We start from the raw sequence: 72,089 nt of genomic DNA on the forward strand, positions 1-72,089 counted from the left end.
GCTTACAGGTGAATTCGCACATCGCGTTCGGCCAAGCCCATCCCTCGGCGTACTGCAGTTAGAGCAGAGGGTGGTAGGCTCTTCACAGATAAGTCCGAAGTGAAGACCCACTGGGCCAGTTTCTTTGAGCGGTTGTACCAGACTGATCCACCAGTTGTCGAGTTGGACATCAAGGGTGTTACAATCCCTGTTGCTGACCCTCCAATCAACTCTGGTCCACCTTCACTTGTGGAAAAACAGGCTGCGGTGAAGCTCCAGGGATCTGTGGCATCCATGCCGAACTTCTCAAGGCTGGTGGAAATGCTGCACTCGTGTCGTCGCATGCAGTTCTTTGCTCTGCCTGGAACACAGGCATCATCCTAACTGACTGGAAGAAGGGCCTTGTTGTCCTTCTCTGGAAAGGGAAGGGTGATCACCAAGACTGCAACAACTACCAAGGGGTGACGCTGCTCTCAGTGCCAGGCAAGGTCTTTGCTCAGCTAATTCTCCATATGATTCACCACCATCTGCTTGAGCACCAGCATCCACAGTCAGGCTTTACACCAAAGAGGTCAACGATTGACCGTATCCTTGCTCTTCGGATCCTCACAGAACGCAGACGAGTCTCGGCAGGGGCTGCTTGCAGCTTGTGGTGATCTCTGTAAAGCGTTCGATTCAGTGAATTGGGATGCCCTCTGGAGGATTCTTGGTCTTCGTGATGTGCCACCAAAACTGATTGATCTGATGTTTGAACGCTCCTCTGGTACTGAGAGTGCTGTGAGATGTGGAGGTACCATCTCTGACTTATTTCCAATTGTTACTGGAGTTCGTCAGGTGTGTGTCCTGGCCACCACACTTTTCAGCACTTGTATGGACAGGATTCTTGGGAGGATGTCAGAGAGATCAAGCTGCGATGCATCGTTTGGGAATGTCGATCTCTGACCTTGATTTCGCAGATGATGCAGTCATGTTTGTGGAGACTTCAGATATCCTTTTGGGGGCACTTGAGGTGGTGAATGAGGAGTCGGAGCCGCTGGGATTATGGGTTTCCTGGGTCAAAACTAAGACCCAGGCTTTCAATGACATCATGAATGCTGCTATCCTGTCTGTACCTGTTTCTGGTGACGATGTTGAGGTTACGGTGAGATTCACTTGCCTTCGGAGTGATATTCATCTCTCTGCTGACTGTGAGCCAGAGGTCAACAGACATCTGGGTCAGGCCTGGGGATGGATTCACTGGATCATGGAGTGTGGCGCTGACGGTACCTGTGCGGGAGGACAAAAGTACAAGTTTTCAGGTCCTTGGTGCTTCCACTCTTGCTTTATGGATGTGAGACTTGGACTCTGACCAGGGATCTGAGACAGAGACTCAATTCCTTTGGTACCAGGTCTCTTCAGAGAACCCTTGGCTATCACTGGTCAGACTTTGTGTCAAACGAGCAGTTGCTGAGAGAGACTCAAATGTGATTTGTTACCTGCATAGTCCGTGAGCATCAGCTGCGGCTGTATGGACATGTGGCTCGTTTTCCTGATGCTGATCCTGCTCATCAGATTCTGTCAGTGAGGGAGCCTCATGAGTGGAGGAGGCCAATGGGACAACCACGTGTCCCGTGGTCACAGCAGGTTGACCAGCACAAGGAGATGGGGATGGGCCAGACATCTGCCTGGGGGATGGCCAGACAGAGGACCCTGGAGTACCGGTAGAAAGTGGACGCAGCAACGCGCTGCTCTGGCGCATGCTTCCTTACCTGACGTAGATTTTAGCGTCTGCACTGGAACACACACACACACACACACACACACACACACACGTTTTTATCAATATTTATTATTTTATTTTGTATACACTGTTGAGGCTCGTATGAGAGCTAACAAACAGAAACGCACAATGGGAGTTGGAGACAAGAGGGGTGGGAGAGGGAAGGAAAAAAAAAGTGGAGAACAGAGACATGAGATCTCTGGAAAGGAGAGGGATGGGCTGGGGTACACAGGGGAAACAAGATGGACACTACAGGGACTTTTATCTTATTTCTGGCTTATTTTGCAACAATCGAATATAGATTTTCTGGTGGCCCCGCAACTGACCAAAAACATATATATTTATTACGGACCTCATAAACTGTTATAAATGTAGATCTGAATCCCCCCTGCTACCAACATAACCAATAGGAAATATCATTATCAACGTATCCTGTACATTCACAAGCTGCAGATATGTCCTTCCCATCAGTGTTCAGAAGAACCGAATCCAGATGCAGTCCATTCGCTGGTAGCGATCCGTTAGGGGGTTGTTTAACACGTCTGCAGTTGGGCCTTCCACTGGCCCACCCAGTTGGGAATTTGTCATATCATCAGGTGCACATTCGGCGAGCTGAGAAAGTTCTGCAAGTCGTTTGTTGTGCAGAGGAACCGCCCTTTCTCTCTGGTACATTCCCAAGTATTTTTAGCTGATTTTAGAATCTTTGTGAGCTATTTCAGGTTATAATCCTCATCTCGAATACACACGATATACTTTAGTTTGGCCCGAACATGCCAGTCTCCTGCAGTTTCTGTGCACTGATCATTTGGGGTGGATTATATGATTTCAAAAGTGCCATAAAATCACAAGACTGATGTGTTGTGATATATCTCCAAGCCATGATCTTTCCTGGGAAAGCCACATGTTGTTACAACCCTCAATATCTGTCATGGTATTTCCTGAGAAAGCCACATCTCCAACCTGGCCTCCAAAGCCAGTCACCAATTGGGCATCCTCTGTCATGCAAAGTCCTTCATTGGCACACCTGAGCTCCTGACCACATGCAAAGTTTTCGTCCACAGCCTGATGGAGTACTGCTCTCCCCTCTGGGCTGGTGCTCCCGCCTCTCACCTTTCTCGGCTTCACGCTGTGGAAACCAAGGCATTTAGGATCATAGGTATCTCCCGCGATGATGCTGTCTTTGGGTCTCTCACTCTCACTGCAGGCAGGTCGGTGGTCTCTCTGTCTTCGACTCTCTCATCTCTGGCCTGACCCCCACCCCTGCTTTGTCTGCTATCTGTCCCCCCCCCTTCATATTTCTGCAGGGTGCTCAAGGTCTGCCAGCAACCCATTTCTGGTAAAACTACCAAAATCACGAATCACTGCTCACCTTCACTCTTTCTTTTTTCCACCTTTGGAAAAACTCTGACACTCTTCAATCCCACTCTTCCAAGTCTTCAAAACAGCTGTTCACCACCATCTCTCATCTTCCCCCCATCTAAAACCATGATCTTTTCTACCCCCATTAATCCACCCTAAACCCACTTCCTTCATATTCCCTGCTTTCCTTCCTGAAAGTCCCCGCAGTGTCCATCTTGTTTACCCCATGCACCCCGCCCAATCCCTCTCCCTTCCACAGATCTCCTCGCGTGTCTATTCCCCACTGTTTTGTGCTTCCCTCTCCCATCCTGCTCCCTTTGTTGTACGTTGTGTGTGTTCGCTCTTGTACAAAGCCACAAAATACTTTAAGTGAAAAAGACAAAACCTCTCATGAAGCAAATGTTTTGATCCACTTGCTTTATTTCCATCCAACTTTAATGATTAAAAATAATTTTCAACGGCAGTGCATTGCTGCAAAATGGACTAAAAACTTCCCTTAACATGGTCTGGACAAGTACAAAACACCGCATTAAAATTACAGTCAATCGAACTGAAGTCAAAGATGTAAAAAAAGCTAAAATCCAACCGACTTCAGCAGACGTCACACTCGTTCAAATTCCACCGTGAAAAAGGTTTGTGCTGCTTACCTTAAATCATCGTTTCTCCAAAAGACTGTTGATCGTAGAAAAGCGTGGTCCTAACGTCCAGGATTCACCACAAATTGATAAAATTATTAGCTCGATGTTTCTAATTTTCAAAGGAGAGCGCACAAAAAGTGATCGAAACAATCTGTGCTTTATTGGAAACTGATGAATAGTACAGTCAACCCTGAATGCCCATGTCTTGAAGTGCACTGGACATGAGGCGCAAGTCTTCAAGATCTCCTTTCACCAGCTCCACAAGGCATGCCACACCACTCTGCTGCTCTGAAAGATGCTGCGAATATAACAAGGTGGAACAAAAGTGTGTCGATAGGTCTACGTTGCAGGTACATATTCGTGATACATTTTCTATCGTTCGTACGACGTGCAATGAGACACTGCTCGCGTGATACAAACGTATAACAATTGTGTCGAAATGAGGACAAATATTGGGAAAATAATATACTGAACAAAAATATAAACGCACCAACCTAAATATCTAAGTCAAGATTGCCATTATGGGAAAATGGTCAAACCGATGATATGTTTGAGCAATGGTTCCTTTGTTTTGCTCAAGACAGATGTTCCCATTGAAATTGACCACTCTGAGTGTGTGGACTCACACGTTGAGTAATCCTTCCCATGAGCACCATGGGGCTTGACAGAGTGATGGTCAGTGAGCGTGACCAGGACACAAACACTCCCTATAGCTTGCCCTATAAAAGGCCTCCCCAAAATGTGGACTGGTGCCAAATGTCAACATGCCACAGATGTCACAAATCTTGAGGGAGCGCGCCATTGGCATGCTGAATGCTGGGACGTCAGTACGGGCCGTTGCAGCACACTTCAATGTCCACCACTCCACCATTAGCCGCCTGAGAACACGCCTCAGAGAGACTGGAAGCACCGTGAACCGCCCACATGCCCGGCGACCACGTGTGACCACCGCCGGTCAGGATCGTCACATGAGGCTGCAAAATCTCCGGGATCGACTCCGACCGGCCACGAGGACTGCCGATGAGACTGTCGGGCTGCATAACAGGCGCATTTCAGCCCAGACGGTGCGTAACCGCTTGAGGGAGGCCAACCTCCGAGCCCGCCGACCACACCGGGGACTCGACCTCACTGCAGTCCGGCGTCAGACCCGACTGAACTGGGCCAATGTTCACTTGCGCTGGACCCTCGCACGATGGAGGAGAGTGCTGTTCACCGATGAGTCGCGGTTCCAGCTGTATCGGGCTGATGGCGGACTCCGCGTCTGGCGTCGGGCTGGGGAGCGCTACACTGATGCCAATGTCCTTCGTCGGGTGTCACACGGTGGTGCCAGTGTTATGGTGTGGGCAGGCATATGCCATGGAGAGCGCACTCGGCTTCATTTCATTGAAGGCAACTTGAACGGGCAGCGGTACAGGGACGAGATACTCAGACCCATCGTCGTGCCGTTTGTGCGCCTTCACCATGTGACGTTTCAGCACGACAATGCTCGCCCCCATGTTGCCAGGATCTGCATGGACTTCCTCGGTGAGGAGGACATTGATGTCCTCGACTGGCCTCCATATTCTCCCGACATGTCGCCCTTCGAGCACCTTTGGGACGTTCTTGATCGACGCGTACGACAACGTTACGCAGTCCCAGAGAACGTCCGCCAGCTCCGTGTGGCTCTCCAGGAGGAATGGGAAAACATCCCTCAGGCCACCATCGATAATCTGGTGATGTCCATGCGCCGGAGATGCACCGCTCTGCACGACGCCAACGGTGGACACACCCGCTACTGACTGTGTGAACTCTGACAGTGACACCTCGGTTGTGTCGGCTGTTGTAGCGCAAAGACTGTCGCCAGAATTCTCAAGGAACTCTTTGAAATTTAATGCTCAATTGTCATGGATTCTATAACCAAATTGTTGTGAAGATTTAGTATTAATGAGTTTGAGGTAAAATAGTAACAATCGCTTGGTGCGTTTATATTTTTGTTCAGTATGTATCCCGAAGCGTATGACGAATAATTATTCCTCTGTCCATTTACATCCACACATCAAGGGCCTTGGGAACTCTGTACAAACATCACCAGGGGCTTGACAACTATCCGAACACCTAATCGAGGCCTGGTAACAAGACGTACCTCGACGAACCTCCGGGGTGTGCATATTATTTATTGTACAAAATGAAATTATACTTGCAAAACCCACGCTCTGTGCAACATGTTGGGGTGGGTGTGTTTGAGAAAGGAACTGATACAGAGTATCAGTCGTAATTTTACTTTAATGCAGTAAGTGGAATACGATTTCACTGTTTCAGAACCATTTTATTTACTTTTTTTTGTACCATGCACCTCATATGGTCTTTGAGATAATGTAAGCCGAATATCACGTCACTCGAGCGCAGAACAAAGTCGAAGATAGCGCGACACGAAACCACAAACTCGGAAATAATATACAAGATTGCAATAGGTGCCTTCCTTGTTTACTCCCCCTTTTCGTTTACAATTATACACCATCAAACAAACTGCATCTCATTTGAGCTGTTTGGGCCGTTATTGATCGTATCATATACGATCATCTGCATCTCATTTGATCGTATATCGCTGTGTGAATGAGCCGCGTTGGCTTTAAATCCTTTTGGAGGCTGTTCGGGGTTATGGGCACTTAATGCCCATTATTAATTCAGTCGAGGCAGCGCTGCTGATTGATGACCTGAGCGCGCCAAACGGATCAAGATGGTACGAGCTCTGCCGGGTGGCAAACGGTTCAGAAGCGGGGTCAGGCTCGGTAGTATGAATGTGCGACCAATGGGGGGGGGGAGGGGAGAGAAGAGTCAAAGTGGTGGAGATAATGCAGAGAATGAGGTTGGAAGTGTTGTGTGTGCAGACCAGATGAGAAGGAGACATGGCAAGGAGGCTGGTAGGATACAAGCTGTTGCATACAGGTGAGGATGGAAGGAGTAATGGCATGGGGATAATAGTATCGTGCTTGGTCTTGGCTTCATGGTTAGGGTGGTGGGCTCGGGTTCCCAGGATCCTGAGTTCAAATCCCACTCGGCTGTTGAATTAACACCAGGTGAGGTTGGCATCCTTCCGAGGTCGGCAAAATGAGTGCCAACATGCTGGTATATTGTGGCGTAGTGGCGACCCATCCAGGATTGTGTACCAATAGCCAAGGAGACTGCTGAGGCAGCACCAACACTCTGCACAGAGTATGGTCCCAATGGATGGATAATGGTATCAGATGACATCAGTAAGCAGGTGGTCAGAGTGGAAAGATGGGAGGGACAGAAAGTCATGGCATGGTTGGTGGTACCGAATCAAATTGTTCGTTTTATGTTGGTATAAGGGACACAAATGGGAAGGACTGGGGTGGAGAAGGAGGAATTCAGGGACTCACTGGAGGTGTGTACAGAAATTATAATTTCAGCGGAAGAAGAGGCTGTTGAACGTATGTACGAGAGAGGGTTCAATTCTGGAGGATTGGAGGACAGGGTTAATTGTGCCAATATGGAAGGGGAAGGGTGATGTTCAAGATCCAGGGAAGTACAGGGGCATTACGCTCTCAAGTCATGTAATGAAGGTGTTGGAGCGAATTCTTGACGGGAGGATCAGGATGAGTGTGGAGATGGAGATCGGAGAAGAGCAGCAGGGGTTTAAGAAAGGGTAGGGGGACGACGGATGGGATGTTCACGCTGAGACAGTTGGTGGAAAAGAGGTTGGAGGTGCAAGGTGAGACTACGTGAGGATTTGTGGACCTGGAGAAGGCCTACGACACTGTCCCAAGAGAGATTGTGATGGCGAAACAGATGGATGGGAGTGCCAGAAGCAGAAGTTCGGTTGGTGGAAGGATGTACAAGGGAACGAAGGGAAGAGTTTTGGTTGGTCCGAGGATGTCTGAGGAGTTAAGTGTGAACATCGGTTTGAGGCAGGGAAGTGCTCTCAGACCACTCATGTTTATCATGGTGATGGAGCTGGTAAGCAGGAAGTTGAGTGAGGGGTAGTATGAGGATGCTATGAGGATTATGGCTGTTGTGGTGGAGAGTTGGTGGGAGATGCATGAAGTATTGGGGGAGTGGAAGGAGGCATTTGGGAAACATGGGCTGAAGATGCGTACGGAGAAGACGAAGGTGATGTGGGTGGGGCAGCAGAGAAAAGAAGTGAATATGAGGATGGAGGGAAAGGAGATCAGACAGGGAAATTGGTTTGAATATCTGGGGGGAACAATGACCAAACAGTGTGAATGCATGGAGGAGGGTGGAGGGAGTAATGGTAGACAGAAAGATCGCAAGAAAATTGAAAGGGAAGGTTCTGATATTGTGCGTAATGCTGACCTACATTTAAGGTCTGAAGACGGTGGCACTGACAGAGAGACAACAACAGAGGCTGCAGGTTTGTGAGAAAAACTGGGTCAGGAGGATTGTGGGAGTAAAGAGGGCAACTTGGAGGAGGATGGATGAACTGAGGGAAAAGATTGGTGTTGTTACGGATCAATAGGTAGCACGCCACTAAGTAGGAAGCTCGGAGGAAGCGCGCAAGAGTGTGCAGATGAGTTTGATGGGGAGATTTATGAAATGCCAGTTGAGATGGGTTGGATACTTGGTGCAGATGGGGGAAAGAGAGAATAGCACAGAGAGCGGATAGGTTGAGGGAGCAAGGGAGGAAGAAAAGAGGTATACTGCGGTTGACATGAGAGGATTGTATGAGGAGGGATATCCGCAAGGTAGGGGTGGATGGAGAGTGGAGAGAGTTTGCTGAGGACAGAGGGAGGTGCAGGAGTATCGTGGTAAAGACAGGGCAGAATCTTGCTGCAATCAGACCTCACCCCTTATAAAGGGAAGAGGAGGAGTACAAGATTATTAAATTCACCACCTCGACTGGTGAAACCACCGCTCGGTTTTCAATTATTACGATCCTGGTAAGGTGAGGCTCCCGGCATGCCGCTCGAATGGCGGTGGACGCTTCAAATTTGAGCTTGGTATGGGAGACAATAAGTCCTTAATCCAGCTCGGAGCCTCTCAGCCACTTGGCAGACATCATTGCCGTATCATCATCAGGGGTACGGTCAAATCAAATGTTCCGTTAAATGGGCACTCTCTGTCTAAACATCAGGGCTTTGGCAACTCTGTCCGAACACATCACTATCATCAAGGCCTTGGAAACTCATACGAAGAGATCATCACCATGGTCTTGGTAACGCAGTCCAAAAAGATCCTCAGGGCCTTGTTATCCCTGTTATAAAAACAACATCATCAGGTCCTTGGTATCCCTGTACAAAAACACATCATCATCAGGACATTGGTGTCTCTGTCTGAACACCTAATAACCTTGGTAACTGGTGTCCAAACGCATCATCATCAGGGCCTTGGCAACTGTCCGAACGATGACATCAGCAAATTGTTGGGTCACTACATTGGTATTCCCAAGGGCAAACAGACCCAGTGGTGCAAATCTGTGCCTGGTATTTGTCCAGGGTGTCGATGATGACGAGTTGACTCTTCGTCGACAGATCTTTAATGTCCTCCAGCAATCAATGCTTGTAGAACGGACTCTCAGGTTAATGTCCATCTGAGAAACGTGAACACATTGATGCAAAGCCCTGCATGTGAAGCAGCAATCAGAGTTTACAATGAGGTTGAGAACCTAGACGAAGCAACTTAGTGGCAAGTGTGCCATGTCTGTGCCGTTCTGTCGAATGGGCACTAAAATGAGTGATATTCGTGTTTAGTTGGTTGGGGTAGAAGATGAGGAATGAACAAACAACAAGCACGGATGGTATATTCATTTTTTGACGAGGCCTTCACATTGACGTCACAATCACTACACATGACTACAAGTACCCATACATACCTACGCCACACACTCGTCCTGCCAATAACCATGTATCCCTCTAACCCCAATACTTTTAGGTAATTACCCATTTAAGCCTATCTACTGTTTGTGCAGCCACTCGTGCTGGACAATATCCCTCTATCCCCTCAGTGACACACCATAGTCAAACACAACACCGATCCCTCTCACCACCTCCATCATCATAATCATCGTCACGGTCAGAGTCGTCGTCATCGTTATCTGGACGAGTTGAGAGGAGTTCCTGTTACACGATTGTTCCACAAATGCTATTTGACTGTGAACTTGAATATAAAGGGATTGAGGCTTGATGAGTGATTGGTTCATCAACATGTGGTTGAAGCTTCATTAATAAATAATAAGCATGTTCACGAGTCTTCGCCGAGCTACGCATGTTGAGTACTCGAAGTGTCTCTTTAAGGTAACTTTCATCCCCCCTCTGCTCTCCTCCCCATCGCGTTTCATGCGCATATCATCCCCCCATACTTCCATCATAACGTAAACAAATAAAAAAAAACTTCAAAGAAATAGATAAGCATGGGATGGGTTGAGTGCTGGACACCGGGATGACGTATACGTCCGTAGAGGCCTAGACAAGCTCAACACGGAATGCCCGTCCGTGAAGGCCAAGCCGAGCCCGAGACGTTACGCTGTCATGACGTCGCAGATGTAACGCCGTAACGACGTCCCAGCGCAAAGAGCGTGATAGGCAGAGGGATGGATTCGGCTACACTAATATACATACAGTACAGATGAAGGGTCACAGCGGCTTCTTCGCCACTCTGGAAAAGTGAAATTAAAGTTAAAAAAAATACCCGTTAATGTGATGTTGTGTTTGTATGACGATGACACAAACACCGCTTTCAATTAAAGCACACAAAAGCGTTTACATCAATTTCAGGTCAGATTACATGGCGATAAACAGCTGTATCATCAAGCTATATATTACACAGTGGGTCATCATTTGGGTTTTATAAACATCGAGTGTGTGTACCCCCCAAGCGGCAGCTATCGCCGCAAGGTGGCCGCGCTACGTTAGCGCAAGTGATTTGCGCAATGTCGATATGTCGCCAGACGGTCGATATTTGGAGGGATGATCATGGACGAGCAAACATATCAACATCGCCCAGCCCTAATTGCCACAACCTTTTGAAGAACATACCATGCATCAACTTCTCTCTGAGAATGTGGAACCTGATCCTGTCTTTGTCATTTCTGCTGAAAACTCTTCTGCATTCATTGTGTCGACTATCGCAAAACTCCCCATTCACAGAAATGCTGGAGATGACCATTACCTGTTTGATCTCGACAAGCAGTCGAGGGTCCAGGCTGTAGTGCTCCTCAGGCCCTGGTGCCGTTTGGCTCTGCACTCGCAGCTGGGACATCAACTCACTCAAACGGCCCTGAAATGCACATCACGTCGAAGAACGCTGAAGAGTGCACGAAGGCGACAATGGTCATCATGTGAAAGAAACAAGTTATTCAAAACTAGTTTAATGCTGGCATCTAATAAATGCACATATATATATATATATTTTTTTTTTTTACGAAAAAAATAGCAGAACAGCAGAGATGAAAAGGATTCTCACGAGGCATGACCTGCTTTAAACAACGTCCATGATGAAAATGCGAGTCAACAAGGCGCATTCGAGGGAGATTACCCGATATAGTGTGGGCGTGTTCAGTTCCGCAGCAATGGCTTCCAGGCGCACCCGCAGATCCTCCTCCTCTTTCCGTACCAAACCAGCGTGCCGGCTGACTTCCTGTTTGCAAAGAACCTGCCCAAGTATACAACGTCCTGCATAAGTGCCAGACCACTGCGCTCAACAGCGTCCCTTGTTATATTATTCAATAGTCTCTGCACAAACATTCAAGATATCAAAAGGAGATGTCACCAAAATGGTAGGAAAACCATTGTGGAAGTAGAGTACAAGTTTGCCATACCTGTAACAATCGATGACCTAATTCGCTGTGGCGACGCTTGAACTGTGCTAGTTTGGCAGTTGAGGCTGCTTGGAGGCCTTTCAGCTGTGAGATATCTTCGGCGATAAGCTAAAAATGAGAAAAATTAAAATTTCCCAAACCAATGAACTGCGTGTCAGAAGAATCCATTATAATGCATGGTGTGCACATGGCGAGTCCAGGTACTCCTACCACCTGAGAGAAACGTAATGACCAAAATAAGCAGGAAAACGAGTAGGCTGTCCGCAAAGTAAAACCTTGGCGGCCATCAGCATCCATAATCCAGCAAACCAGCGAGTTCTTCACTCACATCAAGTCGAGCTGTATGCAAGGCCCCTTGCTGCTCCTGCAGCTTCAAGCGTCGCGCCAGTTCAGAGAATCCCACCATTGGTACCGGGAGCAATCTGCGACATGATGGATTAAACAGGTTCGTCAACAAAATCGTAGCATTTTATTATTACAATGATGAAAGTGGTGTGGTGCACTTGGGGCTGCAAACGGTACACACAACTTAACCAAACAAGTGTAGCTCTTCACAACAGCACTCACGTACCTCTCTGGATCAGGGTTATCAGCTTTCGCTTGCTCCCAAATAATGGGGACGATCCCTGCAGCACAGCGCATGCCACCTCCATCAGTGAAATCATGTGTTTAGAGAATTTAGCTTAACAGGGAACCGGGGGGAGGTTGAGTGGAATTGAAAGACCCTGCATGTACCGAATCCTCCAATATAATCCAATTTAAGTACTTTTCCAAGCTCCGATTTTGAGAGATTTAAAATGAAAGGAGGAAGACCGATTCAGAAAAAAGTGCAGTGGCTGCATACGTCTCTTGGAGACCCACCGGCTGGAGGCATCTCCACGAGTTGTGCTCGCTGTGTCACCGAAAGCTCAGATCGAGCAGTGACATTGCTGACGGAGAGGGTCTGCATGAGCTGCGAGCGTAGGCCCGGGGCGTCCAGTGCTGCCGTTAGGTCAGATGCCAGCACACGCCGTCCCAAACCTCCGATGCCAGGCCGGTTGTCTGTTGCGTAAATCAACAACTCCGTACTAATGGTTGATGAAAGAGAAAAATCAACAAGCGTCAGAGAACGGGAGGGAAATGTGGCGGATTATTCATGGTGGATCTTTAAGTGTACTGTAACATAAGCTTGCAACAACCACCCCATCTCCGCTCCCAAACATTGCACATTCTTGTTCCCTCCCCTTGCTCCCCCTTCTCACTGATCATCTGGAAGTGGGCGCAGCGTCTCAGCAGAGACCGTGACAGACCCACCCAGTGCCCGCTGCAGCAACTCAAGAGCAGACGGCAATGCGGCTCTGACACTCGCCTCATCACGAGCCAACACCAGCCCCACTAATCCATCTGTGTCTTGTCGGGTCGGAACACGGCTGTAGCCCACCGCCTGCCAACATCACAACGAATGCGAAACAATTCTGAGAAATGCGGAATCATTAAACAAATCACAAATGCTGAATAATATAACACTGAATCCTGTGGTGAGGCAGTTGCTCTGAAACGGCTCGGTTTCTCTAACTGAAAAGCAAACCAGACTGAAGGCAATCTCAGCGCATTTCACAAGGTCCGCAACAAGTGTGTGCACTGTCAGGAGAGCCAGAAAACAACATCTGTCTGACCGAAAGAATGAACTTTCAAACTTGTCTCCCTCCTCTAAAACCTGGTGAGGCCTTGTTAAGTCCATCTCTGGTGTATGCTCCCCTGCCATCCCTTACCTCACTTAAAATGGCACCAGACGACGATGCTCGTAAGAAGGCCGAATGCTTCATTTCTGTGTTTGCCTCCAAATCTTGTATCCCCAACCCCTCATTTTTGGTACCGATCCTTCCATGTCATGCCCAACTGCTCCTCGACTGTCTTTTACAACTGAGAAGGTAAAGGAGGTTATTTTAACCCTCAACTCTGACTCTACAACTGGACTGGATGGCATCAGCCCACATGTCCTAAAAACCTGTTCTGCTGCTCTTGCTCACCCTCTCTGTTCTATTCACCCTCTCTTTTGCTCAAGGTAATCGACCATATTACTGCACTACATAACTATAACGGCACCCAGTAGAGCGCATACCTCCACCAGGCTGAACAGTTTACGTTTTGTATCCCACTGATAAGCCGGATTTGGATTTGGACCCAATTCTAAATTGAACTGGCTTGTTCTCGTCACTGAACCAACCATCCACAATCTTTTGAAGTGTCATGCTATATATCATTTCTCTCAATACTGAAGAATACTTTTTGACCCAAGACATTTCAGCTTTTCATTTTTTTTTTAAATACAATTTGTAAAAATTTCTAAAAACATGTTTTCACTTTGTCATTTTGGGGTATTTTGTGTAGATCGGTGACAAAAAAAATTTATATCGAATGCATTTTAGATTTGGGCTGTAACTCAACAAAACGTGACAAAAGTCGAGGGGTTTGAATACTTTCTGAAAGCACTGCATAATGTGGCTCTTCTTCTTCTTCGTCACTGGAACCCCGTGGGACAAAATATCTCGTCAATGCCTGCCATGAAGGGAACATCCACATCACGGTTCTGCATCAAATTCAAAATCTGAACAAAAAACCCGACCTTGAAACGACAATAAGGATTGCTTTGGTTGAGGGCAAGTGGTGCGGTGGTCGGGCTGCAAAACACACGACCGCAGCCCCATGCCATCTGAAGCTGGTTCCAGCGCGCGAGGGTCGCGTCTCGATCATCACCGAGGATGGATGGCGACAGTGCTGAGAGGTATGGGAAAACAGCAGTCCCACCTGCACATAGATGTCAAATTAAGATGCGACAGACTTCATTAAAGACGTTCGATATAAAGATTTGATTTTTAAAAAAAATTGCTTGAAGAAGTAACGTTACACCATTGCTTAATGTTCAAGCTTACAACAAGTGCTCATCCTTATTGACAATAGCTAGAGGTCATTGCTGGTCCCAAGTGATAACAATGAACCACGAGCCAAGGAATTTCTCTTCATTTATTTCCAAGGGAGTATGTCCTCCAGTGTGAGAACACTGATTGCTTTTTTGGCACTCGGGTCATTCTGTGTCAATTCACACAATATCCAGGTACCTCCCATATGCCTGGTGTTGGCTTTATGGTTAGGGTGGTGGGCTTTGGATCCTCGGGTCCTGAGTTCAAATCCCGCTCAGCTGTTGAATTAATACCAGGTGGGGTTAACTCGGCCTGTCATCCTCCTGAGGTCGGCAAAATGAGTGCCAGCATGCTGGTATCCTGTGTCGGAATGGTGACCCGTCCAGGATTGTGCCCACTAGTCAAGGAGACTGCTTCGGCAGCACCGACGCTCTGCACAGAGTATGGTCCCAATCTCCTCCTCCTCCCATATGACACCTCTCAGATTTGCCTGGGGAATTTTTTTTCTTCTAAAAAATACCTCTTCATGCCAAACAAAGGGATCCCAAGATTCAACTCAATATCTCCAACGGTTTGAGTTATAGCCCCTCAAAATATGGGTGCCATGCTACTCTTTCGCACTCGTGAATTGTACATTTCTTTCATTAGCATTCTTGAAGACCTATATCTTCTGTTCCAATAGAAATGTAAAGTAGAAAATCGGTTTCTAAGCCAATTCTGGCCGAGGCTTTCAGATTCTGCAGCCAGAAATTGCTCATCTCTTCGACTATGGAAGTTATGGACCCTCAAAAAAAATCCTTACTTCGGCTTGGCGCTCAATCGATTGAGATTTTGGAGGGCCATAATGTTGACCCTTTTGAAGTTTTTTTTAATTCCAAATGGTTTTTCTGAAATATTTGGGAACTGCACTGTGCACCAACATAGTTTTAGGGTGAATTGAGCTTTAATGGGGGTATGGTGGGGTCCTAAACACCATTATGTGAGAAAACCACCACACCAAGGCCAAACACATACAAGTCCTTCACAATATGAATCAGTTACTCGATCTCTTCCCCACCATCAAGTGTACTCCAATAAGCTAGGTGAGAGTACTTACAGGTAGCAGCATGAATATAATAATATAAAACATTATTTAATAAATGGAGACAGCTGATGTGGAAGAGAAGGATTTTTATTTTTATATGCAATGTCGAGGCTCGTATAAGAGCCAACATACAGAACGCATGACAAAGGGAGGAGGAGACAAGAAGGGTGGGAGATGGAAGCACAAAACAGAGGGGAGTAGAGACATGAGGAGATCTGTGCAAGGGAGAGGGATGGGGGCAGGGTACATGGGGTACACAAGATGGACATTACAGGGACTTTCAGGAAGGAAAACAGAATTTGAAGGAGGAGGCGGTTGGAGTGAATTAATAGGGGTAGAAAAGGTCGTGCTTTTGGATTGGGGAAGACAAGAGATGGTAATGAACAACTGTTTTGAAGGCCTGGAGGGAGGAGTGGGATTGACGAGAGTGTGGGAGTTTGCTCCAGAGACAGGAAAAAAAAAAAAGAGAGGAATGAAAGGGTGAAGGTAGGCAGTGATTCTTCATTTTGGTAGTTTCAACAGAAGAGGGATGCTGGCGGACCTTCAGCGGCCTGCGCGGAAATACTTAGATCACAGACAGAGCAGGGGGAGGGGGGAGAGGCTGGAGAGGAGATGGTAGAAGACAGAAAGACCACTGACTTGCCTGCGGTGGGAGACTGAGATGCACAAAGACTCAGCCTCATCGCAGGAGATACCAATGATCCAAAATGCCTTGGTTTCCACAGCATGAAGCCAAGAAAGGTGAGAGGCAGGAGCACAAGTCCAGAGGGGAGAGCAGTACTCCATCAGGCTGCAGATGAAAGCTTTGTATGTGGTTAGGAGCTCAGGTGGGCCGAGGAAGGACTTTGCACGAAGGATGATGCCTAATTGGAAACTGCCTTTGGAGGCCAGCTTAGAAATGTGGCTTTCCCAGGAAAAATCATGACATAGAGAGAGACCCAGAAGCGAGAATGAAAGGACTTCAAGAGGATTGTTAAGAAAGTAGACTTGGAGGGGTGGGGGTGGGGTTGGCGGGGAGGGGGGTTTCAGACTGTCCTTTTGGAGAGACATAGTGAAGGTGTACGATTTGTCAGGATTGCAAGACATGCTCCCCATGTTGGAACAGTTTGTGATTTTATCCAGATCTGCAGTGAGCGAAGAAGCTGCTGCTTGCCAGTGTGAGGGATGACAGATGGTATTGGCAGAGGGTGGATTCATCAGTAAAGAGATAATGAGGATTTTCCAGAGTCAGAGAGATCATTGATGAAAACCATAAAAAAAAACAGAGCTCAGAACACTGTATTGAGGAACTCCAGCCTGGACAGGAAGAGGGAATGGGAGAACTCCATTTAGGGTCACACGTTGGCTGTGACAGGAGAGGAAGTCTGCGAGCTACGAGTGGAGATGGCCTTGGATACCATAGGAATAGAGTTTGGTGAGCAGGGCAGGGTGCCAGACTGTGTCAAAAGCACGCGATACATGCAGGGATATGGCTCCGATTTCACGTCTGGCACTGATGACCTCCATCCATTGTTGGGAGAGCAGAAGCAGCACATCCATAGTAGTGACCTGGTCTGAAACCAAATTGATGATCGGAAATCAAGCCGTTGGAGAAGAAGTAGTATTTAATGTCTGAAGCGATGATGGATTCCATAACCTTGTTGATGATTGGCAGAAGGCTGATTGGTCTGTAGTTGCAGGGATTTGTTTTTGCACCTTTTTTATGCAGGGCAGTGATGTTAGCTGATTTCCAAGTAGATGGCAGATGACCTTGAGGAAATGAGGGTGATAAAACGGAGAGAGGGTGAGCAAGAGCAGAGGAGCAGGTTTTTAGGACACGTGGGCTGATGCCGTCTGGACCGCTTGCAGAATCTGAGTCGAGGTTTCACAGCAAACTCTCCACTTTGTCAGAAGAAAAGGACACAGAGTCCAGGGACAGTTGGGTGCAGAAAGCGATGGGTTTCAGACACACAATTGAGAAGCAAACACAGAGTTTGGGCATTCAGCCTTTTCACGTGCAGTGTAAGCTGTGCAGCCATTTGAGGTAAGGGAGGGATGGAGGGGAAAAGTCACCAGAAACAGACTTTGGAGCTCATCGATCCAAACTTTGGCTCTAGATGCCACCAGGATTTGAAGAAGGAAGAAAGGTTTGAGAGTTCAGACTTGAGCTTGGAAAGATGTTGTTTTCTGGCTCTCCTGACGGTAGATACACATAACAGGTTGTTCCGAGCTTAATGAAAGGAACCGAGATTATCTTCAGTTGGATTTGCCTTCCATGAGGCAAAGGCAAGTTTTTGAGGACAACTGCCTCACCACAAGCTTCAGTGTCCCATGGGTGGGAGGAAGGGTAGGACAACTGACGATGAGAAGGGATAAATCTGTGCATGAGGGAGAGCAAGTTTCTTTGAAAGAATTCCCAGGAGGAGTTGATGTAGGAGAAAGTAGCGATGGAAGACGAGTCTCGAAGTTTGATGGCTGCTTGGAGACCCTGCCAATCAGCCTGAGTGAAATGCCACACTCGACGGTGCTGAGGTGGTTCTCTGATAACAGCCAGAGAGATGTCCACTTTAACAAGGATGTGGTCAGAAGAACCGAATGGAGCGGAGGAAGAACAGCAGATATTTTCTGGAAAATTTGTCAAAATCAGATCAAGAAGAGATAGAGTACCGTTGGTTGAGATCCGGGTCGGGAAGTTGACCGATTGAGTCAGTCCCAATGAGTTGCAGAAGTCTTTTGCTGAAGTGGCATGACAGGTGAGAGGTACCCACACCTAGCCAACTGGCATGATGACAATTGAAGTTGCCACATATGACGAAGTGAGAGTTGGGATGAGAGGATACAAGTTGGTCCATGTTTTCGGATGGTGAGGTGTAAATGGAGTCATCACTGTTTGGTGGACGGTACAGTACACATATAAACATGTAGTGGGAGTGGAGGGGAAGCCGTAGCCAGAGGTATTCCTGGGGTGTGGGAGAATGAGGGCAGTGCATGGAGAGTGAGGAATTTGATGAAGAGAGCAACTCCGCTGCCAGGACGAAGCTCAGATCTATCATACCGGAGGAGGTAGTAACCAGGGAGAGATGAGGGAGTCAGAGACGCCTTGAGGGAGGAAAGTTTCTGTTGAACAGATGTCTGCTTTGTCAGTGGCAACCTGTCTGGAAAGATGTTAGGTTTGAGCTGAGGCCCTGGATATTTGAGGTCCACACTGTTAAGGCAGAGGGAGTAGAGGAGGCTTTGGGTGCAGGGTAGGGGAGAGTAGGATGAGGGAAGAGGGAGGGAGAGTTGTTGACAGTGTGTGGAAGATTGCAGAAGAGCGAGGGGAGAGGGCTGGAAGAGGAGGAGGACAAAAGGCTCGGTGGTGATAGGATGAGGCACAGTGGGGCAGAGGGAAGTGGAAGATTGGAGGAGGTGGAGGAATGAGTTGGAAGAGAGAGCATGGGGGGAAGGAGGCAGCTTTGTAGATGTGGAGGGGAGGAGCAACTTTGAGAAGGGTGAGTGAGGGGGGAGATTGGAGAGAGAAGGGTGAGAGGGGAGAGTTGAGGGAGAAGGGTGAGGGTGGAAAGTTGAGGGAGAAGTTGAGAGGGAAGATTGGAGGGGGAAGAGTGAAGGTTGCTTTGAGAGGGAGGGGTGAGATGGAAGCTTTGAGAGCGAGAGGTGAGCGGGAAGCTTTTAGAGGGAGGGGTGAGTGGGAAGCTTTGAGAGGGAGGGGAGATGATGACAGCAGGTATGGCCATGGGGCAGGAGGGCGAGGGGAGAGGGGAGAGGTGGTGGATGAGACTTGGTGGTGGTGTGGTAAAGAAGGGAGCAGGCAGGGGAGGCACAATATTTGAGGGGTTGGGAATGGGGAAGGTGTGATGAGAGGAAGGAAGGAGCATGTTTGAGATGTTGAGGAGTGTACTGATTGAGAGAGTGGGATATTTGTTTGGTTGGAATGGAGACCACAGATGTTAGAACACCACAGTCTGGGACATCAGAGGAGGAGCTGACACTATGGCAGAAGACAGTGAAGAGGTGCGAAGAGAGGAGGCATGATAAGGGGAAAGATGGGAGGGGTAAGGAGAGGGTATAACAGGTGAGGAGTTAGGAGGAGGAGGAGGGGTGAATTGGAAAAAGGATGATTGATGGAACACAAACATGAATTAAAAAAAATTTAAAATCCCAGTTTGCAAGTCAGAGATGTGATCAAAGACATTACGTGAGGGAGGAGGAGGAGGAGGAGGAGCAGGAGGAGAAGGAGAAGGAGAAGGAGGAGTAGTGAATGATACAATACAGAGAACCACACGTGTGAGAGAGAGGACGTTGAAACATTTTAAGAGACCATTTTATATTTTGATAAAGATTAGGTTAAGGAAATGTTGAAGAAAAAAAAAATCGTGAAGATGTGTGGTGAATTTGGATCTGAAAAAGTGGAAGGAAGATGGTGCATGGGCAAAACCAGTCGAAAGAGGAAGAGGCAGAGGAAGAGGGGGTGGATAAATCACGTGGTTACGGGAGGTACAAGGTGAGAAGGGAAAAAGATATAGATTTTTGTTTTACCTGAGAGAAAAGGTCAGCGATTGAGCAGAAGGATTACTTAAAGCTCAAAAAAAAGAACTTCCAATCAAAAGATGTGTGATGTAAAATGAGGGAAGAAATGAAAAAGCAGGCCAGACTAGCAACGGCAGGTCCGTACCTGCCACCGCACATAATCCGGTGTTGGAAGTTGACCCAGCGATGCCGGTTCCAGACTGAATCCCCAAAACGGACGGTGCTGCACCTGTACCAAAACCACCAAATGCACCTGTCGGGGCCCCAAAGCCTGTGGTTCCCCCGAGAGTTGAGGTTGTGGTCCCAAATCCAGCAAGGGTTGAAGGCGGAGCGGTAGTGCCAAATCCCATCGATCCAAAGTTTCCAAAACCTGGAAAACATAACATTTTTCGATTTTGTGTGGGGGAAAGGTTCAAGTAGAAGAGATGGCGAGGATCTCAATAACGTCCAAGCTAAAGTAGATTAAACTATGAAAACCATTTGAAGTACAATGTCGCTTATCCTCTTTGCTTCGTTGTAGTATTCTGAAATCTCATCTGTATGAAACCCTAACACTATTTGCATCTACCTCTTCCACTCAAGCCTCAACTGAGGAGAAGAAAACGAAGGGGTGGGGGGGGATGGTGGAGGGAGAGGGACAGTTATTGAGGCAAATAAGCATCGAGAGAAAGGTAAACGACCAACTATAGATTCTTTTAAAAAGTAGAAAAAAATATATGTCAAAGGATGAATGAAACCCACGGTTAGTCATTCAATTGAGTACAGGATGTAGGAATGTGTCGACTTGTGTTATTGTGTTTATACTGGTTATCAACGTTGAGCTAAACTTAACATTTCCGTTTTCAGATCAGGTCTTATTGAAGTGTTTTACAAAATGGAGTGAAGGTGGTGGTGAAGGCTTCAGCCTGAGAAGTTGTTCAGCGATCTCAACAGGCATTGACGGGATCCACCGGACAGCAAAACCTAGCGGGGCATGGCAAAGGCGTCTTTAAATTATGGAAGCATCGTTGATGGGAAGCCACCAGGTGTAGCTCAGATGGGCATCTGTCAACACAAGGAAGACTGTGCAGGAAGCAATTGCAGCAACTTGCGACACCTCTCATGACTTGAGTCTCCATCTTTTCCAGCAGGATGGCGGACAGTCATGTTAGTACCGTTGAGGCTCTCAACATTCTGAATGTACACTTAACTGGACCGTGATCAGGTGGCAAAGAAGCCCTGCAAGTGGCCAGGAAGTTTTCCCGATCCGACGCATCGTTTTGGGTTGTCGGGCTATCTGAAGGAGATGGTTTTGTCACCAAACTCCACGTTGACCCAGATGTCATAACAACCTGAAACAACTGCACCGTTAATATTCCTCCGGCTTTGTTGAGCAAAGCAACAGATGATTTGCCCCCTCAACATGAGTTATTTCCCCGATGCAGAAGGGGATCAGTTTGAATGGAGACCACATTGAAACGTGATAAAGACTGCTGTCGTACAACTTTCTGGTAAGTCAGAAATTTTCAATACAGTGCATTATTAGGCCTCGCCCTATAGGATAGGGGAAGGCTTATAGCTGCTGTGGGGTTTGTTTCCACAATTAATACCTCCAATTTTTAATAGTACCCCAGAGTTTCTTCGACCCATAGGATTACTAAACCATATATAAGGGTTTTTTTAGTTTGTTTCTTTGTTTCTTTGTCTGCCAATTTCCAAGCTGTATCTCACATCCTGCTGGGCTTTTCAGAATGAAATTTTTGCATCAATAGACCTAATGGGAAGAAAAAGTTTGCAGGCTTGACTTAAATTTTATTTCACCTCAACCTAATTTCAAGTTAATGACCTAATTATATACATTTTTCATCAAAACTCAACCAAGGCCTGTCCGATTGGAACAAAATTGCCCTCTCGACATAGCCCAGAGCAAAATGCATTTACACTTAATCTACAGCATACCTCTCTGGGTCAAAGGTCAAGGTAAAATGGCAGTCTGAAAAAAAAGTGATTTTTGTCATCGCTTAATTTAGCCAATGTGGAATCTAAAGAGACCGCTTGGCCTTCCAAGAGGTTCTTGCATCATAATAATGTACATGCACTGAAGTTGTGCACCTGATATTTGTTTCGTATCCTTGACCTATATGTTTTGGATTGTGACCTAATTGACAAAAACACCTTTTTGATGATAACTTGCATAGTTTTCCTGATGTTGAGTTTTATGGATAGATTGTAGATGGGGACACATTTTCTTAATTTACGCTATCCCTCGATGTTGAAGGTGAAGGTCAGAAAGTGGTCTGTAAAAAAAATGGCCATCATTGGATTGCGGTTGCTGGGAGACGCTTCCCCTTGGCGATAGTTTTGTGATCACAGATATCTAGTTCCCCAATGCAGTTTCTTTTATTGTTATTATTTTTTTACTTTTCCACGAAGCACGGCGAGGGGTTTCTGGGATATCATGTATATTTAAAGGTGCAGTCAACCTGATGTAAGTACAGAATCAAGAGCATCTCACCACATGACTCAAGCTCCAAAGAAACATTATATATATATATATATATATATATATATATATATATATATATATATATATATATATATATATATTTTTTTTTTATAAAAATAAAAAAGACATCTGATGTCGTTATACGTTTCATGTGCAGATGTTCCGACAACATAAATGGAGATTGGCTTGATACCAAATTATTTCACAAAATGCAATTTCCATGACACCTGGTACCTGTGAAACCAGTGGGTTGTGCTCCAAACGTGAAACCTTGGCTGGGGTTTGTGCTTCCAAAAGATCCGAAAGAAAGCCCAGATGCTGGTGGGTAAAAATGAACACGTCACATCATTTCGTCTATCGAGTACATCTCTCGTCAAATCAACCTATCACGAATCATCTGAGATTCCTCCTTCTTAAAAGTATTTCCACCAATGAGAGGGGCATTCACACTATCCCACTTCAGTATTGTATTGTACGGAGAGTAAAAGCACACCGGGCCAAATAGTGTGCTTTTACTCTCCATACAATAAGTCTCCTGAGCTGTCTAGTTTTCATCATTTAAAAAAAAATATATATATATATATATATATATATATATATGTATATATATATATATATATATATATATATATATATATATATATATATATATATATATATATATATATATATATATATATATATATATATATATATATATATATATATATATATATATATATATATATATATTGTTACGGCTGTGGAAATTCGCAATGCACCATAAAGGGTCCTGAGATCAGTTATGACGATAAGTAATTGTGTAGTTAGATTTCCCCACCGTTGTTTAGAGGCAATTTCAGTGTTCACTGGGCTGCGATCCTTTGAGATAGCCGTTTTTCTTTTCTCTGTCATTATTTTGGACCAATAATCCCCCAACAACTCAAATACCACCACATTCGCCTCTTTACCTCCACAACTCCATCCCGCAAACATCGCTTCACCGCCATTCTCAAACGACGCCCGCCAACAACTCAAACACCACCACCATCGCCTCTTTACCTCCACAACTCCATCCCGCAAACATCGCTTCACCGCCATTCTCAAACGACGCCCGCCAACAACCAAACTCCCACCACCTCCGCCTTTCTACCACATGTCGTGCCATGGGTTGTGAATGCGTTCCTTTCACCTCAAAAAAAAATAAAAATAAAAAAAATAAAAATAAAAAAAATCGGATCAGGAATGCTTCACGCCCCCTTTTCATCCATCCAATGACTGAGCATCGGGTGGCATAGCCCCGCCTCCGAACCCGCTGTGATCCAGAAATTTACATAGACGCCCCTCCCCCGGGCTATATAAGCGCGAGCACAACACAGCTCGTGGTGTGTGCAGTAGGGTGCAGTACGTCGGCAGTCAAGTAGAAAACAAGTGGGAGCAGTGGAGTGGCAGCAGCAGCAGTATCGGCAGGCAGTCAAGCGGCAGTGCAGTGTCGATGGAGAAGTGGCAGTAGCAGTGTCGGCGGGGCAGTCAAGTCTGCAGTGTCGGCGGGGCAGTCGAATCGGGAGACGGAGCTCGAAGCCGATGGGAAAGGCAGACGGGGAGCGCCGGAGAGAGCTTGCCGGCCACGCCAAGGGCACGAAGCCATGCGCAGCTATGCTGACATTGCGGCTTGCCTGCCATCGCTCCACGAGGGCGCGGGTAAGACTCTTCGGTCTAGTGGACCTGGCCGCTCATCCAGGTTTCACGCGCATTTGGTCCACGAACCTGTCTGCCACCCTTGCCTTTGAGGGTGGCTTTTTCCTTTGCTTTTTGTGTGAAGTGTTGTGGCGCAGAGTCCCGTAAGTAAAACCGTATAAGTGACTGTACATAATTGCTTATATACGGTCGTAGCACCTTTTGCTTTGCTTTTGTTCTGTATACGTGCATGTTAGTGTTTTGCATTCCTGACTGCATATGTGCTTGTAAAATAAATGTATGGCTGTAAAATACGTGCTTGTCTGAGTGTGCAATAAATATGCTTGTCGAACTGTTCCCCGTTTCGTTGCGTCCTTTCCCTTGTTTGAAAGTTCCATCTTGCATCACGGAAGGAATTGGTAGAAGTGTGCAAGCACCTGGTAAATAATCACGTCCGTCGGGGCCGGCGATAACACCGCTCGGTTATCACTGAAGCACGGAACGGACCGCTTAAGCGGTTCGTGTCCGAGGCCGGCCAGCGGCGAGGTACGATCGCCTGGTGAACTACCTGCGCAGGTACTTCGGTAGGTCGAGTTTGGCGAACAACCCTATCCTGCGCGGGTGGCCGATTGGCACGATTGTGGTGAGGTCGAAAGACCCACCTGTGACTAGTTCCTGGCGGTAGTTCCGAGAAGGGTCACGACTGAATTGTCCGTTCCGGTGGGCGACGCGGTCGCAATTTGAGTTATGTGGCCGATCGCACGCCGGGCGGACCGAAATTGGTAAATATATATATATATATATATATATATATATATATATATATATATATATATATATATATATATATATATATATATATATATATATATATATACATACTTTCCCATCGCTCTGCTGACTAATTTAATCAAAAGACATCATGTTGTACCACAAACATTCTGCTACATTTACCCCCATCATTTGCCCGATTCATCATCCATCTGCTTGGAAGTCAGTGAACATAATCTTCACCAACCATCTTTACTGCTTATAAACAGCACAGAGAAATAAATAATCACTTCCACTTGGCTGTTCAGCTCAATGTTAGATTCTTTGGTTTGAACCTCGGTTTAAAACGAGTAAAAGTAATTTTGAAAATTATGAATTATTCTCACCCAGATTTCAACATCACACTGATGTTGTTTAAACTTCCTTGATTCAACATGATGGGTTTTTTTTTTTTTTTAAATAAGGATACCGCCAGGTGGTGTTATCAGATACATGCTGACCTTGAGAGAATTGGGGTCTTCCCGCCCGAACCCTGAACCCCCTCCCCCAGATATTCCACAAAGACAGCAACCGACCGCCACCCACATCCACGGCACCCCTACCGCCACCCACATCCACAGGACCCCTACCGCCACCCACATCCACGGCACCCCTACCACCCACCCCCACGGCATCCCTACCACCCACCCCCACGGCATCCCTACCACCACCCACATCCACGGCATCCCTATGACCAACCCACATCCACGGCATCCCTATGACCAACCCACATCCACGGCATCCCTATGACCAACCCACATCCACGGCATCCCTACCACCACCCACATCCACGGCATCCCTACCACCCAACCCCACGGCATACCTACCACCACCCACATCCACGGCAGCCCTATGACCAACCCACATCCACGGCATCCCCACCACCCACATCCACGGCATCCCAAGCACCAACCACATCTACGGCATCCCTACCACCACGGCATCCCTACCACCATCCACATCCACGGCACGCCCACCACCCACATCCACGGCACGCCTACCACCCACATCCACGGCAAGCCTACCACCCACATCCACAGCACGCACACCACCATCCACATCCACGGCACGCATACCAGCACCCACATCCACGGCACGCATACCAGCACCCACATCCACGGCACGCCTTCCACCAACCACATCCACGGCACGCATACCAGCACCCACATCCACGGCACGCCTTCCACCAACCACATCCACGGCACGCATACCAGCACCCACATCCACGGCACGCCTTCCACCAACCACATCCACGGCACGCATACCAGCACCCACATCCACGGCACGCCTTCCACCAACCACATCCACGGCACGCATACCAGCACCCACATCCACGGCACGGATACCACCACCCACATCCACGGCATCCCTACCACCCACCGCCACGGCCTCCCTAGGACCAACCCAAATCCACGGCATCCCCACCACCCACATCCACGGCATCCCAAGCACCAACCACATCCACGGCATCCCAAGCACCAACCACATCCACGGCATCCCTACCACCACGGCATCCCTACCACCATCCACATCCACGGCACGCCCACCACCCACATCCACGGCACGCCTACCACACACATCCACGGCACGCATACCACCATCCACATCCACGGCACGCATACCAGCACCCACATCCACGGCACGCATACCAGCACCCACATTCACGGCACGCCTTCCACCAACCACATCCACGGAACGCATACCAGCACCCACATCCACGGCACGGATACCAGCACCCACATCCACGGCATCCCTACCACCCACCCACATCCACGGCATGCCTACCACCCACCAACACCCACGGCATCCCTCTGACCCACCCACATCCACGGCATCCCTCTGACCCACCCACCAACATGGCATCCCTACCACCCATATCCATGGCATCCCCACCACCCACATCCACGGCATCCCTACCACCACCCACATCCACGGCATCCCTACCACCCACACGGCATCCCCACCACCCACATCCACGGCATCCCCACCACCCACATCCACGGCATCCCTACCACCACCCACATCCACGGCATCCCTACCACCACCCACATCCACGGCATCCCCACCACCCACATCCACGGCATCCCTACCACCACCACGGCATCCCTACCACCACCACGGCATCCCCACCACCACCACCACGGCATCCCTACCACCACCCACATCCACGGCATCCCTACCACCCCCACGGCATCCCTACCACCACCCACATCACCCCTACCACCACCCACATCCACGGCACCCCTACCACCACCCACATCCACGGCACCCCTACCACCACCCACATCCACGGCACCCCTACCAACACCCACATCCACGGCACCCCTACCAACACCCACATCCACGGCACCCCTACCAACACCCACATCCACGGCACCCCTACCAACACCCACATCCACGGCACCCCTACCAACACCCACATCCACGGCACCCCTACCAACACCCACATCCACGGCACCCCTACCAACACCCACATCCACGGCACCCCTACCAACACCCACATCCACGGCACCTCTACCAACACCCACATCCACGGTACCCCTGCCAACACCCACATCCACGGCACCCCTACCACCACCCACATCCACGGCACCCCTACCACCACCCACATCCACGGCACCCCTACCACCACACACATCCACGGCACCCCTACCACCACACACATCCACGGCACCCCTACCACCACCCACATCCACGGCACCCCTACCACCACCCACACCCACGGCACCCCTACCACCACCCACACCCACGGCACCCCTACCACCACCCACACCCACGGCACCCCTACCACCACCCACACCCACGGCACCCCTACCACCACCCACACCCACGGCACCCCTACCACCACCCACACCCACGGCACCCCTACCACCACCCACACCCACGGCACCCCTACCACCACCCACACCCACGGCACCCCTACCACCACCCACACCCACGGCACCCCTACCACCACCCACACCCACGGCACCCCTACCACCACCCACACCCACGGCACCCCTACCACCACCCACACCCACGGCACCCCTACCACCACCCACACCCACGGCACCCCTACCACCACCCACACCCACGGCACCCCTACCACCACCCACACCCACGGCACCCCTACCACCACCCACACCCACGGCACCCCTACCACCACCCACACCCACGGCACCCCTACCACCACCCACACCCACGGCACCCCTACCACTACCCACATCCACGGCACGCCTACCACCACTCACATCCACGGCACGCCTACCACCACCCACACGCGGCATCATTACCACCACCCAGACCAACAACATTTACAGGACCCACAGCACCCCCTCCCATCATCCACACCCGGAAAACGCCCACAGCAACTTCCTGGATTTTCTTTCCAGATTTCTGTGCCACCACCTTTTCCACCTTGTGAGATATTTGTCAATGATAAAGTTGACGTCTCCATCGTGTCTCTGCGCTGCTGCTTCCCCGAATTACTGGATTATTTAACCAATCAATTCGGCAACAACTGTGGAATGTAATGATCGGACACAAATTACTCCGTCACTGTGGGGCTCGGAGAAACCTTTTACTTCACCTGCAGGGGCAACGGGACCGCCTACACCCAACTGGAAAGGTGCCGCCATCGCGCAGCACAACAACCGACAAATCAGGCACGACCTCCTCAACTTCCGGTCACGCGGTACATTCGTCGATATTTAACGATCAATTTAAAAAAAAATTACCTCAATGTTTGATTTTCCCATCGGTAGTTTGTAACGGTGGATATTGATTATTATATTATACTTAAAAAACGACAATAAGTACCAGCGAAACTAAACAAACGCAAACAAATACACCAACTAAAGGAGAACGATGCCGCTCATCTCCATTCCAGAAGGATTACGAGATAATTTACATGATAATAATTAAAGGGAAGAAGAAGAAGAAGTAAAAAAAAAAATTTTTTTTAAATCAAAGGTTAAAATAAATCCGAATTTAAACCACCGCTGATTGCCGAGTGCTCAGCACTTCATGAGTCACCAGGATTGATCCCACAAAATCAAACAGATCGAGGGCGGTGGACGAGCGGCACAGCCACGCCCTCAACCAATGACGTCATCCAATCACCTCGTGCTGGCCGTGAAGAACAAATGAGAAGAAGAAGAAGAAGACGATTTGTGGAGGAGGTCGTCCCGAGTTCTCCGATTGGACGATTGACGGGCGTGGTCTGGGGTGGCTCGGTCTGACGTCATTACAGGACGGGGTTGAGTGTCGAGGGTGCATCGGCTTTGTCTGGTATTCTATATCCTCTGTATCCTATCAAGGATGATCAACACTGCTAGTGATGATGACGAGCGTTCATCATCGAGGGTTACTCGAACTAGGAAGAGGGGCAGACCATGGCGGGAGAGTCGAGGAGTCATTTACGGGATTGATCCCTCCATTGAAATTGATGATATCACCTGGAGAGGAAAACAACGTTGCAGAAGATGTAATGGAGAGCACGACTACGGAAGCTGTCTGTACTCGTGAAGAAATGTTTTGTACCAATTGTGGTGGTGACCACAGTACAGCCTTCAGAGGAGGTCTCGACTTCCCTGGAGCTGCCCAGATCCAACGGGTGAAGACGCAGGAGAAACTGTCATACGCTGAGGCTGTCCGGATGGTCCCCAAAAGGGGGGAACTACGTCTCCAGTAAAAACTGTTGAGAAAGTCCAAAACTGAGGGACCGGTTAACGTCCTCACCAAATCGGTGGGAGTCCAGACTGAGATGAAAGACACAGAATTCCAAACCGAGAGAGCAACCTCTGACGTGGTCTACTAAACAGGGATTCATCGGCTTCATCAATGAAGTAGTGAATTGTGGAGCTCAAGCAGGGAGCAGATCCGAAACAATCCAGATCATCTCCGCTGCAACCTTCAAACATCTGGGCTGGGAGGAGTTTACTTTCAAGATGATCAACAAAATATTCAGCCAATCGACCCATAAATGCAGAGGGGTGGGCTCCAGGCAGTTCCAGGATCCCGCCCCCCCCCCTGCTGATTTATGTAAATCATCCAATGATTAACACGAAGTGGAGCACTCATGTGTCGGAGCTTATTAAATTAATCAGCAATCTTGCATCCCCACTGGATGTTATCCACTCGTTATTTAATAAACCTGGTTTAAAAGCCCCAATCAATTTTACATTACCAGTTACATCCTTCAATGTATTCTCCGAGTAAGCGTATCGGATACACTTTGTTAACTGAGCCGGATGTACCCTCAATTCTCTAAATTTGTCTGGAAATGGGGCAGACAGGATAAAGTTATGATTATTACGAGTACGGGCCCGCAGGGGTGTGCCAGTGTGTGCAGCCTCTGCCTGTCTCTCTCTCCCCTCTCCCTCTCCCTCTGCCTCTGCCTCTGCCTCTGCCTCTGCCTCTGCCTCTGCCTCTGCCTCTCCTCTGCCTCTCCTCTGCCTCTCCTCTCCTCTCCTCTCCTCTGCCTCTCCTCTCCTCTGCCTCTCCTCTCCCTCTCCTCTCCTCTGCCTCTCCTCTCCTCTGCCTCTCCTCTCTCTGCCTCTCCTCTCTCTGCCTCTCTCTCTCTTTCTTTCTCTCTTTCTCTCTCAGGCACATCCGCGGGTCCCCAGCAATATTCCTGGCAAGTTTCAATCGTGCAAAATAAATGAATAAATAAACATTAATTGTGATGTCATTCGTGACGTCATAGCACCGTGTCCTGTCATTAGTCGACAGATAAATGGCCGTAACTTGGGAACCGCTTGTCCGATCGATATCAAACCTCGAAAAGGCACATCTGCGGGTCCCCGGCAATATTCCTGGCAAGTTTCAATGAGATCGGACCAGCGGTCGTCGAGAAACTGCGGTCGCAGACAGACAGACAGACACACACACAGAGATTGCTGGAATTATAGATAGATTAGGGGACCCAGTCTAATGGACTGGGTAACCTATTGTTTTTCTTCTTATTTATTATTCTTTTTCCGCCAGCAATTTGTGGGCTTTTTCGCTTTAAAAATCATTTTCTCTGGAACGGTAAATCCGATCGACGCGAAATTTTCACCATAGTATATCTTTTTTGATAGCATACTTGATTGATAATTGTGACGTCATAGGTCACGTTGTGTGTGTGTGTGTGTGTGTGTGTGTGTGTGTGTGTGTGTGTGTGTGTGTGTGTGTGTGTGTGTGTGTGTGTGTGTGTGTGTGTGTGTGTGTGTGTGTCTGACTCTTTTTTTTTTTTTTCAGTTTAAACACCTATCTGGATGAACCAAACACACAACTTAATCTTCTTAATCATTTTTACTTTTAACATATGAGATATTTTTAGCATTAGTTTTCTTTTTACATTTGAGACAATAACTCATTTATTTATGAGAAAAATTCCTGCAGAGTGCTAAACCTTTTTAGTTTCCATTATGCACATTTGAATCTTGATTTTTAAAACATAAAGAATCTTCAGAAATGTCTTCACTCTCTCCTCCATTTATTTAAGAAAAAAAAAATGGAAAACTTTAAATTGAAGTCAATCACACCAACATCATCAATAATATAATCTTTTCCTTCTTTATCTCCACTTTCTCATTTAAATCTTCTCCTGAAACCGGTGTTAATAGTCTTGATGCAAATATTTCTAATAGACTTGCCAATTCTTTGTTTTCCTCCTTGGTGTGTTGAGATTGATTTATTTTCTGTAATACCTTCGATCTTTTTAAAACCTCACTGGTTTCCATATTTTTATATTTATTCATTCTCTTTCCTCCCTCTCCCTCTCCTCCTTCTCTCTCTTCTCCCTTGCCTCCTTCTCTCTCTTCTCCCTTGCCTCCTTCTCTCTCTTCTCCCTTGCCTCCTTCTCTCTCTTCTCCCTTGCCTCCTTCTCTCTCTTCTCCCTTGCCTCCTTCTCTCTCTTCTCCCTTGCCTCCTTCTCTCTCTTCTCCCTTGCCTCCTTCTCTCTCTTCTCCCTTGCCTCCTTCTCTCTCTTCTCCCTTGCCTCCTTCTCTCTCTTCTCCCTTGCCTCCTTCTCTCTCTTCTCCCTTGCCTCCTTCTCTCTCTTCTCCCTTGCCTCCTTCTCTCTCTTCTCCCTTGCCTCCTTCTCTCTCTTCTCCCTTGCCTCCTTCTCTCTCTTCTCCCTTGCCTCCTTCTCTCTCTTCTCCCTTGCCTCCTTCTCTCTCTTCTCCCTTGCCTCATTCTCTCTCTTCTCCCTTGCCTCCTTCTCTCTCTTCTCCCTTGCCTCCTTCTCTCTCTTCTCCCTTGCCTCCTTCTCTCTCTTCTCCCTTGCCTCCTTCTCTCTCTTCTCCCTTGCCTCCTTCTCTCTCTTCTCCCTTGCCTCCTTCTCTCTCTTCTCCCTTGCCTCCTTCTCTCTCTTCTCCCTTGCCTCCTTCTCTCTCTTCTCCCTTGCCTCCTTCTCTCTCTTCTCCCTTGCCTCCTTCTCTCTCTTCTCCCTTGCCTCCTTCTCTCTCTTCTCCCTTGCCTCCTTCTCTCTCTTCTCCCTTGCCTCCTTCTCTCTCTTCTCCCTTGCCTCCTTCTCTCTCTTCTCCCTTGCCTCCTTCTCTCTCTTCTCCCTTGCCTCCTTCTCTCTCTTCTCCCTTGCCTCCTTCTCTCTCTTCTCCCTTCCCTCCTTCTCTCTCTTCTCCCTTGCCTCCTTCTCTCTCTTCTCCCTTGCCTCCTTCTCTCTCTTCTCCCTTGCCTCCTTCTCTCTCTTCTCCCTTGCCTCCTTCTCTCTCTTCTCCCTTGCCTCCTTCTCTCTCTTCTCCCTTGCCTCTTTCTCTCTCTTCTCCCTCTCCTCCTTCTCTCTTGTCTCAGTTTCTTCAACTCCTTCCTCATCCCTTATAGTGTAGTAGATAGTAGAAAAATCGTACAAATTATGATACAAGCATCAAATTTGGCATTTCCGTTCTGCAGGGCTTTCTGATCAAATCTACCCGATTGGCCATTTGAAAAATTTGAAAAAAAAAATTCAAAAAAATTTGAAGTCACAGCTGTCTGAAAATCTTGAAGCGCAAGTGAACATCCCAGACAGAGAACCAAGGGGAGATGCAGTCATCATTGATGGCTCAGCACTTATCAATCCCCTACCTCCACGCACTTCAAAAATATTTGAAGAAGTCCGTAATACCTTCGATCTTTATTCTCGGCCTCGGATCTCGGCCTTTATTCTCGGTCGATCCTTGACCTCCGAGGCAAGAAGGAGTGACAGTCACTCTTCAGAAGAAGAGTGACAGGAACCAGTAAGACCCCAAGTAACTGGAGAAGCTTTCTTCAAGATGACAGCAACAAGACTGAGCTGTTTCACTTCCTTGCGGAAAAGATGTGTGAAGCACAGATGAGAAGCACAGTCATTGTCACAAAAGGAGAAGATGCCATTAGCAACACAAGGAAGTCACTGGATGCTGTGTCTCCATGTTGTTATGAAGAAGCTGACACTCAAATATTTGTACACGCCAGGGATGCAACGACGGTTGGTAGCAAGTCCATTATCATTAAGGCTAATGACACGGACGTACTAGTCATAGCAATATCTGTACTGCCATCCTTACAGGAACTAGGTCTTGAGAACATGTGGATTGCCTTTGGCCAAGGAGCCAAGGCGCGATGGATTCCAGTCCATGAGGTAGTTTATGCAATAGGGCCTGAGAAAGCTGGAGGGATCCCATACTTCCATGCGTTCACTGGATGTGACGTCGTGTCTGCCTTCCGCAGTAAAGGGAAGAAATCTGCATGGCAGACTTGGAACGTCTTTGATGATGTTTCTGATACATTCACCAATTTTAGCCAGCATCCAACATTGATTCGTGATCTTGACTTTTTTGAAGTTTTTTTTTTTTTTTTTCAAAATTTGGATTTTCAAATGGCCAATCAGGCAGATTTGATTAGAATCCCCTGGAGAACAAATGTGACAAATTTGATGCTTGTGTCATCCTTTGCACGATTTCTCTCAAAAATTTCTGTTATTTGCCCCACTATTACTATCCTTGAATCACTTTCACCCTATAGAATATCATACATATATTCATCAGGATTTCTTGTTATTCCTGCATCCAAAATAATTTTTTTTTACAACAGGAAACCAATAAAATTTCTTCTGAATTTCTAAAAGAACCTTGCGTTTTCTTAACTTAAAATTTTTTTCATTATTTAACATCTTAGTTAAATCCAAAGTTGTTGGTTTATTAACATCAGTATAATCTTTTATTGAAAATACCTCATTCCTATGTTGTAGAACATATTTATTACTAGAGGGGGAGCACTCGGTAGAGTGCAAAACCTCGGCCGCCAATACTGCTGGGTCACTTAAGTGAACCTCATATCCTATTCATTATAGATCAAAACGGATCAGACTCTACTGAACCACGATTGAATAAACTAAACGAGATCGACGTGCATGTAGAAATGCCAAAAAAAAAATCGAAATTTTTTTGAAAAAAAGTTGTTAATTTTTTTTCTCTAACAAATTTTTTTTGGGGGGGGGGTTGGTTTTGGTTGGAAATCACTTAAAACATGTAGAAATGCAAAAAAAAATTCCAATTTTTTTCAAATAAAATCGAAATTTTTTTGAAAAAAAGTTGCAATATTTTCGAAGATTTTTTTTTCTCTAACAAATTTATTTATTTTTGGTTGGAAATCACTTAAAACATGTAGAAATGCAAAAACAAAAATTCAAATATTTTTTCAAAATGGCCGCCATAGTGGCCATATTGGACTTTGGACCAAGTCCAAAATCTAATGGCATAATCCTTGGACCATACCTAATCCCCCCACCAAGTATCGTTGAAATCCGTCCAGGAGTTTTTCCGTAATACTGTTCACAAACAAACAAACAGACAGGGGTGAAAACAGTAACCTCCGTCCATCTTCGATGGCGGAGGTTAAAAATACCGAATACCCTTTTTTTGAAGGTATGCTTGGACACAGAAATGATAATTTTCTTGAAGCCTTCTTGCTGTCATTTATGTATTAGAAATATATGACAGATTAATATAATGACAGGAAATACCTCCCCATCTTCCCAGAGCGACATCATTTTGTATTTCCTTACTTATTATATATAATCCTGTTCTTTGTGTTTTCATGATATAAACTATGGCAAAACCATTATTAAATTTACCCTTATTAAATTCTTTTATTTGTTGTTTACTAATTGTGCTTCCACAAAGCTCATTCTCAGCACCAAGTGGATAATATTCTTCCTTACGAGATTGATTTAATTGTTCCAGGTATTCTCGGTAAATTTTAAATGACCAATTATACCCTAAATCATTAATATCATATCCCCATTGTTCTATTCTCATGCAAACGATACGCCCTTCTTTATAAAATTCTATTTAAATTGGAACTGTGAATTCTGTATGACCTGGAGATAAATCAACACTTCTGCATCTTTGGAAAACACAGTCGTTTTATTTAAGGATATATATATATATATATATATATATATATATATATATATATATATATATATATATATATATATATATATATATTGTGATAAATCATTTAATCTCACCAAGTCATTCGCATCAGTCGGGCTTGGATAATTTATGTATTTATAAGCATTTTTCATATTAATATTTTTTGCTATACGATATTTCTCTCATTCAGCCTGTGCCTTTTTGTCAGGTCAGGTTCGATCTGTGACCTGCTACAGGTACCATGTAAACCTGTACTAACCTGTTCCATGGTCGGGTTGGCGGCGACTAAACCGTCTCCCCCACCAGGTTTTCTGGTGAGGAGGGTGTTTGGATATGGACACCCAGCAGGATTAAAAACAAAACCTGTCAAAGGGCGGAGGAGCTCCTTGTGAGCCAACGGCCATCCATATCTAGTGCCCAACTGTGTCTGCGGACGTCCTCCTGCAGTTGGGTCACTTCTTATTAGGAGGTTGGTGGCAGGATTTGCACTCCGGCCACCGTAAAACCCTTCATTCCGCAAAACGCAAAAACGCAAAAAAATCTGAAAACCCACTCCGTGGGAGTACCTCCTGTGCAGCTTCCCTTCGCAGGGCAGCTCACCGGATGACGGGATTGGGGCAAAGCCTTCGGGACCCCCAATCTTTGATAGGAGGGAAACCACGGGGTAACATCCCTGGGTCAGATTGCGGGAGAGTGTGTCGGAGTGGTGCTGAGGTGTCGTCCACCAGATGGCGGTCTCCTTGGGTTAACCTGAGGCGGTCCCTTCGGGTGGGTGCCTGGAATGTCCTATCCCTAAGAGAGGATGATCACCTGTCTCTGTTATCATCTGAGCTCAAGCGTTTGGACATCGGGATTGCAGCTCTCTCTGAGGTTCGGAGACCGGATTGCGGCAAGATAATGGTGGGTGGTTACACCTACTATTGGTCTGGTCGCTCTGATGGTTACCATACCCAAGGAGTTGCTGTAGCTGTGTCCAATAAGCTGACCCCAATGATAATTGAGGTAACACCGGTCAACGAGCGGATTATGAGATTAAGGATTCGTCACTCCTTAGGTGTCATTTCCCTGGTCTCTGTTTATGCTCCGACTGAGGCGAGTGATCTCACCGTGAAGGATGCATTCTACGCCACACTCGAGTCTGTGGTTGATCAGTGCCCCAGACGAGATACACTTCTAGTCTTGGGGGATTTCAATGCATCGACTGGAACTGATAGGGACGGTTATGAGGTGTGTGTTGGTCCCCATGGGTCAGGAACTATGACCCAGAATAGCACTAAGTTCCTTGACTTTGCAAGAAGTCATGGACTTAGGGTGGCTGGTTCATGGTTTCAGCGCCCACAAGCTCATCGCTGGACTTGGTATTCCAACGCTGGCGGTGTGGCAAAGGAGATTGACCATGTCCTCATTGACGGTCGTTGGAGGATGATCCAGAACTGCAGGGTCTACCGGAGTGCTCAGTTCCTCAATACTGACCACAGGCTTGTTGTAGCAACTCTAAAGCTGCACCTTAAATCCTGGAGAATGGTACCATCCCAGCCGAGGCTGGATGTTGCCAAGCTCAGGGATGAGAGAGTAGCTGAGGAGTTTGCGAACAGGCTGAGTGGACACTTGGGGGGTCTGGGTGCTTTGGGGGGTCCTGAAGAGTTGTGGAGCGCCTTCAAAACCACCGTCCTTGATGTTGCCGGTGGATGCCTTGGAGCTCACCGCAGGGCAAAGAAGAATTTTGTCTCTCAAGGGACACTGGATACCATTGACCAGAGTCGCAGGGCCAGGCTGAATGGCAGAGCTGAGCTGTTCAGGGAGCTGAGGCGTAAAACTGTACGTGCACTGAGGGTGGACAAGGAGGCCTATGTGTGAGGAATCTGTCCCGCTTACAGGGGAATTCTCGTCCCGCTTACAGGGGAATTCGCGCATTACGTTCATCCAAGCCCATCCCTCGGAGCACTACAGTTCGAGCAGAGAGTGGTAGGCTCTTGACAGAGGAGTCTGAAGTGAAGGCCCGCTGGGCCGGTTACTTTGAGCAGTTGTACCAGGCTGATCCCCCAACTGTCGAGTTGGACGTCAAGGGTGTTACAATCCCAGTTGCTGACCCTCGAATCAACTGTGGTCCACTTACGCTTGTGGAAACACGGGCTGCGGTGAACCAGTTGAAACGGGGCAAAGCTCCAGGGATCTGTGGCATCCATGCCGAACTTCTCAAGGCTGGTGGAAATGCTGCACTCGTGTCGTTGCATGCAGTTTTGTGCTCTGCCTGGAACACAGGCATCATCCCAACTGATTGGAAGAGGGGCCTTGTTGTCCCTCTCTGGAAAGGGAAGGGTGATCGCCAAGACTGCAACAACTACTGAGGGGTGACGCTGCTCTCAGTGCCGGGCAAGGTCTTTGCTCGGATAATTCTCGATAGGGTTCGCCACCATCTGCTTGAGCACCAGCGTCCAGAGCAGTCAGGCTTTACACCAAAGAGGTCAACGATTGACCGTATCCTTGCACTTCGTGTCCTCCCCGAACGCAGACGAGAGTTTCGGCAGGGGCTGCTTGCAGCCTATGTTGATCTCTGTAAAGCGTTCGATTCAGTGAATCGGGATGTCCTCTGGAGGATTCTTGGTCTTCGTGGGGTGCCACCAAAACTGATCGATCTGATGTCTGAACTCTACTCTGGTACTGAGAGTGCTGTGAAGTGTGGTGGTACCATCTCTGACTTATTTCCAGTTGTTACTGGAGTTCGTCAGGGATGTGTACTTGCCCCCACACTTTTCAGCACTTGTATGGACTGGATTCTAGGGAGGATGTTGGAGAGATCAAGTTGCGGTGTGTCATTTGGGAATGTCAAGATCTCGGACCTTGACTTTGCAGATGATGCAGTCATCTTTGCGGAGACTTTAGACATCCTCTTGGGGGCCCTCGAGGTGCTGAATGAGGAGTCGGAGCCGTTGGGATTACGGGTTTCTTGGGTCAAAACTAAGATCCAGGCTTTCGGTGACATGTTGGATGCTGCTGTCCTGTCTGTGTCTGTTTGTGGTGAGGATGTTGAGGTCGTGGAGAGATTCACTTACCTTGGCAGTGATATTCATGTCTCTGCTGGCTGCGAGTCAGAGGTCAATAGACGTCTGGGTCGGGCCTGGGGAGTCATGGATTCACTGGATCATGGGGTGTGGCGCTGCCGGTACCTGTGCGGGAGGATGAAAGTCCGGGTCTTCAGGTCCTTGGTACTTCCAGTCTTGCTCTATGGGTGCGAGACTTGGACTCTGACCAAGGATCTGAGACGGAGACTTAATTCCTTTGGTACCAGGTCTCTTCAGAGAATCCTTGGCTATCGCTGGTCGGATTTTGTGTCCAACGAGCGGTTGCTGAGAGAGACTCGGATGAGATTTGTTACCTGCATAGTCCGTGAGCGTCAGTTGCGGCTGTCTGGACATGTGGCTCGTTTTCCTGACTCTGATCCTGCTCACCAGATTCTCTCAGCGAGGGAGTCTCATGAGTGGAGGAGGCCAGTGGGTCGACCACGTGCCTCATGGTTGCAACAGGTTGACCATCATCTCAAGGAGATGGGGATGGGCCTGGCATCTGCCTGGGGGATGGCCAGACGGAGGCCCCTGGAGTACCGGCGGAAAGTGGACGCAGCGACGTGCTGTTCTGGCACATGCTCCCATACCTGACCTGACCTTTGTGTAATAATTTGATAAATCAATATCCTGTTCTTGGGATACACCAAAGATAGAGCTGTCTTTACCAACATAAGACATTTATATTAAATTAAAAATAATGTCATTAAAAAAATTTATTTTTGTCGACTTTAAATAACACATATAGACATAATTGACCACAACACTTGGAACTTAATTATTGGACTTGAAATGTTTGATGAACACCATTCTGTAAGAATTTTATTACTTCAACAGGTGGTGGAAGACCAAAACTATCAAAATAATATTTGTCTTGACTATTAAAAATACAAACCCAATGAGAACCATTCCCATTATTATCTTCGAAGTTCATCATAATATTATTGTCATGCCAAAACGAAGTTTTTGCAAGATATGTGAGTCAGCTTGTATGTTTTTTTTTTTTTGTCTGTAATCACGTATCGATCACTGCAGAGCACAGTTATCATTGGAAATTTTTGTAACTTCGCATATCAGAGTCCTATAGAGGTCCCTTTCAGCGCATAAATTTTTCAAGGCCAAGGTCAAAGGTCAAGGTGATTTTGTCGCAAATCAGGGGAGTCGACGAAACCCTTATTTTTTTAGTAATTTTGACCGGATCGTCTTCAAACTTCATGGGAATATCGCTCATGGTCTGGCGCTCAGCTGATTAATTTTTGCTGGCGATCGGCCTTGACCTTCATGGTTAGCGATGGAGGTCGAAAGTTTTTGACCCCAATGTCAAATTTTGAAATCTTAAATACCATATCGAGTAATACCTCATATGAAAGCGCTTGATAAGTGCTTTCCAGATCTGTCAAAAGTTTGACACGATGACGTCATCAAATGACGTCATGACGAAAAAGCGGATTTTTCATGAAAATTTTATTTTCTCCTTTCTCATCAAAATCTCTTGATAGTTCATGTATACGAGTCCTGGAGACATACTATCAACCATACTAAATTGTTAAGGTCAAGGTCAAGGTCACAAAAAGGTCAATAATCAAGGTCGAAGAAACCCTTAATTTTTAAGTAACATTGATCGAAGGATCTCTAACCTTGGTGGATATATAGCGTGTGGTATGGCGCTCAGCTGATTACTTTTTGATGTTAATCGGCCTTGACCTTCAAGGTCAACCGAAAGGTCATTCTTTTTTAACCCTAAGGTCAAATTTTCAAGTTTCAGTTACCATATAAAGTAGTACCTCAAATTAAAGCCCTTAATGAGGGCTTTCTGATCATACAACTATTTTGACGATGTGATGTCATTTGATGATGTTATGACGAAAAACTGCATTTTTCATGTATTTTGCATTGATTTAGTTCACATCAGAAATTCTTGTTTAGGTCACTCTGTATAGCAAAGTTCTCATTGGAAACTCTTGTGGGTTCATATATGGTTGTCTTTTTGGAATACTTTTCAGTGCACTTAATGGTCAAAGTCAAGGTCAAATGTCAAGATCACTTTGAAGTCAATTATGGAGTTCGATGAAACCCTTCTTTTTGAGTAATTTTCATCGAATCATCTCCAAACTTTGTGGGAATGTAGTAAATGGCTCAGCGCTCAGTTTATTAGTGTTTGTTTGTGATCGACCTTGACCTTCAGGGTTAGCGCCTGAGGTCGAACATATTTAGCCCCAAAGTCAAATTTTCAAGTTTTAGGAACCATATCCTGTAGTATCTCAAATTGAAGTCCTTGATGAGTGTTTTCTAGATATGTCAAGCTTTAGCCATTATGACGTCATTGGGTAACGTGATGAGGCAAACACGTATTGTTCATGGTCACTCTGTAAAACGATTATCATTGGAATCTCTCGTAGGCAGATATTCCTCAAGGAGTCGCTCCGAGTGGATAGCAGTTCTGTTCACCTCAGTGTGACCTTAAATAAGTCAATCATGTTCACATTTTGGCAAGATACTGGTCACCCTGGGGGTGACATTGGTTCATTTGTATGTTTAGACACGTTTGTTAATTCATCTCTCACACAAATATCCACATTATGAATTTTTAATATCTTACAATATTAGATAATTTCTAAATTTGATGTTGTATTCTTTCCAAATTCTTTAAACCACTCATCAATGCTCATTTACTTTTAGAAAGATATAATCCATTACCCCTTTTAGTTAATTTTACACCTGCTTGTGCGATTGAAGAAAGCATATCTCTAACGAACAATCTCGCTTGATCAGGCAGACTTTCAAGTTTTTCAGCAAAATCTACAATTACACCACTTCCACTAAATTGTTTCTCCAACTCTTTGTTATGTCTTTCCAATTATTTTGAGCCCAGAGTTGAGCCTTCCTTTCATTGGCAGTTTTAACCGCTGATGAAATACCACCCGTCAATGCTCCAGCCACACTTAAACCAGAAAATAAAGGAATTAGAAATGGGAGAAATCCTCCACTCCTCTCTCTTATTGAATATTTATTCAACATTGGTTTTGACATTTTAATTTTAAGTGAGCCAGTATCGTTCAAGATTTTCAATTGTTCTCTTGTGAGCAAAACATCAATTCTTTCTGCTCCTTTTCTCTGAATTGTATTAACGTTAATCATACAAGGCTTTTCATTTTGAATATAAGATAATAGTTTATGAAGATTGATTTGTTTAACATGTTTCCCAGTTGGCACTTAACTCCTCATTTATTTATCCAAAAAATTACGTAACACTAATCATAACACCATTATCTGTATTGATCTGTAATTCTGTTTCTTTCAAAAGCAAACAATATGCATCAACTTCTTCACTCTCTCCTCTTTCAATGTAGAGGGAAGTATCCACTCGATTAGACTTTATAGTTTCCGTTTGAGCACTCAGGTCAAACACATAGATTGTATACAAACTTTTAAATGCTGTCATATCCAAAATAGGTTCTTTATTTCCATTACTTTCACACACGTTTTGGGAAGACTTGGATGCTTCAACATAATCATTTTTTTCCCAATTAATTTCCAATGTATCTCATGAATAAAGTGTTCCATCTCGAGAAATGCGAAGTTGTTTCACCTTAGCATTATCACTCAATGCATTATTCTTCTCAGTAACAGTATCACCATCTGGTTTTTAAAAAATGATCCACAGATATCGTGGCTTTCCTTCCAGAACACCCAAATTCCACGTGTAAGTGGTTTGGTTCAGTTTAACGTGTTGGCATCTTCTTTTAAGATATGATACATTGAGTGGCATCTTCGAGTTAAGTCTTCTATTCAACATCTCTTCTGTTTTAAGATGAGGAGTATATTCACTAATATACCAACTAATTTCATCAATAACAAATTTATTCTGAGCAGCAAAAGCATTAGCCCCACCTAAAAGCAATCTATTTTCATTATCATTCCTTTGCAGTTGAAATCTAATTTTCAGACCATACAGAACTTTATCATGATCACAAAATCCAAATATACTTTTAAGAGGAACTGCCACAGTAAAACTATTATCTCCTTTTGTATCATCATTATACATTACTTTGCTTTGACTATATCCAGGGTATGTGTTTGTTCCCTTTGAAATATCAGGAAGAAAACCTTCGACAGCCACCTTTCCCATTCCATCACGAAATGAATATAGTGTAAATTTCACATTTCAGATGTAGCAGAGACATAATCAACCGCTTCAACTTTTTGTGTTCCAATGTACACACAAACACTATCAAACATTTTCCAGAAGAAATGATTTACGAGTGTAGCGTTTGTGTTAGCCGCAGCATTAGTGAATGTAAATTTACACAACAAGAAACTTTCGGCAAGATTGAAATAAGTTTGCTGATTATTTATTTCAAAACTTTTTGTTCCATTTGCATTCCAGTCTGTTCCAGTTATCGCATTTCCCTTGAAGTAGTCTTCTTTTTTAGTGGAGTTTGAGATGACAATGGTATCATCCAAATCATAGATAGTATCACTTGCTTCCATACTTGTATTTATTTGTTCCCCTGTAATTGCTGTAATAGGAACATCCCATCCCCTGTAATTATTTTATATTTTCCCAACTCGTGTTTCCTCACAATAACCATCATATCTATTTCTTGGAAAACTTCACGTAGGTGAATTCTGATGGATATAATTTCTCCATCAAAAGAAATCATGCGATTATCTTGGTCGGTTATCCTAAAATTTACTCTGTATATGGTTTTTCCTGAAACAGGAAGATAAACCAGATTTTTGGGTTCCATATTGAATATATAACCAATTGGGGTTGAGTATGCCCTGAATGAAAATATTGTATTTGTTTTTATTCCATCATTATAAGCACCATCAATCAAATCACAGTGAATTAACACCGAATTTATTCCAGAGGATATTTGAATGACATTATCACTGTAAAACATCCCATTAGTTTCAAGCTTTTTTGAGGAGAAACCCAATAACTCTCTCAATGAATTATCAATTGTGAAATCAACCTTGTAGTTATTTTTAAGTTTAATCGTTGATTTTGAAGTATGTTTTTCAACATCTATAACAATATTTTTGGGTTCATCACCCTGTTCTTTCATAAGACGAGCAATTTCAGAAGATATTTGAGAAATCTCATATGCTCCGGGTGAAACTGTTATTGTTTTGTATCCACTTCCCGGATTATAACTAAACTTGTCATTTTTCTCGGTGATATTAAACAAGGTATTATAAGATTCCATGGACAATAAAGACGCCTCATATTCTTTTGTTACGTCAAGTTGTAGTGAGTATGGGAATGAAGATGTGTGGTCGCTTGTTGTAAAATTAAAACTCAGGATTCTGCTCCTCATCTTATTTAATATGGGATAAAATGGCTTTGTATTGACATTTATTAATTATTTTCATGTTCATCAACTGGTCTAAAATGGCTGATGCTTCATGAAAACAATTGTTATTTCCAGCCTTCTTACTACCTCACAGCAATAACAGTCTATTAACCAATTGTGATGGGTCGTTTGGAAGAAAACTAACACCTGAACCAAGCCTACTTAAAGCCTGAATAATGTGTTTCTCCTTCTCATTCTTCCTACTTTTACCAGATAGACTAACCCTATAATTAAGAGAGTCCTGCAGATCAATATATACTCCATCATCATTGTTTTTCATTTCCAATGGTTTATCAAAATACTTTGATTCATCCCTCACAGTTGAATTGTTTATAAAATAAAAAAATATATCCCTTAATATCTCATCTTGTTTCACAACACCATATTTATATTTTTCAGTCGTGTGCTTCATATAATCCCCAAATTCCTTTTTACGACATAATGTGGAACAATTGTCTCTCCAAAAATTGTTTATATCTATTGAAGTTAACTTGAATAAAATAAAAGTATAAGCATTGTTTCTTATTGAGCAACGAGGGAGTTGAAAGTATGATTGACTAACATAAATACAATTACAAGAAGAATGTCTCCCTCTTGTGTAGTAGCTATCCATTACCACAATCATCAAAGATAACGAGGTTCTTTTGTGATTTATCCAAATCTTGGGGAGAATGTATATCATCCGTATTATCACAAAGAATACAAGTTATCGGTTTTGATTTCTTTTTATATCTCCATGTATCACAAAATAGTTGTATTATATCTTCAATGTTGTGATCATTAAGTTTGTTTTGAAGTTTAAATATTCCGATTATATCTTCTTTTTGAAGACCAGCATTAAAACCTTGTGAGAGTAGTTGATACTCAGGTTGAAAACTCGACTTTGTGAAAATTATTAAATTATCATAATCCAAAAAGTTGGGAGTAAGGAGCATCTTTAAAAGTAAGCAGGTTTTTCAACACCCGCATGAACCAACTATGAGACATCTTGATGAATTTGGAAGATTTTTGTGGTTGTTAAATTTTCTCTTATTTTCCCAAATGGGCAAAAAAATCATTCATTTATATATTTGGAAAACAGGTTATTTAATTTATTATTGGCTTTTTAAGAAACTCTATATTTTATCCTAAGTTCGGGTTTAATTTCAAGATAATCCATTATTTTATTTATTCAATATCTTGTGTTGATATTTCCCTGAAAACAGCAATCGTGAAGAATATATAACAACAATCCTTTGAACATTTCTCTAATATGTTCAGTTTCTTCGATTGTAAGGAAAGGTGTGTCCTCACCCTCATACTTTACATTCATTTCTCGAATCAATCTTGTAAAGTAATTCATTTTTGGTGAAAATCTAAAAGAATTATATTCCTTTTTATATTTTTTATTATCATTAATTAGAAGATGATCACAGAACATACATTGTTTCTCAGCTTTTGACTCTGTGTTTAATCCCCATCTTTCAAATGCAGGACAATTCTCAAATTTATCATGTGGAAAATCAGGAAATTCAAGAGGCTCAAAATCTAGTAAACTATTCATATTTATAAAGTAAAACTTTACTACAAATAAAATTCATCTTCGGTACTTTCATCGGTGCTTTCACAATCATCGATAAAACTACTTTCATAACTATCGTTTGAACACAAACTCTCGGTATCATAACTGTCTTCTGTTCCAACAGAGATACAATCATCACTCTCATAATCTTCAAAATCTTCAGTTGAATAATGACTCGTATTTAATTCGTAGAAAAAAACATTACCATCTCGATCTTCTACTTTTTTTCATTAACAGATTCAACTACTACATTTTTTATATTAAAGGCAATGTTAAAATGATGCTTCACTACTATTGAACGAAAAGTCATTTCACCTGATATATTAACATCCTTTATTTCATCAGGATTTACATCTTTAGGGTTGTTGAAAAAAAATACAAATTTCTCCTTGCATATTACAGATGGTCTTATCTTTTCTTTCGAAAGCTTCATCCATAAGGTTTTTATTTTTTGATACTTTTTCTTGTTTCATTGCTTTTCCTAGTTTTGAATATTTTGCCAGAAGGAGAGGAGAAACTTTTGTTAGAGCTACTTTAATGATGTTCTTCCAGATACGTCTACGAAAAGCCCTTCCACTGAAGGAAATTGAAGAACTCATATTATTAACCTTTAATTGTTTTTATCCAATAGTTGTTATATTTATCTTTATTAAATTTTACATCCTCGTCATATTTCTCAGTATCTTTTACAAATGAAGAGATTGATTGAAACTTGTCTTTTGTTTCTTGATACATTGTATTTATTATATTAGATGAAAAAAGTTGGAGGATAAAATGGTTTTAAGCACAGATTCACCTGTAAATTAAACAGGATTTTCATCAAGAAAATTTTATTTTAATCAAAGTTTTGTGATATAAATATGGTGACTACAACGAACTGCTATGATTTTGAATATATATATATATATATATATATATATATACATATATATATATATATATATATATATATATATATATATATATATATATATATATATATATATATATATATATATATATATATAATGAATATAAATATTATAAAAAAACACCTTCAAACCAAGAAACACATATTCAATCTTTTCAGACAAATATCTCCACTTGTCCAAGAAACAAAGCATTGTGATTGATGTGATAATGATATTCTTAATTTTTTTTATAATAAACACCTTCTATCACGCAAACACAAGAACAATGAAGAAATGGAAGGTGCCACTAAATTCTCCATTGAAAACACTGATGGGGCAATGAAAGGACATATAAATATAAGATTGTTTCGCTTTCAAGACCTTTGACCATCTTCAATCATTGAAGCTGTTGATATGGTTAATCGAAGTATTGAAACGATAATTAAAAACACATTAAGTGAAATGAAAACTTTTAAGTTTTATATGGGAGTAAAATTGAATATGGTAAGAGAAGGCGATGAAACTACTCCCTATATTAGGACAAACCCCCACTTTATCTCATCATTTCAAGATGTGATGTTTATGATGAACTCCAGAGACAAGAACAAGATGTTGATAACACTGTAGTAGGTCGTGGATTTACTCTCCAAAAATAATCTTTTTAGATATACACATGTTAAAATCATATCCTCTTCAAGCTTCTTCTTATATTAATTTACCAAAAGAGATAAAACTTAAGAAAGCGGTTGTTAATATTCAAAAGAAAGATAATACATTTTTCTATGGTCTGTTCTTGCTCACATCCTCCACAATGGAATCCTGAAAGGGTTGAACATTATAAGAAATATGAGAATACATTAAATGTTGAAGATTTAAAGTTTCCAATGTCATTGAGAGATATTCCTAAATTTGAGAAAATGAATAATCAATCTGTTAATGTATACGGATTAACGGATGCAAACAAAGTTCAGATATTAAAAATTTCAAACAACTATAAAAATGATGAAACACACATTGACCTTCTCTACTTTACATCAAAGGAAAAAATCACATTATGCTTTCATCAGAAATTTATCAAGATTAACCAAATCACAACTATATAAGAGAAAATGTAAAACGTATCCTTGTAAGAGATGTCTCAACTCCTTTCACACAAAATAACGATTAAATCAACATTCGAAACATTGTCGTAATCATAAATCAACCGTAATCAATTTACCAAAAGCAGGTTCAAACATATCATTCAAAGATTTTAACAAATCTATGAAACATCCGTTTGTGATATATGCTGATTTTGAAAGTATCCTTGAAATGATAGATCCTGTTTCTCCAAATCCAAATAAATCATTCACAAATAAATATCAAAAACATACTCCTTGTGGTTTCTGTTATTATATCAAATCATCTGTTGGTGATGAATACAAAAAGTTAGAACGTTATAGAGGAGAAGATGCCTCAGAGGAGTTTGTAAGACGAATGGAAAAATACTGTATAAGACTAAGATAAATAATGGTTAAAACCTTTAAACCAATGTCATTAACAAAGGGAGAGAAAAAGGAATTTAGAAAGAACAGTATCTGTCATACTTCTGAGGAGAAAATTTAGGGAGAGGTCAAAGTTAGGGATCATTGTTATCTTACTGGAAAATATAGAGGTCCAGCTCATTCCCATTGTAATCTTAATTACAAGCCCCCAAACTTTATTCCTGTCTTTCTTCACAACAACGCTCACTATGACACACATCTATTTATAAACTAGAACGGGCACTCGTAGAGCGCATACCTTCGCCGCAGCCACTAGTTTGAACATGGCATGAGAGTGAAATGAGGAACTAAAATTCCACTAAATCTGCTCGGGAATTTCGCAAATTTAAAGATCATGATCCGGATTTTATGAAAGGATTTTGTTATTAGAACTATTACGATTATGACAATTTTAGGTGATTCGTTGTCCCGAGTGCCGAACTCTGTAGCATGTAGGGTCGGATTCGGTCGAATGTCACTGACCACGCAGACACGACCTGGATCAAGTAGATCATGTTTTCAAATCCGAGCGAGGACAAAAACGTCATTTTAATTGGCGTCTTATTAAACAAGAAAGTAAAACTCCTTTTACTAAACCATGAGCGAAGCTATGTGCATATCAAACTATACCAAGTCTCCTTCATGAAAATTTGTTGTATTTTACTTAGTAACTAAGTTTGGTAGGGCCCTTATGGCCCTTGTTGCATCAACAGACACACAGTTTAGAGACAGAGATATATTTTAGTTATTACCTTTGTATTAAGTTGTCCACAACGCATCTCAATACAAATATGCATTTCGTGACCCCCATGACCTTTGACCCACAACCGCGACCTAGGGTGACAATAGTACTATACCTTGTGTCATTTCAGAAGATGGGGTAATTGAACACTGAACAATTTGGAGTTAATTTGATGTAAATCGGAAACATATTAATCGTTTTCATCATGAAAAAACGATGTTGATCTTTTTGTGACCTTGACCTTTGATCCGATCGCTCTCAAAATCTAATGGATTTGTCCTTTCATGATGCCAAACAAATCCAAAACAATTAAAGCCTCTCTGCGTTTTGTTTTTTTGCATTAAGTTGTCCACAACGCTTTCTGATATAAATGTGAATTTTATGTGACCCCTTGACCTTTGACCCCCAACCGCTGCCTTGGGTGACAAAAGTACTATACCATGTGTCATATTAGAGGATGGGGAATTTAATTTTGAACATTTTGGAGTTAATTTGCTGTAAATCAAAACAAAATTGACAATTTAATCGCGAAAAAACGATTTTGACCTTTTTGTGACCTTGACCTTAACCTTTGATCAGATCGCTCCCAAAATCTAATCGATTTGTCCTCTCGTGATGCCAAACACATCCACAAAATTTCATGACAATCTGCAAAGTGTTTTTTGTGTAATGTTGTCCACAACGCTTCCCAATCAAAAACTCCATTTTGGTGACCCCCTTGACCTTTGACTTCCACAGACTAACTAGGGTTGCAAACACTATACCATACGCTATACCAGTGGATCGGGATTTGAATACTGAACATTTTGGACTTAATTTGATGTAAATCGGAACAAAATTGACACTTTAATAGCAAAAAAACGATTTTGACCTTTTTGTGACCTTGACCTTGACCTTTGATCCGATCGCTCCCAAAATCTAATCGATTTGTTCTCTCATGATGTCAAACAAGTCCACAAAATTTCATGACAATCTGCTTCGTGGTTTTTGCGTAATGTTGTCCACGACGCTGCCCAATGAAAAATGCTTTGTGGTGACCCCCTTGACCTTTGACCCCCAACCGCGACCTAGGGTAATTACGCCACACTTTCATGTGGCATAGCCTAGAATGTAGAATTGAGTAATGAACATTTTGGTGTTGGTTTTATCTCGTTCGGATAAAAATTGACCGCGTTATGACGAAAAAACGATTCTGACCTTTCGTGACCGTGACCTTTAATCCGATTGCTCCCAAAAGCTTCGCCTGGCATCCTTGAGTAACTGCACATCATCTCTGAAAATTTCATGCAAATCGGTCCAGCAGTTTTTGCGCAATGTTGTCCGCACACATATTTACCAATAAATAAATACACAGGGGTCAATACAATACCTTCGTCAAACGAAGTTTGCGAAGGTAATGAACTTTCAAAGACATCTGGAGATATTTCTGCCATTCCTAACACAGATCAAAAATACATCTCATTCACAAAAACAATGAATACATCCCCCATAACCCATATCAGATTTCTTGACACATACAAGTTTATGGCAAGTCCACTATCTAACTTAGCATCAAATATTAAAAACTTACCGAATCTTAAATCACATTTCTCAAGTCAAGAAGAGATTGAACTTTTATCACAAAAGGGAATGTATCCATATGACTTCATGGATTAATTTGAGAAGTTTAAAGAAACACAACTTCCTTCAAGGGAAAGTTTCTATAGCATGTTGAATAAAACTCATATTTCTGATAGAGATTATACACAACCGAAAAAGGTTTGGGAGAAGTTTAATACAAAGAATCTTAGAGAATATCATGATTTGTATCTTAAAACTGAGGTATTGTTATTGACTGATGTGTTTGAAACTTTGAGAACAGTCTGTCATTACAAAAATTCTTATGGATTCGATCCCACTCACTATTACATGGCCCGCGGTTTGGCTTGGAGTACTATGTTAAAAATGACAAAACAGAATTTGGAATTAATCAGTGATATAGATATGCTTTTAATGATAGAGAGGGCTAAAAGAGGAGGAATATCTCAAGTATGTTCCAAGAGATATGCTAAAGCAAATAACAAATATCTTCCTGATTACAATAAGAATGAGTACAACTCTTACCTGATGTATTATGATGCTAACAATTTGTATGGGTGGGCTCTGTCTCAATCTTTACCTTATGGAAAACTTAAATGGGTCAAAGAAAAACATTATGAAAAAGTTTTACAAGACATTGTTGTCTCCTCTCAAAAAGAATTGGATGAAGCTGAAGTTGGATATTATTTTGAGGTTGATTTAAAATATCCAGAAGAACTTCATCACAAACATAGAGACCTCCCTTATGCCCCTGATAAAGAAAGTCCAAGAAAAGAATGGTTATATTAAGTGATTACCAACAGTCATTTAATATAAAAGGTAAATCTCCAGAAAAATTACTTACTTCTTCAAATGATAAAGAAAGTTATGTTTTGCATCAAAGGAACTTGAAACAATATTTATCTGCTGGGTTGAGAGTGAGGAAAATTCATCAGATTTTGAAATTTAAACAAAGTCTTTGGTTAAAGAAATATATTGATTTTAATACAAAAAGGAGAACAGAAGCAAAAACAGATTTTGAGAAAAACTTTTATAAATCAATGAATAATGCTGCATTTGGAAAGATTGTGGAAAATGTTAGGGATTGACAAAACATAAGACTTTCTACATCTTGGAAACAGGCTTCAAAGTTAATTAATAGACCAAGTTTTGAATGAGCAGAGGTATTTTCAGAGAACTTTTGTGCTTTTCATTTGAAAAAAGAGAGTATTGAAATGGATAAACCTATTTACATAGGAACATCAATTCTTGACTTGTCAAAGTCGTTAATGTATGACTGTTACTATAATAATTTAAAATCAAAGTAAAAGGATAATGTGTCATTGTTATATATGGATACAGATAGTTTTATATTAGAAATTAAGACAAGTGATGTATATGAGGATATGATTGATAATATTGATATATATATATATATATATATATACATATATATATATATATATATATATACATATATATACATATATATACATATATATATATATATATATATATACATATATATACATATATATATATATATATATATATATATATATATACATATATATATATATATATATATATATATATATATATATATATAAACATATATATATATATATAAACATATATATATATAAACATATATATATATATACATATATAAACATATATATATAAACATATATATATATACATATATATATACATATATATATATATATATATATTGTTGCGGTCTTCGCGCCCGCCGGCGTGCTGACGGCCACGTAACTCGAATCGCGGCGCGTCGCCCACCGGACGGACAATCCAGTCGTGACCCTCTCGGACTAACGCCGGGAACCAGTCACGGGTGGACCTTTCGGTCTCACCGCGGTCGAGCCCATCAGCCCCCGCGTGGGATACGGTTGCTCGCCAAATTCGAACTACCTAAGTACCCACGCGGAGGGTAGACCGGGCGATCGCACCTCGCCGCAGGTCGACTTCGGACACGGGCCACTTAAGCGACCCGTTCCGTACTATCAGAATAACCGAGCGGTGTTATCGTCGACCTCGACGGTTCGATTAATTATCGGGCGTACTCAGCCCACTACCAACCCTTTACGTGAAGCAAGATGGGGGTTCAATGGGGAAAAAAGACGAAGCGAAGCGGGAAACAGTTCAACAATAAAGCACATTTATTCGCGACGAACGGAAAGCACACAAATACAATTCCACCAAATGCACACAAAAAAGAAAACACAATTCCATTTACACAAAAAGCAAACATAAAAGTGAAAACACAGTGCAGAGCTAATTCCGACTACCGAGCACACGGCAACACTTATACAATTCTACTTCACAGACGGCGCCGACAACACATACCCAAAACCAAGGAAAAGAAATACCCTCAAGAATGAGGTAGGCCTGGGGCCGAGACCTGGTCGGGCCTACCCCGTCTGGTGATGAGACGCGGAGCGGCGATGGCCCCGCAACCCGCGGGCCTCGTGCACAGTGCCTGGCAGGGGGGTGGGAACGGGGCCCCCTTGGTCGCACTATCTCAGCGCGGGGGGAACAGGAGGGGGTTGCTGATGCTCGGGGTATAGAGGATCTTTATTATCTGCGACGAGCGTCTCCACCTCGGCCAGGTCGCGCTGCCGGCCTCCCTCGGGCGCGCAGCTCCTTGCACGACGCGAGCACCCTTCGTCCGACTCGCCGCCTCTCCACAGCTCGTCCCCTCCGTTCCGACTCTCCTTCGCCTCGTTCCGACCTTTACGACTCCCTTCTTCCTCGTTCCGACTTCTTACTACTCCTTTCTTCCTCGTTCCGACTTCTTACTACCCCCTTCTTCCTCGTTCCGACTTCTTACTACTCCTTTTTACTGACGAACACCGTCCTTTTATCCCCCCCGTAACTTCGCCTTTGACCCCCTCCCTTTGACCTTTCACCTCGCTCCCCATTGGCCCGACAAAAAGTGGGCGTGAAGGCTTTTTGATCCACAAATTTGCATATATCGATCGCCCTGGGGCGGGCCATTCGCGCTCCTCGCTCACCGATTGGACGGCAAAAAGTGGGCGTGTGTCGTTTTGGATCCGTTTTTGAAGCAGAAAATCCGTGATTTTGTACACGCTGTTCAACGTGCGCCCTACACGAGTCCAGCATCGGTGCCCATGAGTGGCGCGAGACGACGGCGATGCGATGGTGGCGAGTTGTGACGGTAAAGGTCGTGGCGGTTGTGGTGAAGCGGTGGTTGTGGTCGGTGGTTGATGTTGTGGTTGTGATGGTGGCGATTGGTCCAAAATAAAGATAGTAAAAGGAAAACGGCTATCCTGAAGAGTCGCAGCACGTATAAATGACATGTATTCCCACTAGACAACGGGTTTGGGCCTAACTACACATGCACTTACCGAGATACCTCACCTAAGGGACCTGAATGGTGGTTTGCGAATCTGGTAACCACAACACTACCCCCTTCCCTTTTTACAGACTCGTCCCGAGTCATCAAATTTTCGTGTGCCATCATGTGTAGTTTTCCCCTAGTACATTTTACCTACGGATCCTGAGTGCGACATTCATGGTATTCGTGTCCCCAAAATAAATAACCTGAGGGCTGCGTAACTATCTAAACAAACTCACTCACACGGACGACTTAAATAAAATTGCCGGCGCTAAGACATACATGCCGGGGGCGCACTCATATTTACAGTACATCTTAACCTTAACTTACAAATTTTACACTAAACCATGGCCCAGGATCATTGAACTCTGCAAAGAAAAGCAGTTAGCAGGGAGCCAGGCTGCCCACATGCAGTCTCTGACTCAAACAATGCAGGTGACAGGGAACGTGGCTGGCTGCTCACACGCAGTCCAAGGCCTTCCCTTTTGAACTGAACTCAGTGAACCACAACGGTGCATGGGCTGCACAACGCAGTCTCCGTGCCAGCTCAAGTGGCACACGCAATGAGCACAACGAATGGATGCATGGACACAAACACGGTGCACGGGCCGCCACTGCAGGCCCGTGTTGTAGCTGCCAACAGGGCAGTTCTCGCAGCTTGCAAACTGTTGCTTTCAGATCCTGGCGCACATGGAAATGAACAGGGGGGGGGGCAAAAATTGAATGGGGCTGGTGAACATGGGCAGTGGGCATGGCATGGCAAAGGCAGCAGGCAAACACAGCCCGCAGAATAAGGGGCTGCAGGCAAACACAGCCAGCAGATGAACTGGCCGGCACACGCCTTGAAGTACCACAGCTGCAGATGATCCGGCCGGCACAGGCCTTGCAGCACACAGCCAGCAGATGAAGCTGGCCAGCTTTTGCCGTCAGTGGAAGTTGGTGGAGGGAGTGCGGTGGTGCTGGCCACTCGGAAGGCGGGCTCGGACCTACCTACCTGTCTCCCTCCCAACCTATCGCCTTTGCCTGTCACTGTACATACCCACTCCCTTAATTTGTCAAACCCCAATTTAGCCCCAACTTATTTTTTTTGTTGTTTTTATTTTTACTTCCCCACTATAAATCGTCCCCTAACCCCCTTTATCGTCCTTGTTCGGCTAACCTATCCTGTCACCTAGCCTACTCCCAACCCCTACGTTCCCTTCCCGGAGGGGAATAAGGGAGAGCTAGCGTCCTGTGTCGAGGCCCAACGAAGCCTCAGAATGGCCTCCCCAGAGTTCGGCGATCTTAACACCAAGTGGGTCCAGCGGCCCACAACGACAGCGAGGGGATGGATGGTGCGGAGGGGTACATCTCCTAATCTACCCTATCCATTTAACTGTTAAACTACCCCGGGGCTATCAACAAGCGCCTCTCGCTTAAACTATTGGTTCTAACAACCCAGATTCCCGTCGCCTGTGTTAGTGTCCTTACAATTTCGGGCCTCGCCCCCCATTTTTCTCTCCGTGCCCTCACACGGTCTCCTGCCTGGGACACGTGGCTCCCTTTGGCAGACACGACCCTCTGCCGAATCTCCCGCTATGGGACGCCCGGGCACTACACTGCCTCCGAGCCTACCAGCTCCCTAGCACCGGGGAGTGCCCCCCATGGCACCTCCCCTGAAACGCACACGTCCCAGGCCCCCCTCCCGCCCCCCTTTCCGACGCGCACCCCGCCCCACAACACTGCCCACGCCGCTAATCCCCGCCAGGCCCCCCGCACCAAGCACGCGCACCCCTGCCCACTACTCTATCCCGGCCCCCCATGGGCCCATGGCCTACCGCGGCCGACTAGCCTGGTGCCCGGGGTACCCACTCAGCGATACTCACCTTTCGCAGCCACGCTCCCAAGCCCGTCAACAGGGCTCCTGCACCCCTCCAAATGGGTCTCGAGCCTACTTTCCCACCAACAACAAAACGACCTCCATTTTTCAATTTGACTAACCCAACTGACTCAATCTACACTGACCCCGGGGGTCCCTTGGGGGTGGGGCACTCCTCCCCCCAATCACTCATCGCACCATGCATTCCCCATTCGCTCCATACACACAGACCCGCTGGCCTTACTCACTCATGTCTCCACCTCACAACTCACCAACTCTTCAACACCCACACCACTGAACTCTGCCATCCTTCTAACTACTTCCCCTAACTAACTCGTGCTCCCACGTCGTCCCTTAAACTATAGCACGTTCCATTTAACCTACGTAGCTAAGCTACGTCCGCTCTACTCATTCACCAGTCTGTCTCTGTCCCCAAATAAATCATTTTATTTCCCATTTTCCCATCCTAAATCTGGCTACAATCCCTCTAACTAATCCATTCCACGGACCCCATGAGGACTTACCCCTGCCCCATGAAGTCGGTCTAGCTAAGCTAACCCTTCCCCCTAACTAGTTTCCATCCTGTGCCCAGGATAAGGGGGTCTTCCACCCCTTTCCCAGGAATCCTGTACACCCGAAAGTGAGGCTTGCTTTTTCTTTTTTTTTTTTTTTCCCATGCGCAGCACCTGCGCGGCAACTCGCGCTCTTTGCACCTTGCAACTGCCCGTGACGTCATGCAGCTGCACGTGTTCCTCGTCCCTCCTTGGACGGGACCATCCGGCAGAGATACCCCTCCTGCCGGATTCCAACCCCACGTGCAGCCATGACGTCACCGTGCGCATATAAAAAAAAAACACAAGCCACACGTCTCGAGGGGTTCCCCACGCGAACACATGTGCTTTGCCCGTTGGAGCTTAACACACACGATCGCGTGGAGAACCCGTCCGGTCCAAATCCATTTACCTGCCTAAACTTTGTCCGTCCGCGGGATCGGCAAATCCACCGCGTGCGTTTCCGGACCGGGACTTCACTCTCGCAAGCGAGCACGTGGTGGTCTCGTGCGTTGCACAGCACGAACCGCGTGCTCACTGCTGGGTGAACCCGGCACGGTCCTCGAAACAACTACAGCCGCTACTCGGCTTTCTCTCCTCTGTCGCCGTCGTCGTCTCCATTCCACACACGCATACCTGCGTGTTACGACGCACACAGTCCACACCATTAAACTCACACCGGGAGACGCGGCTGCGTGCTCCCGCATGCCAACCGACATCTCCCTCACATACCGCTCTCTCACACACACGGTCTCCCTGGCACACAACGACCTTGCACACGGCCGTTCACTCACGCGTGCCTCACTACTCACACAAACCATACTACTCACACGTGGTGCTCCATTCACTCGCGCGGGGGCACTCACCCGCGGTGCCTCACCCACGTACGCGAGGGCACTCAACCGCTGTGCCTCATCCACACACCGTGCCTCACTCATACACGCGGGGGCACTCACCCGCGGTACCTCACTCATACACACGGCGACACTCACACACGCGGTCTCTTCCACACAACGTCCCTCACTCATACACGCGGGGGCACTCAACCGCGGTGCCTCATCCATACTCCGTGCCTCACTCACACACGGCGTGCTGGGAAGCACGTACTCCGGCACCATCGCCACCACACCACTCACACGTGGTGCCTCACTCATACTGGCCGTTTCACTCACACACACGGCCTCACTCACACACGGTGCCCCATCCACACCCGGCGTGCTGGGAAGCACGCACTCTGGCACCATCGCCACCACACCACTCACACACGGGGTCGCTTCCACACACGGGGACGCACTCACGCCTTGCACCACACACACAGGGACAACCACACTGGGGATTTGTGTCCCCACAAGGGTCTCCGGGGCCTCTATACCCCCCAAGCTCTCCGTGCACCCGTCCACAGCACTCGTCCCCTCAACCTCGCAAAACACTCCACCGAACTCACCTGGTCGTGACTCGCCTCAAGGGGCATACTCCTCTCCCTCGTTCCTGGAGGAGGCCATCCCGCTGCTCGCACCGGGTCCCTACACGCTCCGCGAGCTCACCCCATTATCCTCCACTACCTCCGTGTGTGTGTGTGCGTCACTTACCCCATCTTCATCGTGTAGTCTTCCCTCTATTTTTTTTGTCTCCCGTGTCTCTGCCAACTCTTCACCCTTTACCTCCCTTGTCTCAACTATTATTTCCGTTGTCGTCACCTCGTGTCTCGTCTCACACGTTTTGGTCTCCCCATTTAATTTTTCCCTTTCGGTCATCGTCACGACCCTCGCCCAACACGTTCCACGAATTATTTTTTCACCCGCCTCCACCGCGGGCCTGTCAGCCGTTGCACCCCCATCCAGCTCGTTTGCTCCTACACGTGGAGTCGCCATTCCCAGCTCCCTGGTCACGGCCTTCATGCCCGCCTGCAGGCATCGGCCCATGTTCTGCGTCTCACCCCGTAGTTCTTTCATTTCTTTTCTCATTTGCTGTGTATTCGCATCCATCGTTTCGTTCATGCCTTTCATTTCGTTTTTATTTCATTTGTATTTGTATCCATCGTCGTTTTCACTTCATTCATTTGTTTGTTCATTGCCGCCAGCATGGCGCATAGCTGGGCCATGTTGGATGCACTCAGCTGAGCCGTTTCGGCAAGGGTTGGGAAGGGTCTTGGTGGAGAGGGGGGAGGTGTCATACACCGCGGCCGCTGCCGCCTCGGGCCCTGGGTTCAGTTGGGCGAGTCCGTGTTCCTGCACAATCAACATTTCCTGCTCGGGGATTCCATCCTGGACCATGGATCCACACATTCTACATCCATTTCTAATACCCCCGGCTCCCGCCGCCTTGAGACGCCATCTTGCTTCTCGTGAAGGGTTAATTTGCTCGCTCGTAATTTGGAGGGAATCGGGGGTCGCTTCTCTCACCCCTGGACCGATTCCCGTGAATTTAGCCGGAGACAGGAGAGCCTGTTTTCCTGTTCTCCGATACCAGTGCCGCGAGGAGGGCGATGAATTTGTATCCCACTCCTGACACCAGTGTTGCGGTTTTCGCGCCCGCCGGGCGTGCGACGGCCACGTAACTCGAATCGCGGCGCGTCGCCCACCGGACGGACAATCCAGTCGTGACCCTCTCGGACTAACGCCGGGAACCAGTCACGGGTGGACCTTCGGTCTCACCGCGATCGAGCCAATCAGCCCCCGCGTGGGATAGGGTTGCTCGCCAAATTCGAACTACCTAAGTACCCACACGGAGGGTAGACCGGGCGATCGCACCTCGCCGCAGGTCGGGCTTCGGACACGGGGCCACTTAGCGACCCGTTCCGTACTATCAGAATAACCGAGCGGTGTTATCGTCGACCTCGACGGTTCGATTAATTATCGGGCGTATTCAGCCCACTACCAACCCTTTACGTGAAGCAAGATGGGGGTTCAATGGGGAAAAAAAGACGAAGCGAAGCGGGAAACAGTTCAACAATAAAGCACATTTATTCGCGACGAACGGAAAGCACACAAATACAATTCCACCAAATGCACACAAAAAAGAAAACACAATTCCATTTACACAAAAAGCAAACATAAAAGTGAAAACACAGTGCAGAGCTAATTCCGACTACCGAGCACACGGCAACACTTATACAATTCTACTTCACAGACGGCGCCGACAACACATACCCAAAACCAAGGAAAGAAATACCCTCAAGAATGAGGTAGGCCTGGGGCCGAGACCAGGTCGGGCCTACCCGTCTGGTGATGAGACGCGGAGCGGCGATGGCCCCGCAACCCGCGGGCCTCGTGGACAGTGCCTGGCAGGGGGGTGGGAACGGGGCCCCCTTGGTCGCACTATCTCAGCGCGGGGGGAACAGGAGGGGGTTGCTGATGCTCGGGGTATAGAGGATCTTTATTATCTGCGACGAGCGTCTCCACCTCGGCCAGGTCGCGCTGCCGGCCTCCCTCGGGCGCGCAGCTCCTTGCACGACGCGAGCACCCTTCGTCCGACTCGCCGCCTCTCCACAGCTCGTCCCCTCCGTTCCGACTCTCCTTCGCCTCGTTCCGACCTTTACGACTCCCTTCTTCCTCGTTCCGACTTCTTACTACTCCTTTCTTCCTCGTTCCGACTTCTTACTACCCCCTTCTTCCTCGTTCCGACTTCTTACTACTCCTTTGACTGACGAACACCGTCCTTTTATCCCCCCGTAACTTCGCCTTTGACCCCCTCCCTTTGACCTTTCAACTCCCTCCCCATTGGCCCGACAAAAAGTGGGCGTGAAGGCTTTTTGATCCACAAATTTGCATATATCGATCGCCCTGGGGGCGGGGCCAATTCGCCCCTCGCTCACCGATTGGACGGCAAAAAGTGGGCGTGTGTCGTTTTGGATCCGTTTTTGAAGCAGAAAATCCGTGATTTTGTACACGCTGTTCAACGTGCGCCCTACACGAGTCCAGCATCGGTGCCCATGAGTGGCGCGAGACGACGGCGATGCGATGGTGGCGAGTTGTGACGGTAAAGGTCGTGGCGGTTGTGGTGAAGCGGTGGTTGTGGTCGGTGGTTGATGTTGTGGTTGTGATGGTGGCGATTGGTCCAAAATAAAGATAGTAAAAGAAAAACGGCTATCCTGAAGAGTCGCAGCACGTATAAATGACATGTATTCCCACTAGACAACGGGTTTGGGCCTAACTACACATGCACTTACCGAGATACCTCACCTAAGGGACCTGAATGGTGGTTTGCGAATCTGGTAACCACAACAATATATATATATATATATATATATATATATATACATATATGATACAAGTAATGATAAGTCAGGTGATGTGTTGTTTTCATCAAAGAATATAAAGGTTATTGGTAAGTTTAAAGATTAATTGGGTGGGAAGGTCATGAGTAAATTTATAGGATTGAGATCAAAGTCTTATGCTTTTACATATATTGATAATAATAACATTGAAAGGTGTGATAAGAAGCTAAAGGGAATAAAGAAAAATATAATCAAGGAAACAAAAAACGTTAAACATTATTACAACTGTTTAACCTTCAAGAAGGAAGAGTACAGAAAAATGAATACAGTAAGAAGTTATAAACTTCAATTATGTACAGAAGAGATAAAGAAGAAAGCATTCGGAGCTTTTGATAATAAAATATATTTTAGAGAAGAATCAATAGTCTCCGTTATGGTTATAATTATAAGTGTTAAGAGATTGGGTTGGAAATTTTAACAGGCAACCACCATCTTTTTACTGATTTATAAATGATAGAACCAAGCAATAACCAAACCAAAGAGTGGAGATGTAATCAGCCTTGATATTTAAATGGGAAACATAAAGAATGTGAGAAATATCAAGTAAGTCTTATTGAAGAAATAACCGGGGTAAAAGTCGATAAAACAAATAAGCGGATAAATTTAATAACATACAAGTTGGAGGATGTCAAGAAAAAAAATCCTTGAATGAACTGAAAACTTTGATGGTTATCAATTGAACAATGGAAAAACAATTTACCACAATCTCTAAATGATATGTGGCTCAGGAGGTTGTCAAATAAGAGCATTAAGAGAAGTTTATCATTTCATTTCTGCTCAACAAAAATACTTCAATGAAGAACTAAGTTCCAAAGTAATCTTTGTGAATATCCTCGATGGTGATGAATGTAATAGGAAAATTAAGTTATTCCCCAAAGTAGAACATGGACAAATATTAGTTGGTTCGCTCTTTGAGTGGAATGAAAATATGAAAGGGAAGAAGTGCTTTAATCACTAAGTCTCAATTTTACATTTGTTTTTATGGGAGGGGGGGGGGTAGAAAGTGAGTTTCAATTTGACATTTGCTTGTATGGGAGGGAAGGGGATAGGTGGGGAGAAAATCCTATTTTTGGACTTTTGGAGCTTGAGTCAGAAAGATTTTTTTCCCTTTTCCTCCATTCATTTGAATGGGTGCCCCAGAAACCCCATTTATCCTCTACTAATGTGGATCTATTCAACCAATTTACCCACCTCTCCGCATGGTGGTCCTCTGTCGGTTCGGGCCTGGCCACATATTTTCTCTCTGTGCCTTCACACAATTCCTTGGCTGGACAGTGTGGCTCCAGCTGCAGGCTTCCACCAGCTCTCCAATGCAGCATCCCCAGGCCACTGGGGCCACCTTGACGATCTGCCTCGCTCCTGCTAAATTCTGGGCGGGCCTTCACTGACTCCCCATACAAGTGCTCTCTCTGGCACATCGTGCCTCCAGCCCTCTCACGGGAACTCAGGCCGACCACAAAATTTTGCTGCCCCTCTGGGCTCCATGGCCTGCACCGACTCCATGGCTGTGCTGTGCTTGGAGTGCCTGGGATTCCCTTCAAACAATCTCTGAGCCACATCCCCAGCCCGTCAATGAACTTTTGCATTCTTATAATTAATCCTTTGCTTCTTTCAGCACCAACACCGGAACGGTATTCACATTCCAAAACGGCTGAATCCCCTCCATGCACCTATTGCTAACACAAGTGTGTGGGGGGGGGGGCAGGGAAGGATTACCCTCCACATTGGGGTTGTGGGTGTGCTTCCTCTTCTTCATTATCTCCCACTTCGAACCATTCATTCAATTATCAACTACTAAAACAATTCGGTCCACACCTCATCACAAGATACATTCCCCCGGGTAACCCTTGTGGCCAGTCCCGCAGCACTAATCCCCTCAATTAACTTGGTATGACTGGCCACCGTCTCCTGAACCTCCACCATGGATGCCGCCAAGCTGTCATAGCCCGCTTCCATTTTTCCCGCCAGCTCGGCCTGGCCAGGCTTCATATCAGCCCCATACCAGCCATCAGCTCTGCACCACTAGCCCTCATATCGGCTCCCATTTTTTCCACCAGCTTTGCATGGCCAGCCTTTATTTCCACCAGCTCAGCTCCCAAGTTTTGAAAGATGGCCATCTTTCAAAACTTGGAAGCCTCCATTTGCCATGCAATGTCAGGTTGTGGTTGCGATGCTGGCGTGCTGTCACTTCTGGGTGGTTATGGGCTTCGCAGGTTTATTTTGGGAATGGAGTTGCTGGGTGGGGAAAGGGACTCCATTGCAACCTCTACCTCCAACTCGGCTGGGGCTACAGTGACATCAGTCCAGTTCACTCCCTCCTGGTTCAAGCTGTCCTGATTACTCTTCCTTACTGTTAATTAAAATGTGGTGCCAAATTGCAAACTAAATCGTTGGGCTTTGAGGCGACTGGTTCCCATGCCTCACGTCCGAATCCCACTCCAGACAATATTGTAGTCCTCAATTTTCCCAGTTGCCCAGTCCAAATCCCGACAAACCACGTCAAAGTGGTCATGCCGGCCAACTGATTTTGGTGCTCCAAACATAGATTTAGCCAAGTTTGCCAAATTACCGTATTCAGGTCAAACACCCAAGCTAATCAGGCAATGTGATAATAGGTACTGTGTGCCCAGTTACCCTAATTAGCAGTGTGAGTGAAGATCACCAGACACCAGGAACGGTTAACGCTGGGCACTAATTGCCTGAACCCAATCTGTTCCTTATCGGACTACTATCCAATATTCTCACGATCAGGACACTCAAATCACTCAAAGACCAAGTGGATTTGTAATGGTGTATTAAAGCAAGCAAAAAGGGTGGCAATACAAGAGAAGCAATACCAGTATGCACCCCCAAGTAACGAATGATTGGTAGGTCCTTATCTATCTAATCTTTAAAGGTCTCATGCACACCACAGAAGAAAGGACAAGGGCGAAATGATGAGACTGAAATACCGAAGGCCACACTCGACAGGAAACAGCCAGTCCCAAGTGGACATACTCCACGACAGGAAAATAGTTTGTTCGCGAGCAGGAACTGGCACGAGGGTGGAGTGGGCAAGGCCTGCATTGCGGGTGTGGAGGAAGGCTCAAACAGATGTGTCAGTGCCACGGTGAAACCCCAAGGGATCCAGGGCGCAGCTTCTCGGGCATCTCTTTCCCCCATGCGGCTCACACCCTGCCTTTAGAGTTTCAGTCCCCACCTCAAGCCGTGACATCACTAGTTCCACCCCGCTCAGCTGTCATTGTCCCTGGACCCAGTTAGTGGGTGAATCATCCCCCTATACCCCTCACCTAGATGGTGCCAACAATGCCAAGGCCACTGATCGGGATAGTTGGGGCGGCTTTCTCCCGCCTAAACTTGTGCCATCGGCCTGTCAGACCATTTCAAAAACATTACAAAGAACATGAAAAGGGTGTGAATGGAGAGCGGTTTTAGACACACACATGGAGAGGGAAAAGGGAAGACAACACCCACATAATGATGCAAATTCCTATAACACAATTAAATGACCTCACACTTATTCCAAACAGGAACTAATGAAAATAACTATCGCTCTTCTACGCAAAGCCAGCACCAAGAAGGCATTCCCACAACAGTATGCATCGTCATCCGGAGACGCGGAAGAGCAGAAAATTATACAATCAGTCTTCATCACTGCTCTGATATTCAAGAGCTGCATCATATGGGTCATTTGGTGGGGTACATGGAGATCCATTGCATGTGATGCAAGTACAACACTGTGTTTACACGTATCCAGTTATCACATGTATTTCGTTCGTTCGAATGAATAATGCATGGGAGATAGTTTTAAACAACTGTTACTTTGATGAATTATATTGATGTATTATTAAATGAGTATAATGGCCATGTGCTTCCATTACCCCTTCCATCCAGAAAGAACATACAGTTCAAGGAAACCTTCCTGGACATCGGAGGCCATAATTGGCCCATCGTGCCTGAGATGTATCCACAGCACAACAACATAATGTATCAATTTCCTCCATCTTCTAACTGAACCAGGCTGAACAGTTTACGTTTTGTATCGCACGATTAGCTCGGATCTGGATCCGGACCTCAAAAAAAATCGAATTGGCTTGTTCTTGTCACCGAACCAACTCATTCATCCACCAGGTTTCATCATAACTCGTCCATAACTTTTTGACATATTATGCCAACATCGTTTTTGGCCACATTTTGCAATGGTGAAGAATCGCTTACAAAATTCTCGAATCCGGATTCGGATATTCACCAATATTGAATCAATTCCTCCTTGTCACACACCCCACCTGTCCACCAAGTTTTGTCCCAATCAGTCCACAACTTTTTGAGATATCCTGTTCACAGACACACAAACAAACAAACAGACAGACAGACAAACAGACAGGGGTGAAAACATAACCTCTGCCCACCTTCCGTAGTGAAATAAACTATAACAGCACTTGGGGGAGGGCATACCTCCGCCAGGTTGAACAGTTTTCGTTTTGTATGCCACTGATAAGCTGGATCACATATCCCATTAGTTCTAGCCAAGAGGTATGTACACTCACCTCTGTCTGGTGAATCCTCCCATGTACAGTACTACTTTAACAAACCTCTTGAATAAATTCAGTCACTCAAGCTGTTGGGCCTCACATTCAGCCATGATCCTTCTTGGGCAAACCACACATCCAAATTTGCCTCCAAAGGCAGCCACCGAATGGGCATCCGTTGTCGTGCAAGGTCTTTCCATATCACATCTGAACTTTTATCGACTTGCAACTGCTTCATCCACAGATTAATGGAGTACTGCTGTCCCCACTGGGCTCGTGCCTGTCTCACACCTTGCTCAGCTTGGCACCATGGAAACCAAGGCCTTCAAAAATTCCTAGGTATCTATCTGCAAGTAATCCACTTCTGGGGAAACTCACAAAATCCAGGTCCACTGTTCACCTCAACTCATTCGTTCCTCCTTTTGCTTGCCTGTGGAACCAACTTCCTCAGTCTGTTCAATCTCATTCTTCCCTCTCGAGCTTTAATACAGCTGTTCTGCACCATTTCACAGGTCATCCCTCAATCTATACCCATGATCTTTTATACCATCATTAACTCTTCCAAAATCCATCTTTTTTCCAGGATCCGAGGTTAACAGTGCCCACCTCCCCCCACCCCCAAGCTCTCTCACCCTCCTCTTCATGTTTTTCAGTTGCATTTCTGCTTCTTTGCCAGTTTTCCTTCCAATTCAGAGATTGAGAGTTTGCACCTGCATCCAGCCTATTCACCTCCTGTGTTCTCCCCCCTTCCCCTGCTTTCATCCTTTTCCGTGTCCTTTCTTCCTCCAGGTCTCCCTCCATTTTGTCCCTATACCCTGTGTTGGTGTGTCCCCCCCCCACCCCACCCCTCTGTTCCTTTTCCACTGTCCTTCATGACCCTATACCCAATAAAAACCTAGAGGGGGCAATGCATCAGCTGCACAACGGCACCCCCTCCCCACCAGCAAATGAAGCTACCCACAACCGTGCTGCATATGAAAGAAGATCAAGCATCCCATTATTCCAGTCCCAGCACACAATGACATCCTCTTTTCGAGACATACCATTAATTTTTTATGTCCATAACCTAAATGTATATTAAAATTCTTGGCATGGAACCGATGACCAGGCAGCCCAGAAGGGAGCACACTACAAAGCGCACTGCACAGCCATCCCTTAGCCTACACCAGTGGCGCCTTCCATGAAGGTCTGCACATTCAAGCCGACTCGTCATAGGATGAAATACGATGCCTTTACACAATGCAATGAGTAGTAGAAGAGTTGGGGTGATTTTGGCTGACATTTGTTTATAAGTGGCCAAAGCATGACCGGCTAATCCACAGGTTTATATCGTTGTGATGTGTTCAGTGTACTCTTGCTTGTTGACGTGGTTGAGGAGGTCACAAGCCTGTAAGATTTTCTCCATCTCCATTTCCTGTTCGCCATTCTTGCTATCATCAGTCAAAACAACCTTGGCATTGCATGGGTGGTGGTGGTGGTGGTGGTGGTGGTGGTGGTGGTGGTCGGAGGATAAAAAAAAAAGCAAAAACAAACAAAAAGAATCAAGAATCAAGTACATGAGCAGTCCCAAAAACGTTTTAAAAGAGACAAACTTTTCAAAGTACGGATCATCACTACTACAGTAACGTCTCGTCATAATTACCTGCACACTCTGTAGATGGCATAGAAAAATATTAGAGCAGAACTTCCTTCCTTGTCCAACCCCCCGCCCCCCCCCGACCCTTTCAGCACCCCATTCTCCCCCAAAAGTGAAATAATAAAAACATGTAAAAACTCGTTGGGCCCCAAGTGTGAAGGACACAATGTCGAGGAACGTGTCAGCACTTGGCATGACGCGGTGATCAAACATACAGCACAATTAGTGACTGGGAACAATAACCCAAGAACTTAACATGTGTCACATGACATGGCAGGCAACATGCTGGCACAATGGAGACCATGATCACGTGCACGCAACGCTGCCAACTGCACCTTCTCAAGCTATGGTAAGAAATAGAACGTGCACCTGAGCATTACTCATCATTAGTGTACTGCATACTACTTGTACTAGGCCTCTATTAGTCATAGGTCCAAACTCGTGAAGTTTTCCACTTTGAGGGTTAATATCCAAAAGTCATCCTGGTGCTGCAAACGCCATGACAGCATCTCACGGTTGCCTTTCAATTCAAGCTTTTCTAAGTTCCGCAGCACAGGAAAATCGTGTTGACCGAAGAGTTTTTTTATTGCCAGAAGTGAGGGGTAGGGGGATGCTTGATGGCAAGGAGAGAGCGGCGCCATGTTTTTTTGATGATGTGCCAGTCACGCAATAAACGTGTTGCTTGGTTTCCCATTCTAAAGTAATTGGAGTCGGTTTTTTACACCATTACATTGGCGACGACGATGGTTCTGCCCGGCGAGCCGCCAGTCCCCTGGAACCGCTGGATCTTATCCTTCCAGACATATCTGCCTGCCCTGGGCCTAGCCCTCGAGGATGAGAGTGAGGCCCGTAAACGCGCTCTGCTGTTACATTGCCTCGGGACAGAGGGACAGTGAGTTTTCTCCATATGAGGACCGGCAGACACATACAATGAGGCTGTCGCTGCTCTCAAAGCACATTTCACCACCGCCCAGAGCGTTCTCCTCAGGCGGTTCACTTTCCCACAGCGAAGCGAGCAACCAGGGGAATCCATTTTACAGTTTACGCCTGCATTACGGGAATCGGCACAGCCATGTAAATTTGGATCGTTTCATGATGAAATGATTCGGGATTTACTTATCGAAAAAAAAACTCCAGTGTGCAAGTGCGTGAGAGACTGTTGCTGGAATCCGATGATTTATCTCTTTCTAAAGCCATTCAATTAGCGTGCTTAGTGGAGTCTTCTGCAACATATGCTGCTAAAATTGCCGAAGCTCCATCGCCGACTACAGTGACTGAACCTGCAGTGCAGAAAGTACAGCCTGCCTCACCGCAACAGGACGTGGATCCTGTTCAGCAAGCGCAGCAACGGCCTGCTCGTTTTAGGCAGCGCTGTGGAAACTGTGGGTCTACCAGACATGAGGCCGGGGCCCCCTGACTGACCGGCACGGGGGCAAACCTGCAGAAACTGCAATAGGCCGAACCACTTTGCCAGGTGGTGTCGTTCAGCTCCAGCAGGGACTCCTGCCCAGCAGCCACATCCACCACCGGCCACAATCCACACTGTGCTTTCCAACCCTATTGGCTTTAAGACATGTGCTGTGTACCTCAGGGATGTCTTCCTGCCCTTGCTCCTGGACACTGGAGCGAAGGTGTCTCTGCTTAATTTAGACACCTACAAGCGGTTTTTTCGAACCTACCACTGCAGCGCCCCTCTACCGCTCTGAGTGGTTATGGACAGGCCAGAATTGAAGTCCTGGGTTCCTTGCAGCTGCCGGTGCGTTACGGTACTAGATCTCTGTCGGCCTTCTCGTTCCACGTCACGCACAAGGGAGCCAACCAACCTCCTGGGCCTCGACCTCTTCATGGGGCTCGGTTTCTCTCTGACCAATAACAACGGCACAGAGATCCTGCAGGTTGCTTCTCCCCAACAGCGACAATGGCCGGCGCTGTTTGATGGTCTGGGTTGCTTCTCTGCCTTCATTCACCAGCCCAAAGTGGACCCCACGTTGATCCCAGTGATCCAGCCACTGCTCCGTATTCCCCAGACCCTGTGGGATGAAGTGACGGCCGAGCTGAAAGCCCTATTTGATTCTGGGATTAATGAGCCAATCAATGCCTAGCCCTGGATCTCCAACCTGGTAATAGCAAAAAAGAAGTTTGGGGGAGGGGGACTCCGCATTTGCGTGGATATGCGTGCTGTGAACACAGCCATTATCCTGGATAAATATCCACTTCCAACAACAGAGGAGATCACCACCCAGTTTTACAGCTCCACGGTCTTCAGTAAAGTGGACTTGCGACAAGGCTACCTCCAGGTTCCCCTACACCCTAGCAGCACGGGCCTCACTGCTATCGTCACACAAGCTGGCATTTTTCACGACACCCGCATGCCTTTCGGTTTGAGCTTGGCGCCCAGCTGTTTCCAGAAGATCATGTTGTCCATTTTCGCTGGCATCCCAGGAGTGTTCATTGACCTGGACGACATTGTGGTGCATGGCCCCAACACCTCCATCCATGATGAGCGCTTCTGCCAGGTGGTCCACAAGCTGGCCCAGCACAACCTCACGCTCAACGAGAAGAAGTGCATCTTTGCCATGCTGGAGATTGAGTTTGTGGGGTTCCGCCTCTCAGCCCACGGCATCTCTCCATGACAATCAAACTCTAACGCGATCCACCGCATTCAGGAGTCTACGTCAGCTGCACAGCTCACCTCCTTACTGGGTATGGCAGCATACTATCTCCGCTTCTTGCCGCAGCACTCAGCCACAACGTCGCCGCCCCTGCGCCAGCTTCTGAAGAGAGAAGCTCCCTGGATCTGGACCATGGACTGCCAAGAGGCTGTGCGCCAGCTGTAGCGCCAGCTCACCACAGCACCTATCCTAGCACATTTCGACCTCACCAGTCTCACCTTGGACACCTGTGACGCCTCTGCCACAGCGTTGCGGGCCATCCTTTTCCAACTTCAAAATGGGACAGAGAAGCCCATCGCTTTCACCTCTTGGGCATTGAGTCCTACCCAACAGAAGTATTTGGTGGGGGAGCGTGAGGCTCTGGCATGTGTCTGGGCTTGTGAACACTGGCACATGTACCTATATGGCTGGGCGTTTACACTTCACACAGATCACCAGGCTCTTACAGCCTTGATGTCTACCTCGGGTACAGGACACAGATCGCTCCGACTGTACAGATGGGCAGATCGCCTCCAACAGTACAATTTCAAGCTTCACTTCACCCCAGGCCGGAACAAAGTGGTGGCAAACCTGCTTTCCAGAGCTGTCGTCATGCCGCACCTGCCAGCCAGCGGACATGGAGTAGGACTTGATCCAACTGCTGCACACCGCTCTCCAGGCTGCAGTTTCCCTCTGCGAACTCCAGTAGACACATGTGGAGGATCCCCTCTTTTGCTCCTACATCATGGGAGGCTGGCCTACCCAGGTGCCTAATGAGCTAGCACCATTTGCCAGGATCAAGGAGGAGCCGTCTTGCTGGAACGACACCTGTGTGGCTAGAGGTCATTGCACAGTCATACCATATGCTCTGCGTGCACGAGTGCTGACTATGGCACACGAGGGACACCTGGGTATTGTCAGAGTGAATCAGCGTTGCCGGGACATGGTGTGGTAGCCTGTTATCGACCATGATGTGGAGGTAATGGTGAGGGACTGTGTAGCTTGCCTGCTCAGTGAAAAAGTGTGCCAACCTCTCCCACTGCCTCTGCAATCGCTGACCTGGCCTTCTAGACCCTGGCACCACCTGCAGATGGATATCTGTGGGGAAATCCATGGCGTACCCGACCACCAGCGATACCTCATTGTCATCTATGATCTCCATTGCAAATGGCCTGAGGTCTTCCTGGTGGGCTCAGTAACCTACCAGGTCATAATCAACATCCTTGACACTGTCATCTTCTGTTGGGGACTGCTTAATACAGATAATGGGCCACAGTTCATCTTGGCAGAGTTTTCCACCTTCCTCAGTGACAGAAAGCTGTACGGATGTGCTTGATCCCCCTATCACCCACAGGCCAATGGGGGGGGGAGGGGGTCGAGCGGTTCAATTAAACCCTAAAGAATGGCATACAAGCACACCTGGCCCAAGGTTGTGCATTTCAGACAGCTCTCCTCCAGACTATCTTGCACTATAGACCAACCTAGCGCACCACCACAGGGATCTCGACAGCACTGCTAATGTTGGGGCGGGAGCTACAACTGCCACTGGGTAGGCTACCTCCACCAAAAGCTCGGCTTCCCACACCTAATGTTTGCACCAGTCAGTCAGAACCAGCACCACATGAAGCAGCCGTTCGACAGAGTGAAGTCGCCTGGCAGACGTGTCTCAAACTGGATCAAGTCTAAGCGGCCCTACCATAGCGACAAGCTGCAGTCCTTCTGGTCCTTGCCTCTACGTGTTAGTCGACAGCTTGGTCCAGCCACTTTCCAGCTCCAGGACGGGTCCCAGTGGCATGCCAGCAGGCTGCGCAAAATACCACCTCCAGAATCTCAGCCACTACCCTTTGGTCACCATGGAACTGCTTTCTGGCCCTAGAGTTCAGATGTTGGGGCCAATGGAGGGGTCCTGAACCAGTTGTGCCTGCAGCACAACCCACACGGTTTAGACAGCGTTCAGGCTACCTGCAGGACTTTGTAACCTCTTTCCACACCTTAACGCTGTGCGGAGAAGAAAAGGGGGGGGGGGATGTTATGTTCAGTTGTGTGCTTTTGTTGCGGTTGGCGATTTCTCGTGCATCGTGTTTAACTGGAGTTTTACATTGCCGTAAGTGAGGGGCAGGGGGGCTGCTTGACGGCAAGGAGAGCGGCGCCATGTTTTTGATGATGTGCAAGTCACGTAATAAACGTGTTGGTTGGTTTCCCATTCTAAAGTAGTTGGTGTCGGGTTTTTTTTTTTACACCGTAACATTACCGATCTGATGAAGATGTCTCTCGATGTTTATTGGGTGGTCGCTGGACTACCGTTATTCTCAGGTTTTCCGTCTGTCTGTATGTATGTAATGGACAGCTCTGGAGGCCAGAGGAGTCAACCGATTTTGATGAAACTTGACTGGTAGGTTCATACCAGGATCTAGTTTATGCTTTTAAGCACCGTTGCTATGGACGCCACCGTTGCCTAGCAACTGGACTTTGAAATTTTTGTAAAATATCCGAAAAATATTTTTACATTTTTTTTTTCGAAAATCAAAAATCGGCTTCCGCGCTTTTATGCGAATTATAATCAACCTTTGTCAAAAATCTTCAGCCCGATCCGTCAAAAACTGGATGACGTATGCAATTATATAGCGACCACCCATGTCGCCGACTGGTTTGTGTCACATCTTTCTCTTCTTGAAAGCGACATAAAGACCTATCTAGGTATTTATTATATACGCAAATATGGTGGAAGTTTGAGGTGCTCGGTGGACCCGCGCGGCACCTTCATGAGGAGCCTCAACCAGCATACCGTGTCAAACTTGTGCTCCTGGTAAGTCTTCTTTTGTTTCACGCAAGAGAGCAAGATGAAATCACAGAGAATCGAGCCCTAGAAAGCAGGCCAAAAAAAGGTCATTAATGCAAAAAAAGGTCAAAGGTCTTCTTCTTTATTATACATCATAAACACAGCACATTCGGTTTTGTGACAAACTTTCCCATCAACCTTCTCTTCGCCTTCACTGTGTTTCCATTCTCAACAAGTGCTCACACTAAGCAGTACCCAATTATATCTGATTTTGAAGTTTTAATTTGTATCCTTATTTTAGGTTGTCCTGTTTGAAAATGTAGGGCTGGCAGGATAACTGAGAGGTACGTACACTCGCCTCTAAGCTGTCTAGCCGAGGTTCGAATCCAGACCAGGCTAT

General features: G+C 45.9%; 2 protein-coding genes across 9 annotated transcripts in view; both read right to left on the reverse strand.

Annotated features, from left to right (window-relative positions):
* Positions 1-3,873: 3,873 nt before the first annotated feature.
* Positions 3,874-28,639, reverse strand: NUP54 (nucleoporin 54). 7 transcript variants are annotated; one of them, XM_085872302.1, is made up of 12 exons: positions 28,519-28,639; positions 22,719-22,802; positions 20,145-20,369; positions 14,115-14,296; positions 12,751-12,932; positions 12,371-12,576; positions 12,081-12,135; positions 11,835-11,931; positions 11,510-11,617; positions 11,227-11,343; positions 10,861-10,968; positions 3,874-4,033 (listed from the first exon to the last, which is right to left on the reverse strand). In XM_085872302.1, the coding sequence occupies exons 1-12, from the start codon at positions 28,565-28,567 to the stop codon at positions 3,920-3,922; spliced, it is 1,527 nt and encodes a 508-aa protein (XP_085728428.1). In that variant the 5' UTR covers positions 28,568-28,639; the 3' UTR covers positions 3,874-3,919. The 7 variants fall into 7 exon arrangements, with proteins under 7 accessions (XP_085728428.1, XP_085728426.1, XP_085728429.1 ...); XM_085872300.1 differs by lacking the exon at positions 28,519-28,639 and adding an exon at positions 28,281-28,416 and having other exon boundaries at positions 14,115-14,266; XM_085872303.1 differs by lacking the exon at positions 28,519-28,639 and adding an exon at positions 28,338-28,401.
* Positions 28,640-62,871: 34,232 nt separating this feature from the next.
* The window catches only part of LOC147029330 (P2X purinoceptor 3-like), an 80,676-nt gene continuing 71,458 nt past the window's right edge, over positions 62,872-72,089 (reverse strand). For both annotated transcript variants that reach the window (XM_085872307.1, XM_085872306.1), the window contains exons 12-13: positions 71,696-71,773; positions 62,872-66,073 (exon numbers count right to left, since the gene is read on the reverse strand). In XM_085872307.1, coding sequence (XP_085728433.1) covers positions 65,948-66,073; positions 71,696-71,773 — 204 coding nt within the window. In that variant the 3' untranslated portion in view covers positions 62,872-65,947. The remainder of the gene's footprint in view (positions 66,074-71,695; positions 71,774-72,089) is intronic.

Source organism: Eptatretus burgeri, chromosome 3, assembly GCF_056783735.1.
Source record: "Eptatretus burgeri isolate ZD-2024b chromosome 3, Ebu_testis_v1, whole genome shotgun sequence".
In the NCBI taxonomy this organism is placed as follows: Eukaryota; Metazoa; Chordata; class Myxini; order Myxiniformes; family Myxinidae; genus Eptatretus; species Eptatretus burgeri.

Bases quoted from the DNA above. Each gene is read 5' to 3' on its own strand.
- NUP54 (XM_085872298.1), bottom strand. From the start codon at position 28,386: ATGGAGACGTCAACTTTATCATTGACAAATATCTCACAAGGTGGAAAA. The intron at 11,344-11,509 runs GTATGGCAAACT...ATACTTGGGCAG, and splicing joins TAGGTCATCGATTGTTACAG to GTTCTTTGCAAACAGGAAGT. The intron at 10,969-11,226 runs GTAATCTCCCTC...TGTGCATTTCAG, and splicing joins ACACGCCCACACTATATCGG to GGCCGTTTGAGTGAGTTGAT.